General features: G+C 41.5%; 1 protein-coding gene across 3 annotated transcripts; it reads left to right on the top strand.

Moving 5' to 3' along the window:
• Positions 1 to 1,073: 1,073 nt before the first annotated feature.
• On the top strand, positions 1,074 to 44,681 carry TC2N (tandem C2 domains, nuclear). Of its 3 annotated transcripts, XM_048485210.1 has the most exons (14): positions 1,074 to 1,624; positions 20,093 to 20,137; positions 21,026 to 21,101; positions 21,638 to 21,765; positions 22,362 to 22,592; positions 23,983 to 24,159; positions 26,696 to 26,787; positions 28,116 to 28,191; positions 30,081 to 30,181; positions 31,863 to 31,979; positions 34,274 to 34,465; positions 38,263 to 38,377; positions 39,962 to 40,161; positions 44,009 to 44,680. In XM_048485210.1, the coding sequence occupies exons 4-14, from the start codon at positions 21,699 to 21,701 to the stop codon at positions 44,117 to 44,119; spliced, it is 1,479 nt and encodes a 492-aa protein (XP_048341167.1). In that variant the 5' UTR covers positions 1,074 to 1,624; positions 20,093 to 20,137; positions 21,026 to 21,101; positions 21,638 to 21,698; the 3' UTR covers positions 44,120 to 44,680. The 3 variants fall into 3 exon arrangements, with proteins under 3 accessions (XP_048341167.1, XP_048341165.1, XP_048341166.1); XM_048485208.1 differs by lacking the exon at positions 21,026 to 21,101 and having other exon boundaries at positions 21,691 to 21,765; positions 44,009 to 44,681; XM_048485209.1 differs by lacking the exon at positions 21,026 to 21,101 and having other exon boundaries at positions 1,075 to 1,624.
• The last annotated feature ends 6,991 nt before the right edge of the window (positions 44,682 to 51,672 follow it).

The following is a 51,672-nucleotide window of genomic DNA, read 5'->3' as shown; positions in this document are numbered from 1 at the left end:
GACCGTGAGATAGAACCACAGGCGCCATTTCAGGTTTCGGTGAGATGAAGTCGTAGATCCACCTCAGAGCCAAAGGCCCATTCCTGAACATTCAAGAATCACAGTGTTGAACAGTGGCGGTATTGACTGTTTTTACCGGCTTCAATAGGTTGGAGTTTTTGAGTCTGCTTTGCTAACAGTAAGACCTTCTTCAATCTTCCATTGGACGAAGAGGTATGTTTCACTGGTGGAAGCCTCAGCTCGCTAAAGGAAAAACTCTGCTGTTTAGAGGCATGGAGTCATTCAATCCAATCTAACCCAGTTCTAGCAACACATTTGTCATTTTTTTGGGGGGGGGGGAACTAGAAGTTGGTGCCAACAACATGAATATTAATTACACATTTAATTGTGGCCTCAGCCAATGAGTTAGGGAGATGTGAATGGTTCTGAGAACAACCACATGAGGTCTGAAATGGAGAGTGGGGAAGGCTGTTCCTTACACTCCCATTGTCCCCATTGTAACTATGTGGATGCAAATGACAATCCCTGTGGAGGAATCCTCCTCAAACTCTGGTTGCAACCCTGGTTGTGGAGCACAGAATGTGTTCATGTTATATCTAAGTGGCCAATGGACTTCCTCGCCTTGGCCTTTTGATTGGGAGAGACAAAAAAACAAATAAACCGAAGGAACACAAGTGGAAGCCCATTTTTAAGGCCACGTGCCCAGAAACAGAGGCTCTTAAAGCCAGGCTAGCAGATGCGATTTAAAGATAACTGGCCGAGTGGGGCCACCACACCCATCCATTGCAAGCTTGTAAATTCCATTATTTGCACAACACAAACGAGCCTCACTTTAGGACCCATAGGAAAGGCTTTGAAAAACGTCAAGGTAAGGAAGAAGAGCTGCATGCCTTCGACCTCGCTTCAAGCAGGGAGAGGAACACCTGCGCATACTGGCAACCTTTGTTTTTTTAACAAGAATTAGAAGATAGACAGACGGGGGTGGGGGTCTGCAAGCAATAGGTGAGCCAAAGTGTGAGAGCCGAGGAGACTCCATGGAAGCACCGCGACTGGCCGGAAGATCCAGACCAAAACATTTACGGAACCCAACCGAGGCGAGCTTTCAGTAGGAAAGAGACCTTCGGGGACCCCTTTGGCGCAGGCGCAAGAAAAAGCAGCGCGTCTTTGCAAACTACGTGGCCGGAGTATCCCCAACAGACCAAGAGTGCAGAGTTCGGGAACGGGTTACCAGCGGCTTCAAACTTTTTTGTTGTGCCGGAAAGGAGCCACTAAGACCCTTGATTGACAGCAATGCTCTTGGCGAAAGTGGGCCTTACTTCTGAGTAAGCACATGTGAAGGAAAGGAGCAGAATGGGCCACGCTGTCGGTATGGAAAGCAGGAGGCGGCGGCAGCAGCCCCAGGCGTAACCGCGGGACCTTTTCAAGCGGCAGGGACATCCCGGCTGAAAGTTTGCAGGTGGAGTCGGAGTGTGAGGCGGGGCGGTTCCCTTCGGGGGCGGAGCTGGGAGCGTCTGCCTGGAGGGCTTGGACTTCGCTGCGGGTGGCTCTTTTGCTGCAGGACCGGCCTGGAGGAAGGCAGGGATGGAGGAGGAAGGGGACTGATCGACGACGGCCCCTTGCTCAGGTAGACCCATTCTCTGGACTGGAAGGGGTGGTGGTTTGTACCTGGGGTCGGGTCAGGAAGAGGTGCCGGGCGAGGGTGCCACACCTGCTGGGGATTTATACGCGTCGTGTCCTGAAAGGAGACCTGCAGAAGGTGGTGGCAGGCGCGCCCGGCATGCCAACTGCTGCTTTTTTCCCTGCAGAAGAGTGACTTGATGCTCTGCTTTATCCTCTCGAAAAAGCGGTGGGTTTGAAGTTTTCACTTCCTCGGATTGGTTTTGGACTTGACGTGATCAAATGCAGTTCTCATACTAGTTGATTTGCTAGCTTTAAAATAAATACTTGTCTCTTTGTGTGTGTGTTTTTTCCCTAATGTAAGCCGCTATAGTTGTTGCACAGCATCATCAGACGTGTGTAAGAATGAATATCCGTATTGTAACAGATGCTTGTACGTTGTTCATCATCGGGTTGTGCTGATGTTGCGTCTGGCTGCCACGTGTTATTTGAGATGGGTGCAAATCAAAGAGGAAGGGGTTTGAAGCTGAGCCTTATCCCCCTCTTCATTTATACCCTACCTTTGTTGCTGAGACTCAAGGTGAATTGCAAAATCTGAAAAGCAATTTAGATACAAAGAACTCCAATAAGCAGTGTATTAGGACTAGGATTACAGTTAGAAACTGCATATAGCACAGTTAGAAACTGCATATAGCACTTCCCACTGTCCAGAATGTACTACTAAATCCATGTAAGGTAACTAAGAAAAGTGTAGGTATTATTCATTCCTCCATGCTAACCATTAATAACGTTCTTAATAGTGAATGTGGTGTGGTCTGACAAAGTAGTGATCCCTGTGTTCCTTAAAAACTAGGAACCCGATTAAAAAAATGACGACATTGCCTGAAATTGGGAGCATTTTAATTGAGCTATGTCACATTTCTGCTCTTGAGTTTAAACAAAACTAACTTTCTTTAGGTTGGGGCCTAGCACTATGAATTTTGGTACACTGATTTTGATACACTGGTCAAATGACACTTTAGTTAGAGATTACCTCATCCCCTGGCTGATTAATGTTCTGTAAGCAACCAATTAGAAATATTCAAGAGCATACAGATATTCCAAGTCCTATTTCCCTGTACCACATGTGTTTATTTTCAAAGCCACAAGAAAACACCTCCTTCAGGACAAAACACTAAGATTTAGCCTTTGTAGTAAGAAAGATGGGCAATGGAAGGTGGGTGAGAGTGCTCAGCAAAAGTCCATATCAGTATATGTTCTGCTTCTTGCATTGAACTTATATGTGCTGAATTTGTTTCGTTTATTTAAATTGTTTTAATCACTAGAGGTTTATATTTGTATTATATGCACAAATGGAAAGAGAAAGAACACTTAAAATATATTCAGATCCCTTTAAATCAAAAGAAACTAATGTTTATATATGCTTCAAAGAATGGGGGTGGGTGGGTTTAGAGACTATTTGGTGTTATGTAGACTGTGCAGATACAGAATTGCATAAGTTTTCCATCAGTGCAGCATTTGTGAATTCATCTCCAGTGCTATCAGTGTAGCAGTTACCTTGATTATTGTGCTTATTTATTTATTGTTTAAACTTCTAACCTGCTTTTCCATATTACAACAGGCTTAGAGCAGCTATCATCAATATTATAAATTCTGATAAAACCAGCATAACAGTAAAATCTGGCATCTTAAAATAGTACTAACCTGTGAAGGAGGAACACCTAGAATTACAGTACCCCCTCATATACCCGCATTAGATAATAACCAATAAAAATAAGAGGAGCGAAGAGAGGCCAGCTAGAGATGGATAAAAACATTGGTGCCCTCAACCATTGGCCCTGTCAAACTGCAGTATATCAGGATATGGGTAAAACATTTTATCTGCATAGTCCTGAGTGGCATTTCTTTATCACACTCTAGCTCTGTGGTGGCGAACCTTTTGCACTCCAGATGCTATGGACTACAATTCCCATCAGCCCCTGCCAGCATGGCCAATTGGGGGCTGATGGGAATTGTAGTCCGTAACATCTGGAGTGCAAAAGGTTCGCCACCACTGCTCTAGCTTGACTCCTGTGAACTTGCTTATCTTGATGCTGTTAATCTCTAAGAACTCAGGAAGGCATCGGCCCAGTGAACTTTTTGAGGGTTGAGGTGATCTATTCAAGCAAACCAGTCTAATTTTGTTTCAGATAAAAGTATGTAGTTGTCAAGCAGTATTGCTTCTCAGTTGTTCAAATTAGCAAGGGAATTCACCTTATGTAAATAATATTAGCTTGTTAACCACCATCGCAGGCATCTTTCATTCAAAATTCCCCTGGGGGAAGTTGCAATATCGGAACGTTCTGTCCCTGTACCAGACCATGCTGTTGCACATATTCTCTGAGCCACCTGGCTCCTTGGGTGTGCTTAAGTATGTCCAGCCATTTGATGTAACTCAGTAAAATCTGTTGGTTCAGTTTGAACTAGCCCTGTGACTTTCTTTATGTTTTCAGCACATACCCATCTCAATGTGTTTTACAAAAAGAGCTCCTGGGTGCTTTATTACATCGACTGGGACGTCTAGTGCGTTGGATTCTTCAAGTGTTGAGGGATTTATGTATTTGCTTTTTAATGATTTTCCTGATTCAATAATACTGTTTATTTAAATAAAGTGCAAATACAATTTTGTACGGACCACCCTTTATCTAAAAATATACATGTTGTCACTTATTCAGTTCAGAGAATTACTCCATCAAGAGAGGAGAACCTTAGTTGCTTATGAAAAATCTCATGTGCAACCATAGATTTTGTCGAAGGCTTTCATGGCCGAAATCACTGGGGTGCTGTGTGGTTTCTGGGCTGTATGGCCATGTTCTAGCAGCATTCTCTCCTAAGAATTCTCTCCTAAGGAGAGAATGCTGCTGGAACATGGCCATACAGCCCAGAAACCACACAGCGCCCCAACCATAGATTGCCCAGTTCATCTGTGACTGTAAAGTTTGCCTTGGATCCACTTCACCATTTCTGTGGAGAACAATTTTTGCCTGCCCAGTGTAACACTCCTTCCCTGATAGCAGGGAGGAAAGAAGGTTGTGCTCTGTGGGCAGGAATTGTTCTCTCTGTAGAAAATTAAAAAAGAAGAAGAGTTTGGATTTATACCCTACCTTTCTCTCTTGTGAGGAGGCTCAAGGTGGCTTACAAACTCTTTTCCCTTCCTCTCCCCACAACAGACACCTTGTGAGGTAGGTGGGGCTGAGAAAGTTCCGAAGAACTGTGACTAGCCCAAGGTCACCTAGCAGGAATGTAGGAATATGAAAACACCTCTGGTTCACCAGAGAAGCTTCTGTCAGGTGGAGGAGTGGGGAATCAAACCTGGTTCTCCAGATTAGAATCCGCCTGCTCCTAACCACTACACTATGCTGGCTCTTAGTGTGTGAATAGTTTCTCAGCCTACCTTGTCCTATTGGGTTGGTGTAATATACAGAGTTGGCCATAATTAGTACTTAGATATGAGACCACCAAGGATGACTGGTGTTGACAGAGGAAGAGAATATCAGACCTCAGCTACTCATCTCTTTCCTGAAAACCCCATGGTCCTATGGTCCCCATGAGTTGGTTACAGCTTGATGGTACACAATTGTTATTAGTGGGTGTTGATAGCGTTAAGCTATCCAAGAAAGAAGCGCTCACAGCTACTAAAAGATTGAATTTTTAAAATAATTTATATTTTTCTAGAATTATTGTTGCCCTGTAGCTTTTTGAATTTTGATCTTTTAAGTATAATTTCCACCCATAGTTTTCATGTCTTCATTTTAAAGTCATAGGTAACTAAAACCAGTGCCTTCTCTGGGTAAGCAAACTGCTTTTCACCTGGCTTTCAATTGCATCAAAGTGCTCAAGTCACGAAACATAATAGATTCATTCACTCCTGTTTATCATATCTGCCATTTCCTTTACATGCTTCCTTATCCAGCTAAGTGAGTGGATTTGCCAGTCACAGAAACAGCGCTGTCCAAAAAATAACTGCAGGATATAAACTCGGCCCTTGCCCTATCACAGCATTTAAAATTTGTATTCAGTACAGATTTAAAACTAGGCAGAATCATGGCCTTTTTAGTGTATTCGGTTAATTTTTGTGGTATTCCATCCGGTTCAGGATCCAGTCAGTATAATTAATGTGTGGATAGTAGTTTCAGAAGCATAACAACTTTGGACTCTCTTGCTCTATTATTGATTTTTGCATTCTGGAACTTTTAACTGGCATTCTTGTTTCTGAGTTGCTATGTATATTAAGAGAGCCTGGTTTATTGCTTCACTCTATTAAATTCCATCTACTTAGTGAGCAATAGTACTTTTTTATGGTCACTCTACTCAGTCAAGTCTTCTACTTTAGTTTCAATTTCCTGTGCTTCCATGTACTTTAAGTTCTGTTTGACATTCTTGGTGTTAAAATCTCTGCTGATGACTACCAAAGCTGGATTGTTGGATTATGCCACCCTGTTTTTCTAGCTTTTCCATTTAGAAATACAGTCCAGGGAAGTGCCTGAAAGACATTGTAGTATTAGATGTTAGTCAAAAATGTCACTTAAAACAAATTTTAGCTCTTTTCCCACTGATGTGAATGTGTAAACAACTGTTGGGAATATGCTTTTGATGTGTTTCCTGTTGGATGATGATCGTGTGGAAAGGTTAACTTACAATTCAGCTTGGCTGCACTGTACTGTGTAATTTTCATTTACTTTTATTCCTTTTATCAAAAGATCTCCCAAATTCAGGCTGTCTTTATCAGTTAACCAGTTGTGTTACTATCAGTGTTGTAGGGGGGAAAACTGGGGCCGGGGCAAAATGGCACCCCCTGTGCCCCACTTACTGTACTTAAAAGATGTAAAAGCAGTTAAAAAGCAGGTAAAAAGTTAAAAGAGCAGCCTGGCTCGGCTGCTGCTGGGCATCCGACCTCTGCTAGGCTGCTCCGAGCCACAGGGCAGCCCAAGGGGGAGGGGTGTGGGGGAGCGCTTGTCCGCCCCCCCTCCACGCTGCCGCCTGGGCCGTTTGTCCCCCCCACCCCATCTTGTGGGAGCACCACTTATGGTAACTATAATGCCATGATTAAATTCTGGCACAGAATGAAGAGAGCAGGGGGTGCACCCATGCTAGGCACAGCAATGCAAAAACAAATACATATTAGGGGTTGATAACAGACAATCACATGCCATTAAAAAATGTTCTACTTAGATCCAGCCAGCCATTCCAGCACCCGCCATGCGATGAACTGATTAATGTCGCACGGCCTGTTATTGATCCTCTCCAAGAATGCATTCTCTTAGAATTGGTTTTTTTAAAAAGGTGTGAAGCTTGTAGGATATTACAGGTCCTTTTCATTGGAAACCACTTTTAACTTGCTTGTTTTGGGGCAGCGGTATACAATTTTGTCTTTAGATGTGTAAATATGCTTACTTCCCTTACCTTTCAACGAATTTTTCTCTCCTTCCCAATGAAACTGACAGAGCTTTTCTTCCCCTTGTCTTCACCATGCATTTAGCAAATGGACTTAAAAGCAATTTCAGTTTTAGTTCTTTTTCATTTGAGCTGACTGTCCATTTTTTAAAAAGTGGCACATGGAGGTTTCTTTTTCATTTCTATGCTTACTTGTCACTTTTCTCTGTCTTTTTTAAAAAAGGCAAATGAATTTTCAGAGATACACATGACAATTCTGGAATGGGGAAGAGAAAGGTGGGTTCGTGCAATTACAGGCACCAGCCAATTAATGTATGATTTGGTGAATGCACAGTGGCTCAAATAATGCATGCTTTGTACACATCCTTCCAGCCTCCCAAGAAAGCTGGAGAAATAGCATTAATACTTGTAGCGCTTTTCAGTGGTCCGAAAATGGTTATTATTCTTAATGATTCTAAATTTTTGTAAGCTATGCCATTTCAAAGAAACAGACACATGAAAAATAAATGCAGGTAATAAATGCTTCATGTGACTTCGGCAGTTTTGTGTATCCCCAACAGAACTTCAGGCAGTACGTGACCTTCCTGATGCTACGCATACTTTTCTTCCGTGTTTTTCTTACAAGCTTCTCTGTATCAAACACAAAATTACTTCTTATGTGCTTTTTAATCGCTTTTAGGTCTTTACAATAGAACATATTTTACATTGTCAACATGTTTGAAAAGTAATGTCAATATGTTTATAAAGTATTTTCCAGTTTAATCCCAATCCTGTTTAAAATATTTTTCCACCTTGAGAAAGGGTTTACTGTCTCGCTGAAAGGGCAGCAGCTCAGACAGGTTAGGTAATAGGTATGCAAGGCCTGAACATTATGTTGTTAATGTAAGTGTTTTGCCACTACAGATGATTGACCTGTGACAAGTTCTCCCCTGCTGTAGCCTGACACCATCCTTGGTTGCTCCCCGTGGAGTCTGTAAATATTTAGTGTGGTGACGTCAATATGTATGGTATGTTTAGCTACATATTACAGAGGTAAGAGCTTGCTATGGGGCTGCTGTTTCCTGTGGCATCTCTGTGTTTCCTCAATGTGTGCTTCTGCTCTTACAATGCAATTCTAAACGGAGCTATTCCTCTCTAAACCCATGAATTTAGAAGGGTGCAGCTCTCCTTCAGTTTGAATTGTAAGAGGGCAATGCTAAACAGGTCTACTCAGAATTCTACTCAGATCTATACTGTGGCGCTTACTCCCAGGAAAATGCCCAGAGGATTGCACTATAAGTCTCCCAATTAGCATTAGCAGTGAAATGGCTACCCAGTTTTCTCAGTAATTTTAAGACTTCATTTCTAAGGGTCTTCCATTTCCCCTAGTGAGGACAGTGAAACCCTGTTACGTTGAAGGGGTGCTTGCAATTCTTATATGGTTAAAGTGCCAACTTGTGTTTAATCTTGATGGCATCCAATTGTAGAGCTGCGTTCAAAATCAAGTGACCGAAAGTTGGTAATCCATTGAATCTGATATTGATGACATGTGACATTCTTTATGACATGAAGTACTGTTATCAAGATTGAACTGCAGCCTATTTTAAAAAAATAAAACATTGACAACCTGAAGGGGAATTAGACAGAACTAACTCTCTTCCAGTTTTACAGGTCAGGTCTAGTAACTGCAACAACTCCCTGACTATCCATATTTAGTAGTCTTTAGCAGTGTTTCCTTTAAAAAGTCTTGCCTGGTGAACCATGGACTTGTTCACTGAGCTCCAGGGAATGAGACCTAGTGTCTGGAACCCCTACCCCGCATCCAGACTCTAACTCACTTTCTATTGTCTCCCCCAAGAGTTCTGCTTACTGACAAACCCCACCCCCTGCCTAATACTGGGCATGTCACTTGGCGCACACCACTGTCTCAATGAAAGTGCTGAAGACAGCTGAATGACAGTTAAATAGAGGTGGTGACTCCCCATAAGCCCCGCCTCTGAGAAGCCTGAGGCAAGCACACAGCCAGGACAAAGAACATCACACACACAAAAGCATTCCCAAGCCCTCAGAACGCAAACACACATTTGGCGAGGTGAGAGACTTTAGTGGGATATAAGGTCATAGAGTCCACCCTCCAAAGCAGCCATTTTCTCCAAAGGAGTTGACCTCTGTAGGTCTGGAGACCATTTATAATTCCAGGAGATCTCCAGGCCTCACCTGGAATTTGGCAACCCAGTGCACTGGGACAACAAAGAAAATGTCAAAATCTGCATAATTGTTCTTTCAACCATAGGGGCATAAAATATCTTCAGCTCTAATGCTTGAGGAGGAAGGTGTTTACAGAAGTTATGATGTTAGTAGAAACTGAATATTCTCCTAGTGTTTTCTTTCCTTGATGAAGATCATTACCAGGAATGTGAGAGGGAAGACATAAAACACTGTAACAGATAATTACACGATAAACAACCTAAAGAGGAAGTTATTTCCCAGCCAAAGACAGTTAGTGGCTTACTTGCATAACAAGGAGCTGCCATACCTTTTAAATTTTAGGTCAGGCTGATACTATGGTTGGATGTCTTCATAGGTGTTTCTGCAATGTATGGGGAGGGGGGAATCCTATGGTTAACGATTGCTCCAGTATGGCTTGTTCAGTAACAAGTGGTTTTTATAAAACGTGCATATAAATATTCAGTTCTATCCCTTCTGGTATCTTGTTATATAATGTAGTTAATAAAAATGCTTGATTTTGGGTGGGTTTTTAAAAACTCTTAATTACTTTCCTTAATTTATTTTTCTCTCTTCTTGTATAAATTACTGGAACTTTTAACTCGCTATGCTGTGCTGTGCTTTAAAAAAGTCATTATTATACTGTGTTCAATATAAAGATCCAAGAAGATGTATGAATTAATTTGCCACATCTTGCTGGGTCTTCTTATGTTGAATGCTCCGTGGGGTCCTAGTGCCCGCCTTCCCCCAATTCTCTTTTAGCGTCAGAGAACCATTTTTGTCAAAAGCATTTTGCCTTGCACTGTGAAAGATGGAACTTAGATAAAATAGCATTTATGTTGCTCCAGACAGCTGTCAAATACAAATACAAATACAATACCTTTAATGGCATATAAAAAGTGGTAAAATGCAAATTATGTTAAAACCAATTGACTAAAATTTACACAAAGGTTTCACCCTTGATCCAAGTGCCTTTGTTAAAAACCTGGCAACTGATTCAGTAGTGTTGGGATGATGGTCACTAAGCAAGTATGAAACTATTTCCTTGGCCTACTATCAGGACCTGCCATTTTCTGTCCCACCGAATAAAGAAACTACACAAACCTGTTCCCATGTGGAAAACTATGTATGGGTATTATTTGTTTTTGTTTGTTTTTGCTTTTCTTCAAAAATATATGTATTGATAGCAGCTTCCACTTTATTTACAAACCAGCCGCCTTGCTCCTGAGTAACATCTAATTCCTGGGTTCCATGTCAGAGTTGTTCATAGTCCAAACGTGATAAAACTCATGCATAATGATTTCGTTTTAGTAGATCTTTAGTACCCTTGCCCATGAGGGGATGGCGTGTTTTTGTAAAACTGCTTTTTAAAATGTATGTTACTTATAGTCCCACCTTTCTCACTGGGACTGAAGGCAGATTACACAGAGTGAGTCAATTCAAGCAACAGGATTGAGTAAACAATGAAATAATATTTCGGTTGGCGATCCAACCAGAAGTCTAAAAAATAGAACTGAAGCAAAGCATGGCTCATCAAATGATGCAGAATTACACAACAAGAGCCAACTTGATTATGTGTTGATGGCCCTTGAGGTCTCTTCCAACTCTACGATTCTATGAACTTACAGGAGTACCGTAGTACAGTAGTATACCGTAGTACAGACCACATTTTATTTTAGTAGAATGGCTGTTAAGTGTAGAGAAGGTGATTTCTTCTGGTGAGGTGGCATCTCTCAGGATTCCAGTTGCACCCTTCTGTGTTTAAACAACTGAAGGGAAAGTGACGTCATATAGTCAGATCTCATCAGGAGTCGAAAACTAAGCAGGCTCAGTAATTGGATGGAGGAGATCGCCAAGGAAGGCAATGGCAAGAAGTGTCTGGTTTTTGCTTGCCTTGAAAAAAACCCCTTTTGAGATTCCTGTTAGTTGTGACTTGATAGCACTTATGCTTAAACAATAAGAATTGTTTGAATTTTTTGTTAGGTTGGACTGTACTGTTCTCTCTGCAGGTGAAGAATAACGTGATTGCAGGTAGCATGAGGATTCCAGTTAGCCCAACGAAACTTAACTGGGAAAGACTAGATTTTTGCTTTGTGGTCATTTTGCTTCTCATTTTTTCTCTCCGTCAGCTCAACTGGAAGAATAGATTGTGGAAGAATTGATGAAACTCCGTCAGGCAGCCTCAACGGTAGTGTTGTATATAATGATCACAGTGAGGCTATCAGCAAGCTGAACCTAATAGAAAGGTGAAAGCACAAGATGTCTCACAGTCAGTATGAGTATTTAATATCTTGCTGGAAAGAGGAGATTATGTAAGAGAATCATAACGTGGATATTCACTTCAAGGGAATTAAGGAATAATCAGGTATTAAATGAAATGAGAGAATGCGGGTGTGGCAAATGCACACAGCCAGCAGCCACTCATGAGCTGCTATGCCCTTTGCGTCGTATGATATAAGCCAAAAAGAGCAGATGATACAAAATGGGGCTTCCTGTCTTTTCTTCCCAAACCTGTCTATTCCTCCTTTTACATTAGGATGCCAAGGAGAAGTTGAATAATGCATAATGCATACTGGTTCTTCTCTTCTTTGGCACTGTAGCAGGAGGCAGATTTTGCTGAGCCTATTTCCCTGTTCCTGTCACTGCTCACTAGATTCACAAATAAAGAAATCCCGTAAAACAAACACAAGCACTTCTGCCCCTCACTCCTTGTTGTTTTCTGGACAAAATATCCTAGGGGAAAACCGGTATCATACATACCAGGATGTTTCTATCTCGGATTCTCCCTCCGCACAGCAGCCCATCAGCGTGTTCAGGCCAGGAGGAAGAACTCCAAGTGATTACGCACTGCTCCCAGTTTAGTTTCATTTTCCTCGCCAACGTTGCCACGCATGCGTGAACTGTCCCATTTTTCCGACGTTCTGAATGGCTGCAGGTAGCGAGGCAGGAAAAATAAACCGGTCCGTCTCCCACGGTATTTGCATGGAAGCAGGATAGGCGCTTTTTTAAAAAAAAGAATCACCAATTTATCATTTTTTGAAAGCTGCAGGATAAGGGAAATTTTGCAGGGTGGGCCTTAGTTATGGCCAAACTGGGATGTTTCACCTCCTTATCCCAGGATATATGGTCCGTGCAGAAAATGCCCTTGACTCAAATGTTCTTTCCAGCTTGTGTAGCTATACAAGTATCCAAATACCTTTTGACTTTTCATACTTTGGTGTAAGGCATCAGTGCAGCATAATGTCTTTTTTCTGGCTAAAAACTTGTGTGTAAGCCTTGCAAAAGAGCAAAAATGTTGGTCCCTGACTTATTTGTGCTATAACATCACAATTGGCACCCCAGCCCATTAATACATTCATTTTCTAATGATGTGGCTTTTTTTTGTTTGTTTGTTTTTTGTTGACTCAGGAGTTTTAGTGTACAATTTTGATTGGTTGATTACTTGTGCTTTCATGTTGCATATGTTTGAGGTAGTCTTCTGGAACAATGTTGTTAGCGCATGCAGTGAATTAAATATTTGACGATTTTGTAGTTGCTCTGGGAAACTATGTAGTGTCAGACTGCTTGGTTTAGTCTTTGGAATGGTTCAGATACCTGTTGGTTAATCCATGTGTAGGTAGTATCTTGACCTGTTCATGATTTGCTGAATAAAGCATCAAAACTGCTGTTGGGAAGTGTGAACTGTCTGCATGGGTGGGCCAGGCCAGAGGTTCCTCCACATAGTTGCATCCTTGGGGACATTTGGATGCTCTCTAGCTTGATTCTGATATAATGTGAATTTGGGGGAATCCTTGGGCTTGCATTCTATCTCTTCTGCCATCAAAAATAGCCAACTACAACAAGCCATAGTTTGTTGTTCTGTTGGCACAAGCAAACTATGGTTTGTGCTTTCCCTACAAACTAGGATTCAAAACCATGGTTTAATCCTGGCTTTCACTGCAAGTACAAACCATAGTTTATGGGGAACAGAAATATCTTAATTGCCTATACAGTGGAACCTCGGTTAACTTTGCCATCGGTTTTCGTCGGCTTCCGTTTTCGTTGGTTTTTTTCAATGAGAAGTTGCCTCGGTTTCTGTTCAAATCGCATACTCTGGTTTTCATTGGTTTCGTCACAGGTGTTATTGTGCTAATTCTCGGTGGACACAAAATTACGACTTCCGCTGCTCCATTGCTTGCCAATGGGAGCCTCGGTAAGTGCCAATGAAAACTGAGGTTCCACTGTATTGAGGGGAGACTGTACAAGACGCAGAGAGCATGCAAATTGGTGGGCTGCTTGGGTTTGTTAATGTATTTAAAAGCTGTGGTTTGCCACTATATGAGAACCAGGACCCATTGGGTGATGGCACAGAGGCGTGGAAAACGGCAGCAAAAAAGATAAAACTTTTTAAATATGACTTCACTGTGAGGAAAGCCGGCTTGGAAATGTTTCATCCGAATACATCGTAACAGTGTTTTCAGAAACCATGGAGAAAAAGCTGCTTGGAAACATTTTTTAAACCAAACAGGGAAAAACTTGTGCAAAACCCCTTAAAGGAAACATTTTATTATCATCTGGAAAACATTGTAAGTATCTTGTGTGGAAAAGGCCCACATTCCAGCCTTGCTGCTCTGATCAAATTCAGAGCCTTTTGAATCTGTTTGGTGTGTGTGTGTGTGTGTGGGGGGGGAATCCTTGGGACTTCTACATTGCTTGTAATTTGGCCCTGATTCTGATATCATTTATCTTTCTTAACTTTGTGGGAGTATGTGCATAATTTAGTAACAGTGGTATACATTTTTGGGTTCAAATACTGATTTAAGATGTATCTGCAGGGCATTGGACCAAAGAAGCAATTCATGTATTGACTGACAGGTGGTAACTTATTTAAAACAACCAAGGCAAGACCTGCTTTCTTTTGAGATCATGTCCAGTACTTGATTATTTATTCTCTTTACAGTCAGTTCCTATTAATATGTCCTAATTTACTTAATTGGTTGTTGAAAGTCTTTCCTTCCCGCTTCAAATATTTGTGTCCTGTGTCTGGGAGTAAAGTCTTTGATATCAGGTTTATCTGATTAACTTTGTTGTGTAGTGTGGCCAGGCAAATCTGGGAATCATTAAAATAATTATGTTCTCTTGTCTAACTAGATTAAATAATAATGATTGGATTCTTTAGGAGTGTATCTGGCAGGCTTTCACACGCATTATAAAAACCCTTTCTTATGTTTCATGTATCTTAAGCACTAATCACATTTTTACGGTCTCTTGAGTCTGCACTTCTATAGATATGTGTTCTAGTTGGTTTAGTAGCTAGATAACAGGGTAGCGGGTAACAGAACTTGGACAAACTTCACTATGGAGGAAGATATAATATTATTGAATGCCGTCATATTCAGTGACCAGTCCCTGTGCTAAAAATTGTGTAAACCAAGGGGTTTGGTTCTGAAATACCTCCATCATGAGATTGATATGAACGGAATCCACACTGTGCCATGGAGAGAAACACATCTTACTGTGATATGCTTCTGAAGAAGCCAGCCATAGATGTGGGTGAAACATTAGGAGCTAAAACTACCAGACCATGGCCACGCAGCCCAGAAAACCCACAACAGCCAGGCATCTAGTCCAGGGGTAGGGAACCTGCGGCTCTCCAGATGTTCAGGAACTACAATTCCCATCAGCCCCTACCAGCATGGCCAATTGGCCATGCTGACACAGGCTGATGGGAATTGTAGTTCCTGAACATCTGGAGAGCCGCAGGTTCCCTACCCCTGATCTAGTCACATACATTTCATCTTCTTTCAAAATTACCTTCTATCTAGAACAGTATGAGTGTGTGTGAGATTGTATCACCTCATGCCTACTAGTATATAGATTGCTACATTTACTGCTTGCTGCCCAAAGCAAATGCTAATCTAATGTATAACATGCTCCCTGTCACAAATGTGTTAAACAAATGTGTTTGTGTCCCTGGTTTGAATTCCATCATTCTTCTGCCTGCATCAAAACATGTCTTGTGAGAATTTTGCAGAGGTCCCTTTTGTGTGGGCCTAATATTTTGAATTAGGAGTTTGCATGGGAAGTTCTGACTTGGGGTTACCAGGCTAGCCTGATCTCATCTGATCTTGGAAGGGAGTCAGGGTTAGCACCTGGATGGGAGACCACCAAGAAGTCCAAGATTGCGGCACAGAGGTAGGCTCTGGCAGACCTCTTCTATTCATCTTTTGCCTTGAAAATCTTATGGGGTCATAATAAGTTGGCTGCGACATGATTATACTTTTCAGCACAATGAGAAGAGCCAGGAATAAGGCAATATGATAGAAAGGTTTTTAATTGAGTGTGGGTGACTTCTGAACTGTGGCTGAGAGTGATGCCCCCCCCCCCTTTTAAAAATCATCCTCCTGGAAGTTAGCATTTAGATACTGAACACTCCTTGTGCAATATATGTTTAAAAACCACAATTTCCTGATTCGGGAAGGACATACATCTATATACGTTGCTCTAGAAATTTAGGTGTGGGTAGTTGCAAGAGCAAAATTATTATAAATTATTAAAAGGCTATTTAGGCTTCACAAGGGTAGACTCAAAATTTAATTGAACTACATCACCATTCAATACATGATAGATTGCCGTTGATATTCAAATGCTAATCAATTTATTGTTGCTACATTATTATTATTATTATTTTTATTATTTATTATTATTATTTTTTATTATTTATTATTATTATTTATACATGATTATTTCTTTGGTGTCAAAGGATTTCACTTCCCCCTTGCCTGTTGCGTGCAATGTCCAGGAGCATTCTGTGCTGCTATTGGTCTGTTGTTGTGTTTGTAAGGTTCAGTGTGTGGTTATAGGAATGTGACCAGGTATAGTGGTTAAAAGCAGGTGGACTGTAATCTGGAGAACTGGGTTTGTTTCCTCAGTCCTCTGCCTGAAGCCGAGTGGGTGACCTTGGGCTAGTCACAGTTCTCTTGGAACTTTCTCAGCCCCACCGGCCTTGCAAGGTGTCTGTTGTGGGGAGAGGAAGGAAAGAAGTCTTGCAAGCTGCTTTGAGTCTCCTTATGGCTGAGAAAAGCAGGGTATAAATCCATACACTTCTCTCTTCTTCCTTGTTTCCTTGTGTAAGCACTATTCATTTTATTTCTTTCCTCATGGGAAGAGAAATAGCCTTTCTTGGCTGAATCTGTTGCAGAAATAGTTTTCTTGGCTGAATCTGTTGCCTCAGCTCTGCATACAGTGCCTGTAATGATAAAGGGATCATCAGTATGCATTTGTTTCTAAATATATAAAAGTTCACCTATAGACTTAAAGTGTTTCAGTAGTCCCACAATTATGAAACAATTGGAGAGAAAAAGCTGAGTGGAAAGACAGACTCTTTGATCTTGACAATTTAGCAATGAGTAGTCTGTGTGGAAACATCAGGCAGGCAGTTGGAGTTGCTTCTGCTCTACAGTTACACTGTGTACTGAGGGCTAATTAAGATGTTGTGTCACTCCTTCAGGTTCACTCTTCAAAATGATTCTGAGAGCATACATTCGTGGAAATTGTAAACTTTCCCCTAAGGGATCTGTGAGCAAGCGCCTATGCTTCTGCTCAAACCCGTTTGCGGCTTTGGCTCTGGGCAATGTGTGAATCACCAACCAAATTTCAATGTCCAGGTACACAGTCTGTTTAAAAAAATAAATTCATCTGCATGAAAGGTTAATTTGGAAGAGACCCAGAGACTGTAGGACATACAGCCGCAGATGCATATGGGTGAGCACTGTTTTCTTGAGAAGTCAAACGCCTTGAAGAATTGGTTGTGGTGGGTTTTCTGGGCTTTGTGGCCGTGGTCTGGTGGATCTTGTTCCTAACGTTTCGCCTGCATCTGTGGCTGGCATCTTCAGAGGTGTATCACAGAGGGAAGTCTGTAAAAGTCTGTGATAACACCTCTGAAGATGCCAGCCACAGATGCAGACAAAACGTTAGGAACAAGATCCACCAGACCATGGCCACACAGCCCAGAAAACCCACCAGAACCAGTTGAATCCGACCATGAAAGCCTTTGACAATGCCTTGAAGAATGTTTATATTCTGCTTGGCTGATCCTCACATTGACTACTTCCACATAGCCTAGATGAGAAAATTGAATTGCATACAGGACCCCTGCCTCTGCTGCCATGATCTGCTGTGACAACTTTGCTTATTCGAGGAAAGCTTTCTAAAGGTGCCACCCAACATGTGATACGATGGACATCTATCCCTTCACATGCATTCTCAATGAGCAGCTCGTGGAATGTCCTGCCCGAGAAGTTCAGGAAAGCTCCCATATTGCTGTCATTCCTCAGTATGTACAAAACCAAAATGTTCCGGAGAGCATTTTTAAAAGAGATTGGAACTGTAGTAAAATGCTGCAGTCCAGGAAGGCACTTTAACACAATAGGATGTAGACTGTTGCAATGATTATAGTAGGCATTAGTGGCTTTTACTGCATGTTCCTATATCTTGTAATCAGCTCTGTGCATTGTTTATTATGTCCCTTGCCTTAGATAGTTTGTTGTCTGCATTGCTCTCTAATTCTGTTATGTTAGCCGAATTGCATTGTTGGTTGATTGTTTTGTGCCATCTGATTGAGCTGCTGTATATTCTGTAATCAGCCTTGAGTCTCAGAAAAACAGGTGGGAGTTCAATAACATTTTAAAAAATAAAATCTGTTCTTGATAACTGTAGTTAGGGTTTCATTGACTTTTATGGTTTCAATGATTTTTAATTTGTAATCCACTTTAGGAGTCCTGCAACTGGAAAATTGTACAAAATACTATCAATAAACCATAACTTGGTTTAGTGGTTAAGAGCGACGGACTCTAATCTGGAGAACTAGGTTTGATTCCCCACTCCTTCACATGAAGTATGTTGAGTAATCTTGGGCTAATCACAGTTCTCTCAGAACTCTTTCAGTCCGCAAATCTCACAAGAAGCCTGTTGGGGGCAGGGCAGGCCATTGTAAGCTGCTTTGGGAGGTCTTCTGATAGATAAAAGCAAGGTATAAAGACCCACCTATTTAGGAAAATAAATCAGGCTGAAACTTTGTCTGTATCAGGCTGGAGGAATAGCTTGCACCTGTGGTCTGAGTATTAATTTCCTGTGACCAAATAGTGCCAAATATCCTCTGTGGTTTTATTTCCAACAAATCTCATTGTTCCATGTACTAAAAAAAAATCCTGAGCTCTTTGGCTTACACTTTGCTTAGTTTTAGTGCCACAAACATTCTCATTAGCTGTCACTTCCTACATGGATGAGAAGATAACAAGGCTTTCCCAGAACATTTTCCCAAAAAATCATGCATCTGTGGGGGAGGGGATTTAGGATAGGATGAGGCAGCTTGAGTCTCTTGGAAATATTTTAGAAAGTATGTTTTGAAGAAAGAGTCTAGTTGTTGTTGAAAAAGTTACTCCTAATGTTCTCCAGCTGTGCCCTTCATATATAAAACTCCTTCAAGCAAAATTAAACAGATGTAGCGAATTCTGCATACTTATTGTTTCCCAGACTCATAAGAAAAGGTTTTGTATTCATAGCAGAGCATGTTAAGACAGCGGTGGTGCCTCAACTTTAAATGGTTAAATGAGATTCATGGATATATTAAAAATCTGAATAGAAAAATATAGTAAACTTGCGCTTTAACCTAGATGGGCAGACTTCAGTCATGCATAGTCTACTCTCTCTTTTGTTCTAATTAAAACCCTTTGATACTTTTATGTTTTTGAGAAAGCCAGAGTGTGTCTCCAATGTCTTAACAATGCACGCATAAATAACCTGTGTTAAGTGATCTTGTTTATACACTCTTGCTTACAAATGTAATATTGAATTGCATGCCCAGTCAAATACTCTGGGGAAGAATCCAGGCAACAAGTATAGGCTGGCCAGATATTGGCAATAGACTATGCTCTGTTTAAATGAGGAGACCAGGCAGGAAGCAAATCTAATACTATACAGGAACATTGGTAAATGCAAGTAGGTTGTTAGGAAAAAAAAATAGGCTATAGCATTATATATTGTCAGTGATGCAATTGTAGACATCTGTACTGTTTCCTTTTCAGTGAACTTATGTCTGGAGACGTGTTTCATTTTCCTTAACTCCTGTTAATTTCCCACAATTTGTGTTGTATGCGCACTACCAAAGATGTCTACAAATAAGTGCACCTGGTTTTCAAAACTGAAATAAATTCTTACTCTTGGAAACTAGCTGTGGGAGGGATCAGCTTAGTCTCAAGTAATAGATTTGGTACAAAGCCTTTAAAATAGCAGAGTGCTCTTTGCTTGGAATCAGTGGACTTCAAGGGGCAGATCTGCTTCGAAGATTTCTCCACTTTATAAGTGGGACTGTTCCAGCATCTATAACCAGTTCTGCAGCACTGTCAATTTGTTCCAATTTTTGTTTCAATTTCTGGTTTTAATTTGAAAGTCCTTCATACCTTGAGATCTGCATTCATATGGGACCACCTCCTCCAATATGTTCTGCCTGCCAACTAAGATCTGAATTGAGTCCTGTGTTTTGTTTTCCTTGGTTGCATTAATTCGAGTTGACTTTAGCAAGGAGCAGGGGTGGGTGTGATGCTCGTCTATGGAATAGCTTTCTGGAGGGTTTCTATTCAATATAAGTATTATTACTAATGTTAAATTTGTATTCAAGAAATAAATGTCCTTACACGTTGTACTCCTCTCTCTCTATTTCATCTCAAGGACACGATGCCCTGGCAAGAGAGAGCTTACCTTTTCTATTATCTCTGCTAGTGACAAGTTGGCAGTCACAGTTGTTATTGCGTTCTTTGTCACTTCTGCATTAAACGTTGCTCTCCTCCCTTCTCTTTAGGATCTGAGCTGCTGAAAAGGATGCCAGACCCTGGCTGGAAGAGGGGTGAGTTTTTAGTGGGACGAGACTTCTCACTTCTTTTACTGGAGATGCCTATCTTGATTGATGGTTATTGGTTACGTGTCACTGTGAGGTCAGAATTTCTGTAATTCCTAAACTTTGCTTTGAATTTTTGCAATTGCTGTAGATTTTTGGGGGGTGTCAGGCACTTGCCTTGGCTAACGAAATAAACTGCCAATGTAGTTTTTTTTTTCTAGAACAAAGAATTTAAATCTGTTTTCTTTTTATTTGGGGAACTGAATTTAATCAATTTGGGTAGTAGGCTTCCTTCGTTGAGTTTAAGGATTTCCCCAACATAGTGAATTCTCTAACAGGGTTCCATTTACTGGAATATTGACAGCTTTAGTTTACAAGTTCTTTTGTTTTAGGAGAGCCAGTGGTGGGATTCAGCAGGTTCGCACCACTTCGGCAGAACCGGTTGTTAAAATGGTGCTTGTAAACAACCAGTTGTTAAATCATTTGAATCCCACAACCGGAACCAATTGTTAAATTATTTGAATCCCACCACTGAGGAGATCCCACTGTTCACTTAATCCTCCCTTTCAGCAATCCTACCATGAAATGACTCTCATTGTACCTCAGAGTTCATTAAAGTCTGTCTTCCTAACATCTAGCTATGAATTCTCTTGGCTCCTGACAACAACAGGAATTCTAGAAGGAATTCATAGCTATGTAATAGATGGATGAAGTAATGTAAAAGTGTAATTATTCATTAACAGTTCATAGAAGTCAACATAATTTATTCTGTTGTTTAAAAGAGTTGTTGATTATATATTTATAACATTGATTATACACTATATATAAAGAAAAAAATATATAATATAAGGGGACAGCATTTTTAATTTTTGTTCACTTCAAAAAATGTTGCTCCAGCCCTGACTCTAACCATTAAACAACTCTGGCTTTTGTCGGTGGCTGCTGTTGAACAGTCGTGAGCAGCGTGGTCTGGGTAAGTCATGAAACTTGCATGTTAGCATGTTGCTTGGCGGTTACTTCCAGGCCTATTCCCAATGAGTTCTCCTTCAAATGTCAAAACATCCTTAGAAAGGTCACTGCCCCTCCCCTTTACCTTTTTCTGACCGAAAGCAAGACTGGAATTGACTGGCAGTACTGTGAGTTTGCCTAGCAACAGCCACTGAGAACATTCATTCCTTAAAGCTACAGGCACTCCTTCTGGGGTGTTTTGGAGGTTTTAATTTCAGATTTTTCAACAAACCTGGAGCATTTTTTCTGTTTATAGAAAGATCTGTCTTGTCTGTTCATGGTTCCAATCTCCAGATTTAAGTATCCACATTGACACTTAGATATATTAATAATATAATAATCTATTTACTAAATGTTGATTATAAAGTACTAATTACAGTGAATAAAATGTAATGATGGAGTTGATAATGATTTTAAGATTTAGATTGTGCACAGATGTAAAACTCCCTACAGTCTAAATGACTATGTTTCTAATCAAATATGATTTGGTTGTTGTTAAAGGCCTGATTTTTGCCTTTTGGTTCCTTGGCTGTATGGATTTCGGCTTGCATTAGAAACAGTAATGGCAACAGAATTCATCAAGAACTGCTGTGGAAGTTGTTTGTACCTTGGCAAAGAAAAGCATGCCTGTAAGTTCAATTTGAATATTTTCAATTTTGGCAAAGTTTTTTTAATGCAACTACTAGAATGACAGAAGTTTTATAATACTTTTTGTGATATTAATCAGTAGGTGAAATGTATGACTACCCATTTGAGCAAAAACTCTATTAATAGGGTTGATGTTTCGCTTATAATTTGTATTTAGTAGGCAACTGCCTTGTTATTCCTGTCTTGTATTCCATATGTAACACATTTTGTAGGATAGTGAGACTGGCAGTTCATCATGGGTTGACTTAGCCTAGATTGTGAAGGTTAGTTTTCATAGTTTATATAAGGTTTGAATTTGGCCTTGCATTTATAACTGGGACCACTTAAGTTTAAAATTCTCCTTTTAAAATATTCTGTGTGGTAGTTGGAAAGCAGGTTAGGTCACCAGATATGGGAACCAATGCAAATCTTCTCAGGGTTGGTATAGTTGCTATTTGCTGCTCTCCCTGACTGGATGTGACCAATGGGATATGAAAAACCCCTATTTGTCACTGATCCTGTTATAAAATACAAAAGATGATTTCAGGCATCTTATTCAAAATTATGTGCTTGTTATGCTTTCTATGTTAAATAACAGCATCTCTGGAGAAAGACTCTGAAGTTTCAGCCAAATATACATTAGATGCTATGGAGAAACCTCCTTTATCATCTGTGTCAGTGAAGCCGCAGGTTGGCTGCTCAGAGGATTATCTCCTTTCCAAACTCCCGCCAGGGGACAAGGAAGTACCCTTCGTCATTCCACAATTCAAGCTTGCTTACATTCAGCCCAGGAACCTTGGTAGTTCTTCTCACCTCACAGGAATTCAAGGTAAAAGAAAATGAAAGAAAACCATATGGCATCTAAGTAGAAGCCTTGTTTTGTGACGGGGACTATACTGATTCCAAGGTGTTGCCCTGGATCAACCACACCTAATGTGTGCTTGTCGGGGTTTTTGCACTACGTACTGTTTTTAAGACCAAATATGGCAACTTGTTTTCTTGAAGAACCCCTAACTTTTATCAGGGTTGGTTTTAATTTCCCCAGCTTCTGATTCACCCCTTGAACCTGTAAGCCAATCAGGATTTGAGAGTAAATAGGGTGGTTATTCTAACATTGTGTAAACAAACCTGGGTCCAAATAATTAGACCAGTGTTTTCCAACCATGATTTGTGTAACAACTGTCTTTATTTCTCCAGCTTAATCTGGTTTGGAAAGTAGAGCCAAGATCTTGTTTCAAGGAGATATGGTTCCCATGACAATGTGCTCTTTCATTTGTATCTTTTGAAGCTCCTAGCTGTATGTTTTTTTTTCTTTTTTGCCCCTCAGTCCTTTGAGTCAGGAAACAGTATCTTATTGTGAAATTCATACACCTCAAGACTCTTAGCCCAGGAAAGTTTCAGTGAGGCAGGAGGTTTACTCGACAGTGCATTCCTGACCTTGGGATCTGGAAAACAAGCAGAGTATCTTGTGGCACTGGAAATGCTGGATTAAATAAATTTTTAAAAGGGGGACAATTCCAGAATACAAACCCAACTTGAAAAGGTGTTATTTGCCTGCTGATTTTCAGCATATATACCAACTTTAGTATTCTTCCCTATGGACATTCTGCATTCCCCTTTTTCCCATTTTTTTGAATCAGTTAAGAGTTACAAGTTTCCAGGGTTGCGGGGGTGTGTGTGTGTGTGTGTGGCTGGAGATCTCCTATAATTAAAACTGATCTTCAGACCACAGAGATCACTTCCCCTGGAGAAAATGGGAACTTCATAGGCTAGACCAGGGGTCTGCAACCTGCGGCTCTCCAGATGTTCATGGACTACAATTCCCATCAGCCCCTGCCAGCTTGGCCCATTGGGCTAGACAGGTCCCCAAACCCTGCCTTCCCAAGGCTCCACCCCCAAATCTCCAGGAATTTCCTAACCCTGAGTTGGCAACCCTCAAACTGATCTAAACTTGCTAACTTTATCTATGAATTCATTTCTTCAACAATACATTTCTTCAGACTTCCAAGTAATAAGCAGTATTCTTGTTTAGAAAGCAGAGCCAGATTAAGCAGAATAAGATGTTTTCTTAGAGCATTTTAATGTAAATCTGACCCTCCACAATGAATTGTGGTATCCCTGGAAAACATGCTGTGATGTTTTTAACAAGTTTTTTTCCTGGTACACAGGATTTTAACAAAATGCTGAAATCCCCAATAATATATTGCCATGCTTCACAGGTTCTGCTATAACATCATTTGTTGACCGGAAGACAGAACTTTCCACTGTGTACAAGCAAGGGCCTCTCTTGGATGTGGTATATAACCCATTCTTCATGCAGCAGCACCCACCTCCTTCCCCAGATTTGATTAGATGCCGTCTGGAAAAATCAGACAATGGAAGACTGTATGGGTCAGGTAAGAAGCATGTTCTGTCCTATCAACTTTCCACCACTTCTCTTCTCTGCCAACAGGTAGATTTTGGGAACCAACCTGAGACTTGGTGTGGTTCTGAAGGTAATGTTGGATTTAGATTCAGAAGGTTTGAAAGCCCCTGTTCAGCCTTGAACATGCATCACAGTTGTAAGGATGTGTATTATAAGTGTCGGCATACAAGTTTGAAGTTACAATTATTACAAGAAGGAACCCACAGACTTGCGTGGGGAATTTTCTTCTACTCCACTACTTCCTTCTTTCCTTTCCATGAAAGCCCATGTAGCATCACCCCCTTTCCTCCCTTCTTTTCTTTCTGTTCACCAGTCAACTTACCTTTATCTTCTCCCCATCTTCAGTTTTGTACCTTGGCATCCTCTACCCAGGAAAGCTATGGCTGAGTTGCATGGCACCAGTTGCCAGGGCAGGTCCAGTTGCACAGTGGGGAATCTGTAAGGACTTCTAAAAGGCAGCCATCCCCTCCACTCAGTCTCAACTTCCTCTCACTATTTACCCTTTCCACTCACCTGACAACCCCCAGAACTGCAACTTTCTGTTCTTTCTTCTCTCCTTCCCACCCATATAAACCTTTTATCTGCCCCTCCATCTTCAGCTGTATTTATTATTTACTTCATTTAGAGCCCACCTTCCTCTACTATGGGAACTCAAAGCACCTTAGTTTGTTTTTCTCTCCTCCATTTTGTCCTTGGACATCTCTGGGAGGGAAGAACCCTGGGAATGAACCCCTTCCCAGCCAGCTTTGGTCCTTCCCCCCAGAGGAGCAGGAGGAGAAGAAGAGACAGTCACCTAACCAATTGGCCCTGTGCTGTTTTCCTTACTTTAGGCAGCTCAGGTGCCTTAACTTGCTCAGGCTGGGTACTGCATCCCTCACCTCACTTAAGCTGGCATAGCTGGATTGAACCAGACACCACCCTGTGCCTCCCTTCATACAAGGCTCAGCTATGTGCTTCCTTTCATCCTGCCTCACACAGTACTCAGTTGAGCACTACCCTGTTTCCAGCCTTGCCTTATGCAGGGCTTGACCAGATTCTGCCCTTTGCACTGTTTCACCTTGTGTGGGGCTCACACAGGCATCGCCTTATGTCTTCACTTGCCTCATCTCCTGCAGGCCCTGGCTGGGCACTTTCTGCTTTGCCTCAAGGTCACCCAGTGAATTTCCAAGTCAGAATGGGTATTCAAGGTCCTAGTCTAAAACTCTAACCAGTACACCACACTAACTTTTGTGAGGTGGCAGCTGTTGAACATTAACAAGCAGCCAGGTCTGCCAAGGAAGTCATGTGGTATCAAATCACCTGATAAGTCTTCCCTCAAAGGCCAAAACAGTCCTGATAGCAGTCTTGTGGCCTTCCCCTACCTTTTACCAACAAAAACCAAGCCTGTTGTGGTTGCCTCAGAACTGCCACTGAGGAGATCCTTTTAAAAAGCTACAGGCATTCTTTTTATCTTGGGGTACACTAGCCCCTCCTTTCATGTTTTTTGTTTTTGAGGAGTGGAGATTTTGTTTACAACCTGGGGTCACTTTTCAAGTTTGTCAAAAGATCTATCTTGGCCCTGCATGAGTCCAGTCTCCAGATGTATAAGTATCCTTCAGTTTACCTGTTAGAATACATGATTATAAAAACACCGTTGCAAATGTTTAGAATTGGGATCTGTATTTCCTGTGTTCTTAGCCATCAATAATAGGGAAGGTGGAGGGAATGGAATGGCCACTTCGCAACTTTCTTGCATGTCCCCTCTTGTGTTTGTGTGGGTGTGTATGTGTGCATTCTATATACAAATCATATGCATATGTATGTATAATTTCCCCCCTGACACTGTTATATCCTATTTTTCTTCAATGGTACTATGCTGAAGAATGAGGTTATAGGCATTTTCCATCCAAGTAGCTTTCAGGGTCACTCCTTATAGTGAGCCAATTCACACATTGCAAAGATCACATTGTAGTCATGGACTGTTCACAGATATGTGCCTGGATTTCTATGGTGGAAACCAAGTGGCTTGGATCATGAGGAACTGATTCAGGTTGGGACCTTAGTGTGTCGGGGGAAGGGGTTTATGTCTTCCTCTTTCCCCATCCTGGATTCTGTTTTCCCAACCTGTAATGGCCCTGGGATCCGTTGTTTGCCTGTGGGGGAAAGTGTTCATGGAAACAATCCAGCATGAAGTTGTTCTGCAACATACAGCTGAAATCAGTGTGAGTCCACATCAGCACGAGCACTCATGTAGCTCCTGTGTGTAATGGGACTGGCACAGGAAGAGATCTTTCTAGACTGTACTCTATGAAATGGGAGTTATTCCAGTCTGTAATTGACTTACAAACTGAATGAACCTGAAGTACTGTATCCTTGCCCATCCTTAAGGTGTGATGCCGGTTTCTTGCTTGATTTGAATTTGATTTTATAAACATGCAATTGTTTTCACAATCTGATCTCTGACTTGTTCTGTTACGGCCTGTGCAGATGACTAAAGTGTTCTCCTTTCTTTCTTCCCCTCTTTTCAGTTTGTGACTTAAGGAGTAGCACATTGCCTAACTCATCCACTTTAAGCCATTCTATGTTTGATCTTACAAGTCCTCCCCACCGATTCATGCAGGTAAATTCTTCTCATAGCTTGAAAAAGCTACACCCAGAACTGTGTTTTCTTTATGTGCATTGTTAATTTTACACTGATGGTGCCAAGTTATGTCAAGAATTTTGTGTGGCTGATGAACTGTTCCTTAGTCCTGCTATACAGGTTCCGTATGCATTTGAAGTATAGATATTTCTGTTAATTTAGCCCAATCTTCTTAAATGATTAATAAAGCATTGTAAATCTTATTTAAGTGCCGAACTAGATGTGTCCATGGAAGATGTATTTCTCTTCACGAGTGTGCTCTGGGGGACTGCTGCTCAGCTCCTTGGCCTTTGGAGTCCTACAAGACTCATCTTGTCCTGTATGCTTTTTAACGTCTAGCAAAGAGGTGTCCAACTCTGGTGCTCCAGATGTTTGTGGACTACGATTCTCATCGGCCCTGCCAGCTATGCTAGTCCACAAACATCTGGAGCACCAGGGCTGGACATCTCTGGTCTAGAAGAAACCATTGGGTAAAATCCTGAACTGGTGTCTGGAGGCATTTTTTTGAGTGGATGTATGCTAATAAACTGAAGTCCCTCCGGGGGAGGGCGGTCTATAAACCTAATAATAATAATAATAATAATAATAATAATAATAATAATAATAATAATAATAATAATAATAATAATAATAATAATAATAATAATAATAATAATTAATAATAATAAAGTTTAATCTCAACAAGATAGAAATGCTGTGTTCATAGTTTTAAAAATGATATTGGCCTAGCGGAGCTTAGAGGCCCCTAAAGCAATTCTGGAAAGTCTAAAAGGAGTAAATGTGAAGCATTCCTCCTGCTAGATGGTAGGCTTGTTGATAGATTATGCCTGAGAAAAAAATTGGGATTGATGTTTTCATTTTGTCTAGCATTGTACGCATTGCTGGCTCCTAGAATCATAGAGATGATCACAGAAGCACGGAAGAGGCCACAACGGCCATCAAGGCCAACCCCCTGCCATGCAGGAACAATCCTTGAACCTTATGGACTGTTTTTGTGATGCATAGACACATGCATTCAGAAATAAGACACATCTCATGACGTTACTGAATGGATAGCTCCCTGTAGACTTGCACATAGCTAGGCTTCTTTATTGCTTTGGAGGGATTTAAACAGTGTTCCAGAATTACAGGCAAATTCCTCACACTTTTTAGTAGCACAGCAGGCAAAGACACAGCTGATCTCTACCCTCGCTGTCCCTCACTCGCAGTTCCTTGCAGTTCAGGCAGTGATTTGACAAGCTGTACAAGTTTGCTTAACTGGTTTTGCCTTGTGTAGGTGCTGTATTATTGTTGCCCTTTCTTTGCAGAGATACGATTCAGTTTCCAGCGTTCCGAGTAGCACTTCATCGAGGAAGGATTCGCAAGGTAGTAACAGGAGTCTAGGTAATAATGCTATTTGCTTGTCTTGTTTTCGTATTGAACAGTAAACTGGATGTTTGGACATGACTTTAGGAATATGTACTGCAAATATAGGTTGTGTGTACTGAGGGCTGCTAACACAGTCCTGAGCAGCTCACCAGTCTGATGATACATGAACTGTAATGCTGGAGATAATGGTATGCTCCTCTGCTTCTCAGAGGGGTTTGTGATCTCTAGAGCCACCTTAGAATCTTCTCCAGCCTCACGGCTACAAAAATGAGGTTGGAAAAATTGGGGGGGGGGGGGGGGGCAGGATCCACACCTTATAACCCACCACAAATACTGCTATCAGGTGTTGTGTTGGGCTCCCAACAGAACCAGTCCAATATACATTTCCACCCTACTACAAGTCTCGAAGGACACTGGCAACAGAAGTCAGGGTTGGGAGAGGCACATATCTTATCATGTGTTGGAGTGGGTCTCCATCCATGCCCCTGTTGTGGGCTCCAATGCGGGCTATAATCCTCTCCATTATGTTTTAGACCCAACTAGTAGTGGTTGGATCTATAGGGAGGCAATGACCATCAAAAGCTGTTCCAGTAGCCTGCTTCCATGCCATGTTGACGCCTTCTGCCAGCTTGGCACCCTGAGCAGTTGCTTAGGCAATAAACTGGCTGAGGTTCTCAAGTCCTTTTTATAATTCTTTAGGTGACATCAGGACTCTTGTTGGTGCATACCCATGGAAATACTTGTTTTCTGCTTTATACTGTACTGGTGAAAGGAAGAAATCCTAATGTTGGGAAGAAATTAAGTCTAAGAAATTAAGTGCTCTGACCTGGAGTTCAAAAATAGAAAACCACTTTCAGGATGAAAATGAATTGCTATGACAGTTTCCTCAGGGTTAAATATCACCCCTGAAGGATTTTCCAACTGCCCCAGGGTTCCCAATGGGAATTTTAAAAGTTGGAGGGGTCAGAATCTTTTTCTAGATATAAACTTGCCCAAGCCTCAATTGCTAACTGAGGGATAATGAAAGAAACTGTCAGGAATAAAATGGTTTCCTTTATTCAACGTGAGCAAGAACAAAGTTTACTTAGAAAGGAACATACGACTGAGACAAATATTAACACTTAAGGAGTTGTGGGAAGTTAGCTTTCAAACAGTGCATGTCTAAGAAAAACACTCCAAGGCAGTCTTATAACGTATAAATACATCACGCTGCTGCAACAAAATTACATGTGAAACCCAGCAAACCCTGTTGGCATACTGTAACACTTCAGTTACCCAATCAGGGGATCATAAAGGTATGTGGATTTACCAGAACTTTGGTTATTTCACACTCCTGTTAAACTTCAACTGCCCTTTTGTCACTCTCAACTGTCCAACCTCAACTAAACCACCAACTGTCAGACTTTAACCACTTTCCAGTACACATCTCCTGCAGAGTGTTGCTGGAGTAAATTTCTGTGCTCTGACATATAGTTTCCCTGTTAAAATAGCCAGCTGTTTCCACCATATTTGTGCCCTTAATAACATTGTCACAGAAACTCAGTAGCTGAAAATTTTTCTCCTGCAGACATACGATGGGAAACAAATGCATCTTTTGGCCCAGGGTTAAAGGCTAAGGAGATGTGAGATCTTTACCCTGTCAATGGAATTTTGAGAATCCTTCTCCACTGTATTTGTACTTGAACTAATCACACTTTTTTTGAAATACGGGTAAAAATATTTGTAGTATTTCTTGGACCAAATGCTTTTATTTTCTTATAAGTAATGCTTAAGTCCTGGCATATGTCACATTTTTTTGAGGAAATACTTAAGCGGTGAGACTTTAGCACTACCAGTGAGACTTTAATACTGTTCCATAGCCCTTAAGAACAAGTTCTAAATGCATTGTTGGATTTTATCTGCAGATACCATTGCATTATCAAGCGATGAACGAGAATTTGGCAAGCTGAATGTGAAACTGTGGTATGTTCCTTCCGTGGAACAGATCTGGATTACAGTCTTACAAGTAAGTGTGCTTATAAGGTTGCCAGGAGTTCAGCCCAAGGGGGGTCTTGAACTGGTGAGGGCTTTGCTTTACCGCCCTGCACCCTTAAAAAGAGGAAGCCCCAGGTGACTGCATAGTGCCACTAAGGTAGATTAGTTCAATGTGACCTGTAAGAAAACTGTCAGTGACAAGCTTGTTTGCTGATGTCAGCAATTAGGAAACTTGGTCTTTTTGAATACAGATCACCTTCCTTTCCTTCTGACGTACCTGCACTCAACTGCACAGGGCCCAGGCATTGACCCAAGAGTGGTACATCTGATTCCAGGGGAAAAAAGCACAGCTGGAAAGTCAGGCAAAGCATATGAAATATATACTTAACTGTCTGCAAGATAACAGAATGCGGGCCACGAAATGGATCTCAACAACACAATTTAAATGGATCTCAACAACCCCTGGTATAAGGAAGCAGAACAAACTCCTAGGATCAGATCATTTAATGGGTTGATCCGTTCTTTTCTGGTGTTTTTATGTTTCAGCTGATGCTGACTTTATATTTTATATTTTATATCATTTGTTCATTAAAAGCTAATGCTGATGTTTGCCTGTGTAACTTTGCTAGGCTTTAGTGGGGGAGGAAATGTAATATAGGAAGCTGTCATCTACTGTCAAACCATTTCATCAATGACTTGGCAGTAGCTCCCTACAGTCTCAAACAGAGATCTTTCTTAGCCTTACGAGATATTGCAGAACTCTCTGCTGCTTTAAGAGAATGAGACAGGTGATTTGAGCACAGTTGGTGCTGTGATTGCTGAGGATTGAACCCATGACCATGTTCATGTCAAGTTCATGTTTTGAGTGACTGAACTGTGGTCCCTCTGTAGGCATCATTCTTGGAGATACATATTCACTTGACACCCTATTTTCTTAGACCACCTTTTTTGGGACTGATTTGTGTATTGTAGTGATCTGTGAATTTAATGTTGATTAGCTCAGCTCCTTCGGTGCTCTGCTATGGCATAACATGGATGAAGTTTGTTTACTACAAGTGTATTAGAGGTACCCATTACAAATTACCGTAGACAGTAATGATTATCTGTGCTCTAAATTCGACTTCTGGAGAAAAATGACTGAAAGGAGCAATTGCTGAGCAATTGCTGAGCAATTGCTGGTATTTGGGCAGACAGGGTGTGGTCCTAACCTCTCCAACAACTTTTGGAGACCTTCAATTCGACAGGTGAACTGGGTTGGGTCCTTTTTTTGACCTACTAGTTCTGATACAATCCAAGATCAGTAACGTGTGTGTCAGCCGTTTGGCCTTCTGTTTTTTCACCCCTCCATTCTCTAGATTTATGCTTTCATTTTTTTTCTGGGTGCTCTCTTTTTCTGGGCTTTCTGTATTTTCCCTTGATTTATTGGATTTGCATCATGTGTTTGTGTATTATTATTCTCTTCCATGGCTTCTTTTTAAAAATCCTGTTATGTTATGCTTTGTTTTAAAAAAAAGTTTTAAAAATCTGTGCTCTAGATTATAGTCTGAATTGCCAAAGGTGACTTTTCAGTTTAAGATTTTATAAAAGGTCAGATAATCTCATTTTTAATGAGAGGAGGAGTAATGCTAAACATTATGCACTAATGAAGAAACTTTTTTTAAAAAGTAGCTTGACCAACTAAATACATTCATTGTCTGTTTTGAACATTGCAGTGTAAAGATCTGAGCTGGCCAGCTAGCTGTGGAGAAAACCCTCATATTTCTGTCAAGGGCATCCTTACATTGTCTAAACCAGTGCAATTCAAATGTGTGGCCAAAGAAGCTTCCAGTGTAAGTGACATTTAAGAAACACACTTTTAACCCAAAGAACAAATAACGTTCTTATTAGAGTAAATGGAAAAATGATAAAGCAGAGGGTGTACAGTTGTCAGTAGTGTATAATATTGGGGACAGGTTGCCTCTCCAATATTATACATTACACTCCCTTGGGTATAGCAATGGGGGGTGTATAGCAACATAGGCCAGTCCTTATTTTCATTTGGGAAACGTTCAACAATATGGGTCTGCTTTGGCTCAGGAGGCAAAGTCACAACTTACTGTATTGTCGAAGGCTTTCACGGCTGGATTCAACTGGTTCTGGTGGGTTTTCTGGGTTGTGTGGCCGTGGTCTGGTGGATCTTGTTCCTAACGTTTCGCCTTCATCTGTGGCTGGCATCTTCAGAGGTGCATCACAAAGGAAAGTCTGTTACACACTGTTAGGAATGTTAGGAACAAGATCCTCCAGACCACAGCCACACAGCCCGGAAAACCCACCAGAACCAGTCACAACTTACTGTCCAGTCAGTGCCAGAAGTGACATACCTCACTGCTCGTTAGAAATAGAGATTCTGGGAATTGTTGCATGAAAATGGATGTGTTATGGCAACTGTGTGTTTTTTATCCTCAGCACACTTCTTGTGCCTTTGATAGATGCATAACAGAATGAAGCTTTTTCTCCTTGCCTATGACTGAAAAAGCTTTACCTGCTAACTTCTGCCTGTTGGGCTTCTGTTAAATGGGAGAAAATAAGGCTGCACCAGTTGGCAGGAGAAAGCAAGCTTGAGAGTTTATTTAGCACTTCTAGATCACTGCGCTCAGATTGTTCATTCGTGTGTTTGATCATGTTTTAATTTTTTCAAGGAATCATATAATTATTGATCTTTATAATTATTGATTTTCAAGGAATCATACAATTATTGACATGGTCACCCATGTCCCCAGACGCACTCCTTTTAGTCACGTTTGGAGGACTGAAAGCTGAATTGCACGGAGGCTGGGGTGCGGGGGCTCCCAGAACAGGAGTTGTCTTCGGGCGCCAGTTCCCCCTGATATGCCTCTGTTGATCTGTTGTATATTTTAATTGAATTTATTATTGTATTTTGTATTAGACCCTCAGACAAAGCAAATTGCAAAATGTGTGGGGATCTAGAAGAGCTAAGTAAATTCTCAGCCTTGCCGCTTGCTCCCTTTTTGGGGCTTCTGTTAAAGTCAGCCCTACAGTGTCTCTGTTAGTGGTGTTGTTAATTGTGAGTAGTGCTGCTCTTCACCACCTTCAACTTTTAGGAAATTCCGTTTTTAATCATGTTTGAATTATCTTCTGTGCGTTCTCCTACTGTGCAATAGAAGCATTCTTCCTAACCCACTAGTTAAACAGATTATTCACATAAAAGCCAAGCTACACTTTTCTCCACCTCCCCCATAAAAAGTTCACCTCTGGTTCTGATCTTTTGGTCACCTGCAAGATACTATCAAGCAGCAAAAAGTTCAGGAAGTGATAACTTAAAACGATCACACGTTGGAGAACCTTTCTTCAAAGAAAGGCTAGAACATTTGGAACTTTTCAGTTCAGAAAAAATCACCTCAGGTGGTGATGCGGTAAGGTCTAGAACATTATGAACTGTGTTGAGAGAAAAAAACTTTCATTTTCTTTCTCTCAGTACTTGTAATTGGGGTTACTCAATGAAATTAATGGTGGGGTTGGGAATAGACAAATCAAAAGTAGTTGACGCAGTGCATAATTATAGAATTCATTAGCGCTAATTGTTATGGCAGTTAGCTTAGAATTCTTTGAAGGACTAAGTTGTGAATAGTAATAAGGCTGATTTCACCACAAGATGCTCCCCATCAATCTTTCCATAAGGACAGGGTGCTTCCCTACTGCTGTTTGATTAGTGCAAGAATAATTAATGCCTCATATAAAATTTGGGGGTTCTAATAATATTTTAAAAGCCCTGTTATTTATTCTGTAAATTATATTTGCCCTAACAAAGCAGGGATTCTATCACATTATTGATGTTTTAAATCCTGTCCACGATTGCTAAAGGTGGTAGGATTTCCATTAACAGCATGTGACGTTCCTGCTGCCACCCAAAATATTGTTCCTGGCTGATAGGGGACCCCCAGGAACAGTAAGTCAGAGGACTTGGAGGGCTGCTGCATGAGCAGAGAATCAGGGGGAAAAAATCACACACACGCACCCTGTGTGCACAGATCTTTACAACAGCATTCAGTCTGATGTGTTGGAAGTGAGGATTAAACCAAACATTTTACTTCTTCTATTTAATAATAATCCCTTTTCCTTTTAGGACATGGAATTCATGGAAACCTTTGTCTTTGCTATCAAACTACAACTCCTGCAGACTGCAAGACTAATGTTCAAAATACAAGCGGTGACTCCCAGAAAGAAAACCATAGGAGAGTGTGCCCTGCCACTGCGAGAGCTCAGCACACAAGAAACCGATTATTGGTTAATAATAACACCTCCTTCCAAAGCATCAGTAAGTGGTGGCTTGGGGATGTAGTGTGGAGCTCTTTTACCTTGGGCCAGTCCTCAGTACAGCTTAGGATCCTTGAGAGGACTCATAATTATACACTGTATAAGAAATTACCATAATCCCCAAAGTGCTTAAAAGTAATAGTATTCAGAGTCTTGCTGTCAAGTTGTTGCTTATTTGTATTGTCGAAGGCTTTCACAGCCGGAAACCACTGGCTTTTGTGCCTGTGATCTGGTAGTTTTTGCTCCTAATGTTTTGCCTGCACCTTATGGCTGGCATCTTTAGAGGCAAGTAATGGTAAGCTATGTTTGTCTCCATGGCACAGTCTGGAGTGATAGTGTGGTGGGGTATATGCTTTGTCCACCTCGCAGAAGGGTGAGGCACATTTGCATGGGTCTGGGTGGTATTTGTTTACAGTTGCATTTGAAATAGGGCCAGACAAGGAATGTGGCTCTCCTTCATCAAGTATGTTACATGAGAAGAGGCTGGAACATGAGAGGATGGCTATTTCTTAGAACAGTGTTTCCCAGCCTGTGGGTCAGGACCTAAAAGTGGGTCAAAGGGCAGACCTTCTGAATAGTAGCTTCTGTCTTTTTAATACTCATTCTCTCTTCCTTGCCAACTCACTTTGTTTGATGATTTCTGAAGACATTTGGGTGGGCACAGTACAAAATGGAATGCTTGAATAGGTGAATGCCACACCATTGTTGGCCTAGGGCACCATAAAAATCTTGGGCCAGCCCTGTGTAGGTCATCATATAAAGTGAATTTGGAGTTGTGGGTCACCATACTAGAAAGGTTGGAAACCATCGTCTTACCAGGTGGTTATTGCTTTGGAAGGTCCCATTATTATGGGGCTGAAGTCACAAGTAAGAAACACAGTTACAAGTTAGTCAAGTGACATTTGCAATATTTATATTCTTTCTTTAAACACCCATAACCACCATTAAAATACCATGACGCTGAAATACAGCAGCTTGTTGGCTGATGGGCTGCAGTCAGCTGTCATAGGTTCCTGTTTGTCCTACATGAAATAATTTTAATGGATTGTTAAACTCTGTATTGTATTCTCCTTTTTCTTGGTTTATTCTTTACAACTGCATTCTTTGAAATGGAAATTGGGAGTTAACTTACACAACTGTTCGCTAATCATTGCAGGGAAAAGCAAATTAACCCTTTGTATGAATTTATAGCCTACACTAAATGTAAAACTAAGTTACAACTGCTATTAATATTGAATAGAACAAACACTGTTTTTGGACAGAAACATGAAACAGAAACTCATTTGCTTGACATATAAGCCCAGGGAAGTATGGACATAGTTTGTTAGGAGGGCAGCATTTCCCTGATGGATGTACTCAACCTATGGGAGGGCAGATAAATTTCTGACAAGGAAATCATGTTAAGATTTTGTTTATTCAGCAGTGATGTTGGATTGGGCTATACCATTATAAACCTGGGCCAGCATGAAGCTAGTTATGAAACCAAGCTAGTTATGAAACCAAGGGGAGGGAAAGTACCCTTCCCTCTCTTTCAAACTGCAGCTGCCCCATGCCCCCTTAAAAAACAATTACTTATTCAGAAGTAGTTTATGACATAGAATTGGGGGGAGGGAGAGCTTTATTGTTCAAAAATAACGCATTTTGACTAAATGCAAGCCCTCTTTCATTAAATGCCTGGTTAGGTTCCAGCCTTCATGTTGACAAGGGGCAGGGGGACACAGTGAGACCAGCGTGGTGTAGTGGTTAAGAGCAGGAGGACTATAATCTGGAAAATTGGGTTTGATTCCCCACTCTTCCACCAGAGTGGTGGACTCTTATCTGATGAACCAGATTTGTTTCCCTACTCTTATATTCCTGCTGAGTGACCCCATGCTCGTCACAGTTCTCTCTCAGCTCCACTTACCTCACAAGGTGTCTGTTGCAGGGAGAAGACAGGAAAGGAGTTTGTTAGCCACCTTGAGACTTCTTACAGGAGAGAAAGGTGGGGTATAAGTCCAGACACTTCTCTTCATACTTGAGCATGCTGAAATATCTGTCGGCCCCAGTAAAGAATGGGCAAGCATATATTATGACTAACCTTGCATCCTTGGCAGACCTCCCCAGAGAAGGGGAAGGTTGTCCTCAGTCTTCACAAAGCAAGGACCCCTGTCTTAGAGCCCTGACCTTTGCATGTTGCTCACCAGAATTCTTGGCATTTTGTTTAAAGTGTTCATATAAAAGAAGACATGCTCGGCTTTTGACAGGTGGTGATTATTCAGATCATATCACCCCTGTGCTATGCCGTCTGCACTGGCTCTCAGTGGAGTTCCGGATCGTTTTCAAGGTCCTGGTATTGACCTTTAAGGCCTTACGCGGCATGGGGCCCTCATACCTACGGGACCGCATCACCCCTTATGTCCCACATAGGCTGCTGCGTTCGGTGGCGGCAGAACTGCTGGTGACCCCTGGCCCCACGATGATATGGCTGGCCTCGACCCGGGCCAGAGCCTTTACGGCTCTGGCCCCTGCCTGGTGGAATGCTCTACCTCCAGCTGTCCGGGTCCTGCTGGACCTTGGTGAGTTCCGCAGGGCCTGTAAGACGGAGCTATTCCACCAGGCTTTTGGAGGGGCCGGCTGTGGTTCTACTGCCCCCCACCGAATCTGAGGCTGCCTGTCTCCATCTTCTCTATTTTGGTTGGGCCTGATCCACTGATAACATCGCGGGCCCTACCAACTTCCTCCCTTCCTTAGCCTTGGTTCGGGCGCCTGTTTCAACAATTTTGTTTAACATATTTCTGTTGTTTTAATTTATTGCTGCATAGGTTTTAAGGGATTTGAATTTTATATTGTTGATTTGCTGTTCGCTAGAACAGCTGTGTTGTGAGCCGCCTCGAGCCCTTCGGGGATGAGGCGGCCTATAAGTTTAATAAATAAATAAATAATACTGCCATAATGGAACCTGTCCCTAACCATGGTGAAGTTGGTCAGGTAGGATTATGATTATCCCAGGCCAGGTAGTCTTGGTCACAGAGAATTTTGCTAGGAGAGAAGGAACAAGGAAGGCTTTAAGAAGGGGTTTTTTGTGGTAGTTTGGTACTCTGTTCTCAAAGAGTGGTGAAAGAGTGGAAACTGGTGAAAGTAAATAAGGAAATGAGAACAGTCAAGGCACATCAGGACTTATTGCTTTTAGGGGATTATGAAAACCTCACTTAGAAAGCAAACAGGGAGGAGACAGTGAAAATGAGTCAGATTTGGTGGAGCAAATCAAATAATTCTTGCATCTATCATTGGCAGTAATGGCAGGACTGCAACATCACACCAGGCCTCGTAAACCCTTTGGGTGGCCCTATTTCTGGTCCGCATTTCACTGAATTGCATGTGCATGCATACACCTGTCCGTAAAAAACAGCTAGTGTATGTTCACTTTACAACTAAAATTGAGAAGCAGTATCTGGATAAATGTGAAGTTTAATTTTTTAATATCTTAAATGTTTTAATATTGAAAAGTTTTGATGTTTGCTACTTTGGGCTCTCTATTTGACTGGGAAGGTGGCATGACAATTTATTTACATAAATCACATGTTCAGCCATACGTGCATTGAATGTAACATGAGAATTACTCAACACATCTGTAAAGAAAAATCAAGTGTACACGGTACATGGATTGTATATGTGTTCCTTCTCACTTGTGAATGCGGCTGTAGTTGAAAGTCATTGATAAAACACTCTCTTTTCCAACCACTCTGATAGTAAACTCTTCTGTATGTGATTTGCAGAACTTGGTTGAGATGCAAATAGAATATATCTTGATTCTTGTAGGTGTGTTCTGCAGAACTGAAAATAGGTACCTGTTTTCAAGCAGTAAATAGCCGGATCCAGTTGCAAATTCTTGAAGCCCAGAACCTCCCAAGCTCATCCAAACCATTATCTTTAAGTAAGTCTTCATCTCATTAAGTATTTGAAAAGCTGTCACCTATAGGAGGGCAGAGAGCTGTTCTGCAGCAGAGGGTAGGACTCAAAATAATGGTTATGGACAGTTATGGGCAGAAAGGTATCAGCTAGATAGGAGGATTTTTTATTTTAGTAAGAGATATTCAGCAGTGGAATTGGCTGCCTTGGAGGGTGATGAGCTCCACTTCTGTGGCAGTCTTCAAGCAGGACCTAGATGAACACTTGTCAGGCATGCTGTAGGCGGATCTTGCATTGAGCAGAGACTAGATTGCCTGTATGGCCCCTTTCAACTCTGTGATTGTATGTATAAGTCTTTGCAGCCCTTTCGTATTTTGTTCTTCTGGAGTAATTTGTTACTGGAAAGTACAGTGGAACCTCGGTTTTCGCCGTTAATCCATCCGGCGACAGGCAGCAATAATTAAGAACGGTGTACTCCGAGGTATGCCGGTTGCACATGCACAACGCAAACAGCACACGGGAGATATTCAAAAGTCACCTTGGAAGCCGAGGTGACCGCCAATCTCCGAGGCGACCAAACAGCCGGGGGTGACCGGCGAAGACTGAAATCGTTGATCTCCAAGGGCAACGAAGACCGAGGTTTGGCTGTATAGAGAATCACTGAGTTGGAAGGGGCATACAGGCCAACCAGTGTGCATGCAAACAAGATCCTGGGGTATGGGTGGACAGTATGTTCAGCTGTTCTCCTAGTTCCACATGTTCCAGCGCTGTGAAATGCTAGTTTGAGACTTATTTCTCTTGCCAAAGTAAAGTATAATAGATGTCCTGCTCAATTAAATGTATTTATTTAGGATTGATGTTCTTTTAATTCCTGGAAGCTTAATACTAACATTTCAAAACATTACACATTCTCCATTCTAAATGATATTTTGCTTTGCCCAGTGCTGGAACTCATGAAGCTGTGAGTAATAACGAAAGCAATAAGTAACTGTTGTTAAAATGCATTCCATGTTCACTTTATGTATATTTTTAAAAAATCACTTGGGTATCCAAAAAGTGGAGCAAGGACAACTTTATGTAGATGAACAAGTGTGACTGTGTATGTAGGAGCAGGTTCACTTTTCAGTAATGTTAACACCCATTAAGTTCTGTGGGACCAAGTAAATGGCTTTGTAGTCTATCAGCAAGATTCTTGGAGAATGAGAATTTTGTCTTATTTTGGAAGACTCCGGCTGCTAAAATAGGTGCTAACCCTTTCCTAGTGGTGACTCTGAATTTCATCCCTTTTATTTACTCCTGTGGGGTGATTAAAGAATATTCTTAAACATACCAGTGTGCCTGATTGGGGGTGGGGCTAGTTTTCCCTGAAAGGGGTTTGGTGTGTATCTGCACAGAGATTTCTTGTGCTAAACCTACTGCTAGCCTTTGCAATATGAGATTCCTCTCTACAACTTACTCTTCTGTCCATTATACTGAGGACATTTTGTTTTGGGGCCTGGTCGGATTATAAGCATATTTTTCTTGCGCTTGCTGATTTTTAAATTGCACAGGTGACAATATTAAGGGGCTTTGTGTTTAAAATGTTGACTGTGTGTCTCTTCTGCAACAGGTTTCTTCGTGAAGGCTGCAATGTTTAGTGTTGGAGGGCTGGTTGACAAAAAGAAGACCCGCCTACTGAAGTCTACCAATAGTCGAGTAAAATGGGGCGAAACGATGATCTTTCCAGTGAGCCAGAATGAGCAAGGGGTTAACTTTGTCATCAAACTATACAGCAGGAGCTCAGTGAGAAGAAAACACTTTCTAGGACAGGTTGGTAGTGGGGGGGGGAGGGGGGTTTCCTCCCACTCTCTGCAACTGGAAACTATCATGGGCTCAAAAATGAAGCCTGTTAAGTGACAACTCAGCTTTGGTTGTGCTGTTTAAGGAATGCCCACTGTCTGATCCCTTTGAGTTCTGACTTCAAGTTGCATCCAAGTAAATGCTATTAGCTGCTCACTCTTTTTCAGCCTAAGATACTTCACGCAGTTGAGGGGATGAAAAATGGAACGCTACCATGAGCTGTTTGCAGAAAGAACTGAATAAAAATGTTTAATTAAATAAGATATACTTGCAGTCCTTTTTTTTTTTTTGGTGATGGTTCTCACCAGCACTGAATACTGCCCCCTTTTTGGGGGGAGGTTAGCCCAGGTCCGGGGGGGAAGCTGGTGAAAATTGGTGTAACACTCTATATGCGTATTTGTACTTCTTTTAAAAAATGTGAAAGCACTGTATCCTTGTTTCTTTGGAAACAAAAACAAGATCGGGGGTCCAGCTCAAAATGGAAAGGAGACTGAATTTCCCACTCGGTCCAGACTCTTCACCTATCTAGCTTCAACACAGTTCTTTTATTGAGATGGACTCCACTTCTGTCTTACTGGAACTCCACCATCTGCCAAAACTTTCCCCAGCAAAGTTTGAGTAAGCATTGAGTGTCTCCCAACTCTTTGTGTCATCTAAGCTCCTTAACCTAAATGCTGCAGTTTGTATTCCTGAATCCTTCCATGTGCTGCAGCAGTCCTGCCAGCCCAAACATTCCTCACATGCAAATCAACTCCCATTATGGTTTAGGTTCCCATATCCTTTCTCTCCTTTGGTTACCACGCTAGTTGACTTTTCTGGTACTGTACAGAGGAAAAGAAGTAGACAGAATGGCCAACAGTTTTTTAGCTCAGAAGATGGTTCAGTCATTTGTTTGGATTATGATAGGGGCTGTATTGGGAACCATTCTAAAATTTCCCCTGGGCGTGATCCTTGCTTCCTAAAATAATGGACCGTCAAAGACCCTGCCAACTCTGCCTTTATAAAATAAAAAGTTGTGCATTCACTGATCAATTTTTAAAAATAGTCTCTGTTAGTGAAAGTGGTGTATTAATTAGCAGTGCCGTCTTTGCATTTACGAACAGAATAATGTCAGGTTATTCTTGTATCTTCTCCCAGTGAAGTTGGACGAAACTATATTTCAAAGTAATGCGTTGGGAAGGGTAGTTTTATCCAACTTTGAAGTGTAAGGAGAAAAAAACTTCCTGTGGGTTGTACTGTCCCCTGGTAAAACAGTAATTCCTTTAATGTCACATGTTTATTACATCTACTATAGTAACAGTCTGACTGTACTGGAATGAATAGGAAACAAGTGTTACCTGATCTGTGTATCTGAGATGAGTGAAGACTATGTGTTGCATATACATTTATTTTTGTCATGATCCCTACCTTCTAAAAATATTGATTATTTTTAGCAATGTAATAGGTTACTCTCACTGTCTTAAAATAGAGGCATTTGCAGTGGCAATAGAGGCTCTGCATTGAGTCCGTGGGGTGGGGGAGGATTCTCAGTGGTACCCCTTCATGCCTGTAATTCCCTCCTCACCACTGTCAGAGTGCTTTTTGTTTTACGAAAAGAAAGTAGGTGTATTGCTATAGTGTAATGCTGTTATATGATACATCTATTACCAATTTTTGTAATACAGGCAAAAAGCAGAGGGGAAGGTGGATGGCCTTAGATGCATTTGGAGATCTGTAGAAATCCATCCACACAGTTCCCAAACACATTTTGAGTATCGTCTTTCCAAATTAAGTGGTACCAAAAGAAGTTTGGGAAAAACTTGTTGCTATATAGAAGAAGAAGAGGAGTTTGGATTTATATCCTCCCTTTGTCTCCTGCAGGAGACTCAAAGGAGCTTATAATCTCCTTGCCCTTCCCCCTCACACCCTAGAGGTAGGTGGGGCTGAGAGAGCTCCGAGAAGCTAGGTCACCCAGCTGGCGTGTGTGGGAGTGTACAGGCTAATCTGAATTCCCCAGATAAGCCTCCACAGCTCAGGCGGCGGAGCTGGGAATCAAACCCGGTTCCTCCAGATTAGATACACGAGTTCTTAATCTCCTACGCCACTGCTGCTCCAGGGGAACAGGAGGTGGGCAGCTATAAAATAAAATATAGTGTAGAAGCAACACTATCTTTCCCCAGACGCTACGATTTGGAAGAGAATGGAGAACAAAAGCTCTGTGTGGAAGCTACCATAGAGATATGCTTTGAAGGAGTTCCTCAGTGCAGACCCACCCAGGCTAAAGAAGGACACAGTGGCTTAATGGTAGAGAAAATCCTTTTCATGAAAAAGATCTCAGGTTCAGTACCTGTGTCTCTATTTAAAATATCTTTGTGAGTATGTGCTGGAAAAGATGTTTCTCTGCTGTTATGGAGGACAGTAATGTGATCTGACTCTGAATAGGGCAGTTTTGTATGTTCACACATCTCCAGTGTGTCATAAACGTAATTAGATAAAGCTGGATTCTGAGGCCAACTTTTTCCCCCAACAGATCTCAGTATGTTTTTGTAATATTTTAAGTACACCCAAAAAATGAGGGAGCTTGTAGCCCCTTAGTTTCTCTTAGAGTAGGCCCATACTCATGAAAACTTTTCACACACAAAAAGGAAAAGACAGTCAACACAGTTTATTTAATTGCAGCCTAACTATTTTTCTTCTATAGGTTTCAAAAGTATTTAGTAGTGGCTGAGAGGTGCCTATTTTTAGAATTGTAATTGCAGAAAGTGATAAGTCAACTCCACATTGGGTTTTTTTAATCTTTTGCAGCAAATACGTTAGGTGTCCCTTGTACAAGTCTCCCTTTAGAGCTGTGCTTAATTCACTTTCTAATTTCAAGGAGATTCTCTCTCATATGTGTGAATGTACACACACACACACAGCGATTTAGTCACTGCTGATGTATGGTGACCTCATGTAGTTTCCAAAGCAAAAGATTTCAGAGGTGGTTTGCCATTACTTGCCTCTGCCTCACATCCCCGGTACTCCTTGGAACTCTTGCATTCAAATACTAGCCAGTACTGACCCTGCTTAGTTTCCAAGGTCTGATAAGATCGGGGTAGCCTAGGCTATCCAGGTCAGGGCATCCATATTTTATACAGTGAGAACCCATCAAATCTACAGAGACAGAATTCAAGGAGAGTAAAGGTTAAGACCCGTAAAAGCCCAGGTAGAGGCTTTCTATTTGTGTTAAGTATATAACCTTTGTATATACCAAACTTTAATGGGTGAATGTGTCAAAGATCATAAAGTACCATTTTTAAACATGCTCATAGTGCAGGTAAGATTTTGAAATAAGTGAAAAAGCATTTGAGTGGCTTATAGAAGCATCTCCTTCAAACTTGCAGGCTGGATGATGAATGTATTATTTTCTAGGCCGCTTTTAAGCAATATCCACTCTCAAAGCAGTTTACAATGAAACTGTTTAACAATTAAAATCATAACATTAGTTCTGATTGCAGCAGGAAGCACTGATCTTCTCCCCAGCCTTCTTAACTGCTCTGGCAGCCTCTCTTAGTGAACCTGGACAACATTGGCAAGGCCAGAGGAAACAGCCTCTAACCTCCAGTGCTGTGAAGCAGAATCTTGTGGTGCCAGTAGCTGAGTTTTCCTTATGTGGTAGGATCTCTGCTTGCCTTGTTGCTAATGACGGTGTAGCCCTGGTTCTAGATGTTCAGGCAGCTGTTTTGTCAGGAGCCTCCTGAAGAAGGAAAAGACACTGGTTGCATAATGATGAAGGAAATGTTGAAGTAGGTTCTCAATATGAGCTTAGTTTTGATGCTCCATTTTTCTTTCATTGCAGGTGTACCTAAGCGGTGACAGCAACAGTAATGAAGCTGCAGATCAGTGGAGAGACACCATGGCTAACCCAGAAAAGGTTGTCATCAAGTGGCATTACGTATCTCCAGCATGATGCTGCTATGTGGGCAATATTTTCTTGCTAGTGAAATGGACTTGGCTCAAGAAGGCTGCTGCGCTTATTTGAAATGAACAAGCACTGAATATGACAATGAGGACAGTTGTCACCTGCCTAAACTTTGTAGAATGCCATTTCTGGCAAGGAAAATAAGGCAAAGGATAAAGGAATCTGAGCCCTTTTTGCTGAATGTAAAAGTCACCTTGAGAAGTGGACTATGGTGGTTTTATTTTCCAAAAGGATTTGCAGATAAAACTATATATTTATGTTCCTCTTGGAAGAGTTAAATGTTCCCGGCAAACTGCATAAAATGGCATGAAAGTACTTTCACTGAGGAAGATTTCCCCTTTTTTGTCAGTTGAAAGCCCTATCATAACTGCCACCTTGTTCCAAAACTGTTTAATAGATGTTTTAATAGATTTCTCCTCATGATGATAGAATTGTGGCAGACTGAAGAGGGGTGGTTCATATTTGTTGGTTAAAACATCTTGGTTCAAATAAAGGGTTTTTAAAAAATAATTTTGAGGAGTGTTTGTGACTGTAATAATACAGCTAGAACAGGTTAAATAAAAAGAGTCCATACTTTCAGATTATGTAGCATGCCCTTTTGCCAGAATCTTTGTATGTTCTACCCATCTAGTTCTGCCTCATCCATCTGAACCAAGGTTAGATTTATTCAGATATACAAAAACAAAGGGGGTTGCATTAAGAAACTGCGGACAAATCGAGTTGTGAAACTGTGGTTATGGATGTTTCTCTGCTGTTTAAGCTGGAGGAAGGGGGTATTAAGAATACACATGGGTAGAAAAATCCAGTTTGAGAGGGAAATTAAGAGAGGCAAAAGGGTGGAGAATGGGTTTTAGAGGCTTAGCCAAACACAGTTAGAAGAAGAGGGAACAGAAGCATGAAGTCAAAGAGGCAACCTACTGCTTCTTCATTCCATATAATACATAAAGCTTCACCCTGTTCCCTTAATTGAATAGAACTCGACCAGTATGGAACACACAGGGACTAACATGAGCCAAATGAGTATTATGACACTCCTGAATTTGATCATGAGGACTCACAGTACCATAGCCCATATTCATTCCCCCCATCCAATGCTATGTTGCTGTATCTTCCCCTACTCAGTAGTCTAGGTACAGCCGCTCCAACGAATAAGGTGCTATAATGGCCTTAAAGAGATATTCAGATTTTGGGTTCAGCTTGTGTCAAAACACTGGCCATCACTGGGGTAAGACCTAAAGAACAAACATCTTGCCAATAACTTCTGAAATGTGATTTGGAGATTCTCCCATGACAGCATTTGATTTCCATGGATCTGTAGTCTTCTCTCATCCAATTTGAAGCTCACCCTGCGGTTGAACACAGAGGATCACTCTGCTGTAAATCTGCTGCGGTATGCAGCTGAAAAGGGATTTTGCCTAGTGTGAATCCTCATGCTGGGCTTTTCCGGGATGTCTTGTTGTTTCGGCGTAAGAGCAGTTGCTTGTAGGGATCAGGAGTATTTAGGTCATTTAGTATTTTGCACTTGGTGCTGTTGTAGGATTTCTGCCTATTCGTATAATGTTTCGGGAGCTCTTTCTATTGCATATGGAAAGCTTATTCTTGACAGAATTAGTTCATATTTCGGAGACCGAACATAGTGTCCAAATGATTTCAATCACAAAAGCCTCTGCTCTAAAAACTACTTTTGTAACAGAGGGGTTTGGCAGGCAGTAGAGATCAAAATCAATTACACTTTTTAAAGCTCAAAGTTTGATGTTTAGAAGTATAAGGCATCTCGTCATTTCCCACTCTTAAGGCAGAACTTGCTAAATAGAGAATAATAACGACCGTATATGATTAAAACAATGTTATTGGATATCTATTACAGGTTGTGACAGACCTTTTGATGCTTCACCTGCATTGTCGAGCAGAGCAATTAATAGCTGAACCAACCATATTTTCCCACATATCAACCCTATATATTGGCTATACACACATTTATTTACCATGCACTGATACAAATTTGTTTCCATGTGTTCTTAGCTGATTGCATTGAAAGCATCAAGAATTAGCGCAGACAATATTACTGGTTTGAAAAGAAACAAATCTCGCTCCCTCTTTCCCAGTTACCACTGAGCAAAAAACAAAAAAGCATGGGGCTGAGAACTCATAAATACAATTTATGCACAAAAATCCCAATTCTGCCTGGTTTATGTTAGTTTATTTAGGATATTTCTAAGCTGCCTCTTCAGAATCCTGTTCAAGGAGGCTTGTAATTAAAATTGCCACAATATTAAAAACCAGCCGTTGTATTTTGCTGTTGTACTGTGTGAATATTCAAAGGCAAAGCAAGTGTGCAAGGTTAAAACAATTATTTCAGACATGTGTTACCACAGTACGTATGTAAGGTATTTGGCAATCATTCTTTTTTAAAAAGTGAAATGCTTTAGACATGTGAAAAAATTACACAAAACATTAAAAGAAGATGGGGGATACTCTCAAACAACCATTACAACAAATGATGTGGAAATTCTACAATGAAAATGTAGCCTGTTAGGCAGAGGCCTCCAAGGGGGCGTGGGGGGGGGGTGCAGGAGCAGGGCGGGGGCAGGATGGGGGCAGAGGACGCACCAGTGCACTGGGCACTTCCCCCCCTTGCTACACCTCTACTGTTAGGCCTTTAAAAACTGAATTATGTGGGTTTTGCTGAGGTTGGAGAGTGATGATTGCTAGAAAAAACATTACCCCACTTGCAGTACAAAAATATCACAGGTGCAGTTGGCAGAAAGAGACAGACAAGATGCTTTCTTCAAAAGAAAAAACCAGGCAATACCATGAAATATTTAGGCATTATTCCATTAAAGTGTTGAGAGTAACTAAATAGGAAATCACAAGGACATTAGAGCTTATTACCTTCTTTCCCCCTATTCTTCCTTATTTCCAATTCTGTCTTTCTATGTAATTGGATAGATCAAGATGGTAACAAGTAGAACAGGTGTGGTAAAGAAAATCAGGGGGGGGGGGTTAAGATGATGTGGATAGGGAGCAGAGTTTGTATATACTTTGTTGACTGAAGGGTACAAATTGTTTAGACAAAAAGAATCTTGCGGCTCCTTAAAGCCTTACATTTTTGTGGCATAAAGTTTCTTGAACCAGAGCCCGCTTCTTTCAGATACATGGAGCATAGCACTGCTTTTGTGTGGCTGCAAGAGGTTAATTCACATTGTGCTTGTTATTAAAACAAAATTGACACCTGCATTGACACTTAGCCCTCTCTCACAACACTGGACCCAGAATCATTAGGTAAGAAAAAAAAATCACTGACTCAGGGCTGTTGATTCTGCTTCCTCAATTTACAGGATTAGGCCTAATCTCAGAGGGATGCGTCTATTGACTCTTGTGGCTACAGGGTACAGTGTAGCAGAGAAGGGAAAGTTTTTCCTCATCTGAGCTTCCTGCTGACAACATGAGGTGTTCTGAGTCAGTGTTCTAGGATCTCCACTTGTTATGCAAGATATGAGGCCTGCTGCCAGTGCTTTGTTTAAGAAGGGTGTGAAAGGAATTGCCCAGCAAGCTGGTGATGCCAAGCGTTAACAGTGATGTCACCGAGACACCTGCCTTAAGAGTAATCCTTCATGCAGCTACACAGTACACCTGAAAAGTCTTGATAAACCTATTAAAACAGCATTAAAATTTGCTTAACTTTAGGTTACGGGGATTAAAAGAGACAAGCAATTCAGTAAGGGTCGCACGCTTTGTTGTGTGCAAATCCACTCATGGGCTGCTTCCTTTTTAGTAGATATGTTTCATAACACCAGCACCCAAAACATGATCTGATATAATCTAAGTTGACACTAAAAAAGACTATAGGATATGTACAACCTCGTTAAAAAGGGGAAAATTCAACAGTCCTTATCAATCAGGACTAATTGCACTAACCTGTACAGGTGTTTGCCATATGATACAAGTAGCCCAAGAAATTACAAGACAATACAACTGGTACAGTCATCTTTTTAAATGCTATCTATTTCTGTACTATATTATGGACTGGATGATAGTGAATAAATTCAGTCCAGCCCAGATATCTATGATAATAGGTTTACTAGAAGGGGCAAAGTCTATTTTTTAGGTAGATTCTGTCTGCCTGCCTGTAAATGTCATTGCACCCAGATGGGCAGAGGTTTCATCTGGTGAATAACCGCAGGACATGTCCTGGAATTAAAATGGGCTGCAGCCCTTTTTATTATTAAGGCAGAAGCTGGGCAAGCAAGAGGAGCACATCCGTGTAGCAGCCAGTCAGCACCCCTGACTGACCCTGGCAACAACCCCAATCCCTATTGGGGAGGACAGAGAGGTACTGGACCGCCAGGGTGCCCGCCCTTTGTGGCCCCCTAACTGCTGGGGTGTTGGGCTCGAATTGCAGAGGCCTCCATGGCATGTGCCATGAGCCTGCCCCACCCCAAGCCTCTTATGGAGGCCCCCAACTGCAGGGAGGTCCAGCGCGCAAGCTCGGCCTCCCCATCAGGATGCGCTCCTCTGCCCAAACCGCCAAGGCTGCGACAAATAGAGCAGCAAACCCTTCCCTTTTTAAAATAGGGAGGGTGGGTCAGTTTGCTCCAGACGTCAAAGAAGGCCGGATAGGGAGCGTGCTCCACCCCTTAAATTTGTGCACATCGCACAATCTGGCCAGGTGTGGCTCGGCCGCCCAGCCAGCCCAGGGCACGCATGCTCACTGCTCCAGAGCTCACCATGTGCCCTGCTCCCTGTTGCAATTACGACCTAGTTCAGGGGTAGGGAACCTGCGGCTCTCCAGATGTTCAGGAACTACCATTCCCATCAGCCCCTACCAGCATGGCCAATTGGCCATGAGCCTACCAGCATGGCCAATTGGCCATGAGCCATTGGACAGAGACTGATGGGAATTGTAGTTCCTGAACATCTGGAGAGCCGCAGGTTCCCTACCCCTGACCTAGTTGAATCTAGTGCCATTATTAATATATTTAGTACTGAAGCTACAATGCTAAAACCATTTTGCTACATTGGTTTCAATAGAGTGTTACATGAGTAACGTATACTCCACCTGTCCCTATTTGCTAAGGGAAGTCCCAATATTCTGCTCCTAATCTCAGCTAAATAAATGTCCTTGGTTCATCTCTGGAGATTATAAAGATTCCTTTTCAAACTTTGTAAGAGTCCCTTCTTGAGTCTGCAGAAGTTAACATCTTAGTCCACAAAATGCAAATAGCAGGCTCAGTTTGCCTCAGGGCCATGTATGGAAGGGACAGAATGTTTAACCCTTCAGTCTCTGATAAAAACCTGTCTCCCAATTTAGTAATCAGTATATTTGCAGTCTGCTTCTAGCCGGATATGAGGATAATTTATGCAGTCAAATTTATGCAGTCAAATGTTTTACACTTTGGGGTTGTTCTGTATCGTTATGCTTCTGGGCTTTTAGGGGCTTTTATTTCATGTTTCATTAATTAATTTTAATGGTTGTTAAAACAATTTCGAATTCATTGTTTTATCATTTTATTGTTATTATGAGAGCCACCTCTAGCAGCTCTTGGAAAAGGTGGCATCTAAATGTTTGAAATAAATGTATATTGTAGAGTAGGGCTGTCAACCTCCAAGTGGTGTCTGGAGATCTGCTGCTGTTACAGCTGTTCTCCAGATGACAGAGGCTGGCTCACCTGGAGAAAATGGCTGCTTTGGAAGGTGTACTGTATGGTATTATAACCCATTGAGCCCCGCCCCCCAAACTTCACCATCTTCAGTTTCCACCCCACAAAATCTCCAGATATTTCCCAATCTGGAGCTGGCAACACTTCTGCAGAGTAAATCAATATCACATACAACAATAATATATACAAGTAAAGTGCAGAAGCTGGAAGAAGAATCACTCATCTGTATAAGGCCATGGATCAGCTCCCATATATAGATCCACAGATAGAGAGAGAGAGAGAGAGAGATCCTATATCCGAAGTGCTTCACTCTGGCGAATTCCGCATGGGCCAAAAACAGTGGTGTGAAAACAGGGTAAAAGGGTTTACACCGTTTTCACATTTGGACCCTGCAGAAGCCGCCATTGTCTTTCTTCTGGGCTGATATGTATGTCACTATTTTCACATCTGGTCGGTACATTATTCAAATGTACAGATTTTCCACATATCAGAAAACAATTATTTGTCTGTAGAGTAACCATTCAGGTGACCATTCTGGACCATTTGCCTAACTAAGAAAATCCAAGGCACCATCCATAGCAATCGTTTATACAATTTCTATTCGCACCATTGGGATTTTCCCTACAAAAAAGCATATGAATTTGAAAAATAGCATATTGGTATTACGCAGTCCAGTTTTAACATTGTCTTACTGCTATCAAATCACATAATACATAAAGTAAAATGAACCCCCTGACATATGCTGCTGATCTGGTTATGTGAAGAGCATTCTTTCAAAATGTATAAACCATTGGGAAGAAAAGTACATGTAGTTCTTTGCTGCCACAAAGTGTCTGTAGTAGAGAACAGCAACGAACTTGACACATACATACCCTAAGGTGTTCTGAAATGCTGCCTGCTGTGTGACCTGCCAACTTGTTTCATACTGGTCATTTACAGATGACACCTCCTTTCTGTTCCCCTGGAGAAAATGACAGCTTTTGAGAGTGGACTTTATGGAATTGTGCCCCAAACCCTGCCCTCCCCAGGTTCCACTCCAAAATCTCCAGGAATTTCCCAACCCAGAGCTGGCCATCTGGGCCAGGGGTCTTCAAACTATGGCCCTCCAGATGTTCAGGAACTACAATTCCCATCAGCCCTGCTACTTGGCCATGCTGGCAGGGCCATAGTTTGAAGACCTCTGATCTGGGCTAACCATTCAGATAGTTGATACTATTGTCATACAAAATATGGCATGTAACCAGTGGTGGGATTCAGCAGGTTCGCACCACTTCAGCAGAGCCGGTTGTTAAAATGCTGCTTGTAAACAACCAGTTGTTAAATTATTTGAATCCCACCACTGCGTGTAACCTTTGTTTCAGCAACAAACCAACAGCATGAAGAATGTGAACTGAAACACCTGTAAGCAGGTTCAAAAAACATTGATAGTCAAAATCATTATTTGTCCTATCAGTAAGATTACACTTTGAATATTAACTGATAGACCCCATTTCTGTATCTTTGAATGCATTTGTCTACTATCCTTTTTGCAGGGTGACTTCCTCTTTTGAATATGATTTCAGGCCCACTTCTTGTTACAGGAGTGGAATTGAGGCATCTTTCGGTCATTGCCATGCCACATAACTCCAGTGACCTGGATTTAGTTGAGGGTAATCCCATGGGAGCGTGGATGTATGGTTTTCACAACAGGACCACTCCCCACCTCCCCAAAATTGCATGAAGGAGAGACTGTAATAGGAACGTTCCATGTTATTTGGCCCTGCCACATGGTTTTCCTGTCTGACTGTAATGCTTGATTAGTTTGTGAAGCCTGATCGTTAAAGTCTATCTGAGGCAGCAGCTGGAATCTCCCAACTGCCATCTTTTGGAACCCAGGCAAGG

This window comes from Sphaerodactylus townsendi, linkage group LG02 (assembly GCF_021028975.2).
Source record: "Sphaerodactylus townsendi isolate TG3544 linkage group LG02, MPM_Stown_v2.3, whole genome shotgun sequence".
In the NCBI taxonomy this organism is placed as follows: Eukaryota; Metazoa; Chordata; class Lepidosauria; order Squamata; family Sphaerodactylidae; genus Sphaerodactylus; species Sphaerodactylus townsendi.
Note: the sequence above shows the minus strand (reverse complement) of the source record. Positions and strands in the feature narration are given on the sequence as shown.

Bases quoted from the DNA above. Each gene is read 5' to 3' on its own strand.
- TC2N (XM_048485208.1), top strand. From the start codon at position 20,113: ATGCCAGACCCTGGCTGGAAGAGGG. The intron at 22,593-23,982 runs GTAAAAGAAAAT...CATGCTTCACAG, and splicing joins TCACCTCACAGGAATTCAAG to GTTCTGCTATAACATCATTT. The intron at 28,192-30,080 runs GTAATAATGCTA...TTTTATCTGCAG, and splicing joins AGGTAGTAACAGGAGTCTAG to ATACCATTGCATTATCAAGC.